This window comes from Phyllobates terribilis, unplaced genomic scaffold (genome assembly GCF_046119375.1).
Source record: "Phyllobates terribilis strain yellow unplaced genomic scaffold, ASM4611937v1 Scaffold_3__8_contigs__length_932513732, whole genome shotgun sequence".
NCBI lineage: Eukaryota > Metazoa > Chordata > Amphibia > Anura > Dendrobatidae > Phyllobates > Phyllobates terribilis.
The window spans coordinates 637,149,475-637,221,563 of record NW_027362763.1 but is presented as its reverse complement, the minus strand read 5'-3'; positions in this window follow the sequence as shown (position 1 = coordinate 637,221,563).

Here is a 72,089-nt window from a genome sequence, read left to right as displayed (position 1 = left end):
CTACTTGTCCTGACGCTAACCCTAGCTGTCCTGACGCTAACCCTAGTTGTCCTGACGCTAACCCTACTTGTCCTGACGCTAACCCTAGTTGTCCTGACGCTAACCCTAGTTGTCCTGAAGCGAACCATATTTGTCCTGACGCTAACCCTAGTTGTCCTGACGCTAACCCTAGTTGTCCTGACGCTAACCCTACTTGTCCTGACGCTAACCCTAGTTGTCCTGACGCTAACCCTAGTTGTCCTGACGCTAACCCTAGTTGTCCTGACGCTAACCCTACATGTCCTGACGCTAACCCTAGTTGTCCTGACGCTAACCCTAGTTGTCCTGATGCTAACCCTACTTGTCCTGACGCTAACCCTAGTTGTCCTGACGCTAACCCTAGTTGTCCTGACGCTAACCCTAGTTGTCCTGACGCTAACCCTACTTGTCCTGACGCTAACCCTAGTTGCCCTGACGCTAACCCTAGTTGTCCTGACGCTAACCCTACTTGTCCTGACGCTAACCCTAGTTGTCCTGACGTTAACCCTAGTTGTCCTGACGCTAACCCTACTTGTCCTGACGCTAACCCTAGTTGTCCTGATGCTAACCCTACTTGTCCTGACGCTAACCCTAGTTGTCCTGACGCTAACCCTACTTGTCCTGACGCTAACCCTAGTTGTCCTGACGCTAACCCTAGTTGTCCTGACGCTAACCCTAGTTGTCCTGACGCGAACCCTAGTTGTCATGACGCTAACCCTAGTTGTCCTGACGCTAACCCTAGTTGTCCTGACGCTAACCCTAGTTGTCCTGACGCTAACCCTAGTTGTCCTGACGCTAACCCTACTTGTCCTGACGCTAACCCTACTTGTCCTGACGCTAACCCTAGTTGTCCTGACGCTAACCCTAGTTGTCCTGATGCTAACCCTACTTGTCCTGACGCTAACCCTACTTGTCCTGACGCTAACCCTAGTTGTCCTGACGCTAACCCTAGTTGTCCTGACGCTAACCCTACTTGTTCTGACGCTAACCCTAGCTGTCCTGACGCTAACCCTAGTTGTCCTGACGCTAACCCTACTTGTCCTGACGCTAACCCTAGTTGTCCTGACGCTAACCCTAGTTGTCCTGAAGCGAACCATATTTGTCCTGACGCTAACCCTAGTTGTCCTGACGCTAACCCTAGTTGTCCTGAGGCTAACCCTAGTTGTCCTGACGCTAACCCTAGTTGTCCTGATGCTAACCCTAGTTGTCCTGACGCTAACCCTAGTTGTCCTGACGCTAACCCGAGTTGTCCTGACGCTAACCCTACTTGTCCTGACGCTAACCCTACTTGTCCTGACGCTAACCCTAGTTGTCCTGACGCTAACCCTAGTTGTCCTGACGCTAACCCTACTTGTCCTGACGCTAACCCTAGTTGTCCTGACGCTAACCCTAGTTGTCCTGACGCTAACCCTAGTTGTCCTGACGCTAACCCTACATGTCCTGACGCTAACCCTAGTTGTCCTGACGCTAACCCTAGTTGTCCTGATGCTAACCCTACTTGTCCTGACGCTAACCCTAGTTGTCCTGACGCTAACCCTAGTTGTCCTGACGCTAACCCTAGTTGTCCTGACGCTAACCCTACTTGTCCTGACGCTAACCCTAGTTGCCCTGACGCTAACCCTAGTTGTCCTGACGCTAACCCTACTTGTCCTGACGCTAACCCTAGTTGTCCTGACGTTAACCCTAGTTGTCCTGACGCTAACCCTACTTGTCCTGACGCTAACCCTAGTTGTCCTGATGCTAACCCTACTTGTCCTGACGCTAACCCTAGTTGTCCTGACGCTAACCCTACTTGTCCTGACGCTAACCCTACTTGTCCTGACGCTAACCCTAGTTGTCCTGACGCTAACCCTAGTTGTCCTGACGCTAACCCTAGTTGTCCTGACGCGAACCCTAGTTGTCATGACGCTAACCCTAGTTGTCCTGACGCTAACCCTAGTTGTCCTGACGCTAACCCTAGTTGTCCTGACGCTAACCCTAGTTGTCCTGACGCTAACCCTACTTGTCCTGACGCTAACCCTACTTGTCCTGACGCTAACCCTAGTTGTCCTGACGCTAACCCTAGTTGTCCTGATGCTAACCCTACTTGTCCTGACGCTAACCCTAGTTGTCCTGACGCTAACCCTAGTTGTCCTGACGTTAACCCTAGTTGTCCTGACGCTAACCCTACTTGTCCTGACGCTAACCCTAGTTGTCCTGACGCTAACCCTACTTGTCCTGACGCTAACCCTACTTGTCCTGACGCTAACCCGAGTTGTCCTGACGCTAACCTGAGTTGTCCTGACGCTAACCCTAGTTGTCCTGACGCTAACCCTAGTTGTCCTGACGCTAAACCGAGTTGTCCTGACGCTAACCCGAGTTGTCCTGACGCTAACCCTAGTTGTCCTGATGCTAACCCTACTTGTCCTGACGCTAACCCTAGTTGTCCTGACGCTAACCCTAGTTGTCCTGACGCTAACCCTACTTGTCCTGACGCTAACCCTAGTTGTCCTGACGCTAACCCTAGTTGTCCTGACGCTAACCCTACTTGTCCTGACGCTAACCATAGTTGTCCTGACGCTAACCCTACTTGTCCTGACGCTAACCCTAGTTGTCCTGACGCTAACCCTAGTTGTCCTGACGCTAACCCTAGTTGTCCTGAAGCTAACCCTACTTGTCCTGACGCTAACCCTACTTGTCCTGACGCTAACCCTAGTTGTCCTGACGCTAACCCTAGTTTTCCTGACGCTAACCCTAGTTGTCCTGACGCGAACCCTAGTTGTCATGACGCTAACCCTAGTTGTCCTGACGCTAACTCTAGTTGTCCTGACGCTAACCCTAGTTGTCCTGACGCTAACCCTAGTTGTCCTGACGCTAACCCTAGTTGTCCTGACGCCTACCCTAGTTGTCCTGACGCCAACCCTAGTTGTCCTGACGTCAACCCTAGTTGTCCTGACGCCAATCCTAGTTGTCCTGACGCTAACCCTAGTTGTCCTGACGCTAACCCTAGTTGTCTTGACGCTAACCCTACTTGTCCTGACGCTAACGCTACTTGTCCTGACACTAACCCTAGTTGTCCTGACGCTAACACTACTTGTCCTGACGCTAACCCTAGTTGTCCTGACGCTAACCCTAGTTGTCCTGACGCTAACCCTAGTTGTCCTGACGCCTACCCTAGTTGTCCTGACGCCAACACTAGTTGTCCTGACGTCAACCCTAGTTGTCCTGATGCCAATCCTAGTTGTCCTGACGCTAACCCTAGTTGTCCTGACGCCAACCCTAGTTGTCCTGACGCCAACCCTAGTTGTCCTGACGCTAACCCTAGTTGTCCTGACGCTAACCCTAGTTGTCCTGACGCTAACCCTAGTTGTCCTGACGCTAACCCTAGTTGTCCTGACGCTAACCCTAGTTGTCCTGACGCTAACCCTACTTGTCCTGACGCTAACCCTAGTTGTCCTGATGCTAACCCTACTTGTCCTGACGCTAACCCTAGTTGTCCTGACGCTAACCCTACTTGTCCTGACGCTAACCCTAGCTGTCCTGACGCTAACCCTAGTTGTCCTGACGCTAACCCTACTTGTCCTGACGCTAACCCTAGTTGTCCTGACGCTAACCCTAGTTGTCCTGACGCTAACCCTACTTGTCCTGACGCTAACGCTACTTGTCCTGACGCTAACCCTAGTTGTCCTGACGCTAACCCTAGTTGTCCTGACGCTAACCCTAGTTGTCCTGACGCTAACCTTACTTGTACTGACGCTAACCCTACTTGTCCTGATGCTAACCCTACTTGTCCTGACGCTAACCCTAGTTGTCCTGACGCTAACCCTAGTTGTCCTGATGTTAACCCTAGTTGTCCTGACGCTAACCCTAGTTGTCCTGACGTTAACCCTAGTTGTCCTGACGCTAACACTACTTGTCCTGACGCTAACCCTAGTTGTCCTGACGCTAACCCTAGTTGTCCTGACGCTAACCCTAGTTGTCCTGACGCCTACCCTAGTTGTCCTGACGCCAACCCTAGTTGTCCTGACGCCAACCCTAGTTGTCCTGACGCTAACCCTAGTTGTCCTGACGCCAACCCTAGTTGTCCTGACGCCAACCCTAGTTGTCCTGTCGCTAACCCTAGTTGTCCTGATGCTAACCCTAGTTGTTCTGACGCTAACCCTACTTGTCCTGACGCTAACCCTACTTGTCCTGACGCTAACCCTAGTTGTCCTGACGCTAACCCTAGTTGTCCTGACGCTAACCCTACTTGTCCTGACGCTAACCCTAGTTGTCCTGACGCTAACCCTACTTGTCCTGACGCTAACCCTAGTTGTCCTGACGCTAACCCTAGTTGTCCTGACGCTAACCCTACTTGTCCTGACGCTAACGCTACTTGTCCTGACGCTAACCCTAGTTGCCCTGACGCTAACCCTAGTTGTCCTGATGCTAACCCTAGTTGTCCTGACGCTAACCCTACTTGTCCTGACGCTAACCCTACTTGTCCTGACGCCAACCCTAGTTGTCCTGACGCTAACCCTAGTTGTCCTGATGCTAACCCTACTTGTCCTGACGCTAACCCTAGTTGTCCTGACGCTAACCCTAGTTGTCCTGACGTTAACCCTAGTTGTCCTGACGCTAACCCTACTTGTCCTGACGCTAACCCTAGTTGTCCTGACGCTAACCCTACTTGTCCTGACGCTAACCCTACTTGTCCTGACGCTAACCCGAGTTGTCCTGACGCTAACCTGAGTTGTCCTGACGCTAACCCTAGTTGTCCTGACGCTAACCCTAGTTGTCCTGACGCTAAACCGAGTTGTCCTGACGCTAACCCGAGTTGTCCTGACGCTAACCCTAGTTGTCCTGATGCTAACCCTACTTGTCCTGACGCTAACCCTAGTTGTCCTGACGCTAACCCTAGTTGTCCTGACGCTAACCCTACTTGTCCTGACGCTAACCCTAGTTGTCCTGACGCTAACCCTAGTTGTCCTGACGCTAACCCTACTTGTCCTGACGCTAACCATAGTTGTCCTGACGCTAACCCTACTTGTCCTGACGCTAACCCTAGTTGTCCTGACGCTAACCCTAGTTGTCCTGACGCTAACCCTAGTTGTCCTGAAGCTAACCCTACTTGTCCTGACGCTAACCCTACTTGTCCTGACGCTAACCCTAGTTGTCCTGACGCTAACCCTAGTTTTCCTGACGCTAACCCTAGTTGTCCTGACGCGAACCCTAGTTGTCATGACGCTAACCCTAGTTGTCCTGACGCTAACTCTAGTTGTCCTGACGCTAACCCTAGTTGTCCTGACGCTAACCCTAGTTGTCCTGACGCTAACCCTAGTTGTCCTGACGCCTACCCTAGTTGTCCTGACGCCAACCCTAGTTGTCCTGACGTCAACCCTAGTTGTCCTGACGCCAATCCTAGTTGTCCTGACGCTAACCCTAGTTGTCCTGACGCCAACCCTAGTTGTCCTGACGCCAACCCTAGTTGTCCTGACCCTAACCCTAGTTGTCCTGACGCTAACCCTAGTTGTCCTGACGCTAACCCTACTTGTCCTGACGCTAACCCTAGTTGTCCTGACGCTAACCCTAGTTGTCCTGATGCTAACCCTACTTGTCCTGACGCTAACCCTAGTTGTCCTGACGCTAACCCTACTTGTCCTGACGCTAACCTTAGCTGTCCTGACGCTAACCCTAGTTGTCCTGACGCTAACCCTACTTGTCCTGACGCTAACCCTAGTTGTCTTGACGCTAACCCTAGTTGTCCTGACGCTAACCCTACTTGTCCTGACGCTAACGCTACTTGTCCTGACACTAACCCTAGTTGTCCTGACGCTAACACTACTTGTCCTGACGCTAACCCTAGTTGTCCTGACGCTAACCCTAGTTGTCCTGACGCTAACCCTAGTTGTCCTGACGCCTACCCTAGTTGTCCTGACGCCAACACTAGTTGTCCTGACGTCAACCCTAGTTGTCCTGATGCCAATCCTAGTTGTCCTGACGCTAACCCTAGTTGTCCTGACGCCAACCCTAGTTGTCCTGACGCCAACCCTAGTTGTCCTGACGCTAACCCTAGTTGTCCTGACGCTAACCCTAGTTGTCCTGACGCTAACCCTAGTTGTCCTGACGCTAACCCTAGTTGTCCTGACGCTAACCCTAGTTGTCCTGACGCTAACCCTACTTGTCCTGACGCTAACCCTAGTTGTCCTGATGCTAACCCTACTTGTCCTGACGCTAACCCTAGTTGTCCTGACGCTAACCCTACTTGTCCTGACGCTAACCCTAGCTGTCCTGACGCTAACCCTAGTTGTCCTGACGCTAACCCTACTTGTCCTGACGCTAACCCTAGTTGTCCTGACGCTAACCCTAGTTGTCCTGACGCTAACCCTACTTGTCCTGACGCTAACGCTACTTGTCCTGACGCTAACCCTAGTTGTCCTGACGCTAACCCTAGTTGTCCTGACGCTAACCCTAGTTGTCCTGACGCTAACCTTACTTGTACTGACGCTAACCCTACTTGTCCTGATGCTAACCCTACTTGTCCTGACGCTAACCCTAGTTGTCCTGACGCTAACCCTAGTTGTCCTGATGTTAACCCTAGTTGTCCTGACGCTAACCCTAGTTGTCCTGACGTTAACCCTAGTTGTCCTGACGCTAACACTACTTGTCCTGACGCTAACCCTAGTTGTCCTGACGCTAACCCTAGTTGTCCTGACGCTAACCCTAGTTGTCCTGACGCCTACCCTAGTTGTCCTGACGCCAACCCTAGTTGTCCTGACGCCAACCCTAGTTGTCCTGACGCTAACCCTAGTTGTCCTGACGCCAACCCTAGTTGTCCTGACGCCAACCCTAGTTGTCCTGTCGCTAACCCTAGTTGTCCTGATGCTAACCCTAGTTGTTCTGACGCTAACCCTACTTGTCCTGACGCTAACCCTACTTGTCCTGACGCTAACCCTAGTTGTCCTGACGCTAACCCGAGTTGTCCTGACGCTAACCCGAGTTGTCCTGATGCTAACCCGATTTGTCCCGACGCTAACCCGAGTTGTCCTGACGCTAACCCGAGTTGTCCTGATGCTAACCCGATTTGTCCTGACGCTAACCCGAGTTGTCCTGACGCTAACCCGAGTTGTCCTGATGCTAACCCGAGTTGTCCTGACGCTAACCCTAGTTGTCCTGACGCTAACCCTAGTTGTCCTGACGCTAACCCTAGTTGTCCTGATGCTAACCCTAGTTGTCCTGACGCTAACCCTAGTTGTCCTGACGCTAACCCTACTTGTCCTGACGCTAACCCTACTTGTCCTGACGCTAACCCTACTTGTCCTGATGCTAACCCTAGTTGTCCTGATGCTAACCCTAGTTGTCCTGAAGCGAACCATAGTTGTCCTGACTCTAACTCTAGTTGTCCTGACGCTAACCCTAGTTGTCCTGACGCTAACCCTAGTTGTCCTGATGCTAACCCTACTTGTCCTGACGCTAACCCTACTTGTCCTGACGCTAACCCTACTTGTCCTGACGCTAAACCTAGTTGTCCTGATGCTAACCCTAGTTGTCCTGACGCTAACCCTAGTTGTCCTGACGCTAACCCTACTTGTCCTGACGCTAACCCTACTTGTCCTGACGCTAACCCTACTTGTCCTGATGCTAACCCTAGTTGTCCTGATGCTAACCCTAGTTGTCCTGAAGCGAACCATAGTTGTCCTGACGCTAACCCTAGTTGTCCTGACGCTAACTCTAGTTGTCCTGACGCTAACCCTAGTTGTCCTGATGCTAACCCTACTTGTCCTGACGCTAACCCTACTTGTCCTGACGCTAACCCTACTTGTCCTGACGCTAACCCTAGTTGTCCTGACGCTAACCCTAGTTGTCCTGAAGCGAACCATATTTGTCCTGACGCTAACCCTAGTTGTCCTGACGCTAACCCTAGTTGTCCTGAGGCTAACCCTAGTTGTCCTGACGCTAACCCTAGTTGTCCTGAAGCTAACCCTAGTTGTCCTGACGCTAACCCTAGTTGTCCTGACGCTAACCCTAGTTGTCCTGACGCTAACCCTAGTTGTCCTGACGCCTACCCTAGTTGTCCTGACTCCAACCCTAGTTGTCCTGACGCCAACCCTAGTTGTCCTGACGCTAACCCTAGTTGTCCTGACGCCAACCCTAGTTGTCCTGACGCCAACCCTAGTTGTCCTGACGCTAACCCTAGTTGTCCTGACGCTAACCCTAGTTGTCCTGACGCTAACCCTAGTTGTCCTGACGCTAACCCTAGTTGTCCTGACGCTAACCCTAGTTGTCCTGACGCTAACCCTAGTTGTCCTGACGCTAACCCTACTTGTCCTGACGCTAACCCTAGTTGTCCTGACGCTAACCCTACTTGTCCTGACGCTAACCCTAGTTGTCCTGACGCTAACCCTAGTTGTCCTGACGCTAACCCTACTTGTCCTGACGCTAACGCTACTTGTCCTGATGCTAACCCTAGTTGCCCTGACGCTAACCCTAGTTGTCCTGACGCTAACCCTAGTTGTCCTAACGCTAACCCTAGTTGTCCTGACGCTAACCCTAGTTGTCCTGATGCCTACCCTAGTTGTCCTGACGCCAACCCTAGTTGTCCTGACGTCAACCCTAGTTGTCCTGATGCCAATCCTAGTTGTCCTGACGCTAACCCTAGTTGTCCTGACGCCAACCCTAGTTGTCCTGACGCTAACCCTAGTTGTCCTGACGCTAACCCTAGTTGTCCTGATGCTAACCCTAGTTGTCCTGACGCTAACCCTAGTTGTCCTAACGCTAACCCTAGTTGTCCTGATGCTAACCCTACTTGTCCTGACGCTAACCCTAGTTGTCCTGACGCTAACCCTACTTGTCCTGATGCTAACCCTAGCTGTCCTGACGCTAACCCTAGTTGTCCTGACGCTAACCCTAGTTGTCCTGACGCTAACCCTACTTGTCCTGACGCTAACCCTAGTTGTCCTGACGCTAACCCTACTTGTCCTGACGCTAACCCTAGTTGTCCTGACGCTAACCCTAGTTGTCCTGACGCTAACCCTACTTGTCCTGACGCTAACGCTACTTGTCCTGACGCTAACCCTAGTTGCCCTGACGCTAACCCTAGTTGTCCTGACGCTAACCCTAGTTGTCCTAACGCTAACCCTAGTTGTCCTGACGCTAACCCTAGTTGTCCTGACGCCTACCCTAGTTGTCCTGACGCCAACCCTAGTTGTCCTGACGTCAACCCTAGTTGTCCTGATGCCAATCCTAGTTGTCCTGACGCTAACCCTAGTTGTCCTGACGCCAACCCTAGTTGTCCTGACGCTAACCCTAGTTGTCCTGACGCTAACCCTAGTTGTCCTGATGCTAACCCTAGTTGTCCTGACGCTAACCCTAGTTGTCCTAACGCTAACCCTAGTTGTCCTGATGCTAACCCTACTTGTCCTGACGCTAACCCTAGTTGTCCTGACGCTAACCCTACTTGTCCTGACGCTAACCCTAGCTGTCCTGACGCTAACCCTAGTTGTCCTGACGCTAACCCTAGTTGTCCTGACGCTAACCCTAGTTGTCCTGACGCTAACCCTACTTGTCCTGACGCTAACCCTACTTGTCCTGACGCTAACCCTAGTTGTCCTGACGCTAACCCTAGTTGTCCTGACGCTAACCCTAGTTGTCCTGACGCTAACCTTACTTGTACTGACGCTAACCCTACTTGTCCTGACGCTAACCCTAGTTGTCCTGACGCTAACCCTAGTTGTCCTGACGCTAACCCTAGTTGTCCTGACGCTAACCTTACTTGTACTGACGCTAACCCTACTTGTCCTGATGCTAACCCTACTTGTCCTGACGCTAACCCTAGTTGTCCTGACGCTAACCCTAGTTGTCCTGATGTTAACCCTAGTTGTCCTGACGCTAACCCTAGTTGTCCTGACGTTAACCCTAGTTGTCCTGACGCTAACACTACTTGTCCTGACGCTAACCCTAGTTGTCCTGACGCTAACCCTAGTTGTCCTGACGCCAACCCTAGTTGTCCTGACGCCAACCCTAGTTGTCCTGACGCTAACCCTAGTTGTCCTGACGCCAACCCTAGTTGTCCTGACGCCAACCCTAGTTGTCCTGTCGCTAACCCTAGTTGTCCTGATGCTAACCCTAGTTGTTCTGACGCTAACCCTAGTTGTCCTGACGCTAACCCTACTTGTCCTGACGCTAACCCTACTTGTCCTGACGCTAACCCTAGTTATCCTGACGCTAACCCGAGTTGTCCTGACGCTAACCCGAGTTGTCCTGACGCTAACCCGATTTGTCCCGACGCTAACCCGAGTTGTCCTGACGGTAACCCGAGTTGTCCTGACGCTAACCCGATTTGTCCTGACGCTAACCCTAGTTGTCCTGACGCTAACCCGAGTTGTCCTGACGCTAACCCGAGTTGTCCTGACGCTAACCCGAGTTGTCCTGACGCAAACCCGAGTTGTCCTGACGCTAACCCTAGTTGTCCTGACGCTAACCCTAGTTGTCCTGATGCTAACCCTAGTTGTCCTGACGCTAACCCCAGTTGTCCTGACGCTAACCCTACTTGTCCTGACGCTAACCCTACTTGTCCTGACGCTAACCCTACTTGTCCTGACTCTAACCCTAGTTGTCCTGATGCTAACTCCTAGTTGTCCTGAAGCGAACCATAGTTGTCCTGACGCCAACCCTAGTTGTCCTGACGCCAATCCTAGTTGTTCTGACGCTAACCCTAGTTGTCCTGACGCCAACCCTAGTTGTCCTGACGCCAACCCTAGTTGTCCTGACGCTAACCCTAGTTGTCCTGACGCTAACCCTAGTTGTCCTGACGCTAACCCTAGTTGTCCTGACGCTAACCCTAGTTGTCCTGACGCTAACCCTAGTTGTCCTGATGCTAACCCTAGTTGTCCTGATGCTAACCCTACTTGTCCTGACGCTAACCCTAGTTGTCCTGACGCTAACCCTACTTGTCCTGACGCTAACCCTAGTTGTCCTGACGCCAACCCTAGTTGTCCTGACGCTAACCCTAGTTGTCCTGACGCCAACCCTAGTTGTCCTGACGCCAACCCTAGTTGTCCTGTCACGAACCCTAGTTGTCCTGATGCTAACCCTAGTTGTTCTGACGCTAACCCTAGTTGTCCTGACGCTAACCCTACTTGTCCTGACGCTAACCCTACTTGTCCTGACGCTAACCCTAGTTGTCCTGACGCTAACCCGAGTTGTCCTGACGCTAACCCGAGTTGTCCTGACGCTAATCCGATTTGTCCCGACGCTAACCCGAGTTGTCCTGACGGTAACCCGAGTTGTCCTGACGCTAACCCGATTTGTCCTGACGCTAACCCGAGTTGTCCTGACGCTAACCCGAGTTGTCCTGACGCTAACCCGAGTTGTCCTGACGCTAACCCGAGTTGTCCTGACGCTAACCCTAGTTGTCCTGATGCTAACCCTAGTTGTCCTGACGCTAACCCTACTTGTCCTGACGCTAACCCTAGTTGTCCTGACGCTAACCCTAGTTGTCCTGATGCTAACCCTAGTTGTCCTGAAGCGAACCATAGTTGTCCTGACGCTAACCCTAGTTGTCCTGACGCTAACCCTAGTTGTCCTGACGCTAACCCTAGTTGTCCTGATGCTAACCCTAGTTGTCCTGACGCTAACCCTACTTGTCCTGACGCTAACCCTACTTGTCCTGACGCTAACATTACTTGTCCTGACGCTAACCCTAGTTGTCCTGATGCTAACCCTAGTTGTCCTGAAGCGAACCATAGTTGTCCTGACGCTAACCCTAGTTGTCCTGACGCTAACCCTAGTTGTCCTGAGGCTAGCCCTAGTTGTCCTGACGCTAACCCTAGTTGTCCTGAAGCTAACCCTAGTTGTCCTGACGCTAACCCTAGTTGTCCTGACGCTAACCCTAGTTGTCCTGACGCTAACCCTAGTTGTCCTGACGCCAACCCTAGTTGTCCTGACGCCAATCCTAGTTGTTCTGACGCTAACCCTAGTTGTCCTGACGCCAACCCTAGTTGTCCTGACGCCAACCCTAGTTGTCCTGACGCTAACCCTAGTTGTCCTGACGCTAACCCTAGTTGTCCTGACGCTAACCCTAGTTGTCCTGACGCTAACCCTAGTTGTCCTGACGCTAACCCTAGTTGTCCTGATGCTAACCCTAGTTGTCCTGATGCTAACCCTACTTGTCCTGACGCTAACCCTAGTTGTCCTGACGCTAACCCTACTTGTCCTGACGCTAACCCTAGTTGTCCTGACGCTAACCCTAGTTGTCCTGATGCTAACCCTACTTGTCCTGACGCTAACCCTAGTTGTCCTGACGCTAACCCTAGTTGTCCTGACGCTAACCCTACTTGTCCTGACGCTAACGCTACGTGTCCTGACGCTAACCCTAGTTGTCCTGATGCTAACCCTAGTTGTCCTGACGCTAACCCTAGTTGTCCTGACGCTAACCCTAGTTGTCCTGACGCTAACCTTACTTGTACTGACGCTAACCCTACATGTCCTGATGCTAACCCTACTTGTCCTGACGCTAACCCTAGTTGTCCTGACGCTAACCCTAGTTGTCCTGATGTTAACCCTAGTTGTCCTGACGCTAACCCTAGTTGTCCTGACGTTAACCCTAGTTGTCCTGACGCTAACACTACTTGTCCTGACGCTAACCCTAGTTGTCCTGACGCTAACCCTAGTTGTCCTGACGCTAACCCTAGTTGTCCTGATGCTAACCCTAGTTGTCCTGGCGCTAACCCTACTTGTCCTGACGCTAACCCTACTTGTCCTGACGCTAACCCTACTTGTCCTGACGCTAACCCTAGTTGTCCTGATGCTAACCCTAGTTGTCCTGAAGCGAACCATAGTTGTCCTGACGCTAACCCTAGTTGTCCTGACGCTAACCCTAGTTGTCCTGAGGCTAACCCTAGTTGTCCTGATGTTAACCCTAGTTGTCCTGACGCTAACCCTAGTTGTCCTGACGTTAACCCTAGTTGTCCTGACGCTAACACTACTTGTCCTGACGCTAACCCTAGTTGTCCTGACGCTAACCCTAGTTGTCCTGACGCTAACCCTAGTTGTCCTGACGCCAACCCTAGTTGTCCTGACGCCAACCCTAGTTGTCCTGACGCTAACCCTAGTTGTCCTGACACCAACCCTAGTTGTCCTGACGCCAACCCTAGTTGTCCTGTCGCTAACCCTAGTTGTCCTGATGCTAACCCTAGTTGTTCTGACGCTAACCCTAGTTGTCCTGACGCTAACCCTACTTGTCCTGACGCTAACCCTACTTGTCCTGACGCTAACCCTAGTTATCCTGACGCTAACCCGAGTTGTCCTGACGCTAACCCGAGTTGTCCTGACGCTAACCCGATTTGTCCCGACGCTAACCCGAGTTGTCCTGACGGTAACCCGAGTTGTCCTGACGCTAACCCGATTTGTCCTGACGCTAACCCTAGTTGTCCTGACGCTAACCCGAGTTGTCCTGACGCTAACCCGAGTTGTCCTGACGCTAACCCGAGTTGTCCTGACGCAAACCCGAGTTGTCCTGACGCTAACCCTAGTTGTCCTGACGCTAACCCTAGTTGTCCTGATGCTAACCCTAGTTGTCCTGACGCTAACCCCAGTTGTCCTGACTCTAACCCTAGTTGTCCTGATGCTAACCCTACTTGTCCTGACGCTAACCCTACTTGTCCTGACTCTAACCCTAGTTGTCCTGATGCTAACCCTAGTTGTCCTGAAGCGAACCATAGTTGTCCTGACGCTAACCCTAGTTGTCCTGACGCTAACCCTAGTTGTCCTGACGCTAACCCTACTTGTCCTGACGCTAACCCTTCTTGTCCTGACGCTAACCCTACTTGTCCTGACGCTAACCCTAGTTGTCCTGACGCTAACCCTAGTTGTCCTGACGCTAACCCTAGTTGTCCTGATGCTAACCCTAGTTGTCCTGACGCTAACCCCAGTTGTCCTGACTCTAACCCTAGTTGTCCTGATGCTAACCCTACTTGTCCTGACGCTAACCCTACTTGTCCTGACTCTAACCCTAGTTGTCCTGATGCTAACCCTAGTTGTCCTGAAGCGAACCATAGTTGTCCTGACGCTAACCCTAGTTGTCCTGACGCTAACCCTAGTTGTCCTGACGCTAACCCTACTTGTCCTGACGCTAACCTTACTTGTCCTGACTCTAACCCTAGTTGTCCTGATGCTAACCCTAGTTGTCCTGAAGCGAACCATAGTTGTCCTGACGCTAACCCTAGTTGTCCTGACGCTAACCCTAGTTGTCCTGACGCTAACCCTACTTGTCCTGACGCTAACCCTACTTGTCCTGACTCTAACCCTAGTTGTCCTGATGCTAACCCTAGTTGTCCTGACGCCAACCCTAGTTGTCCTGACGCCAACCCTAGTTGTCCTGACGCTAACCCTAGTTGTCCTGACGCTAACCCTACTTGTCCTGACGCTAACCCTTCTTGTCCTGACGCTAACCCTACTTGTCCTGACGCTAACCCTAGTTGTCCTGACGTTAACCCTAGTTGTCCTGACGCTAACACTACTTGTCCTGACGCTAACCCTAGTTGTCCTGACGCTAACCCTAGTTGTCCTGACGCTAACCCTAGTTGTCCTGACGCCAACCCTAGTTGTCCTGACGCCAACCCTAGTTGTCCTGACGCTAACCCTAGTTGTCCTGACACCAACCCTAGTTGTCCTGACGCTAACCCGAGTTGTCCTGACGCAAACCCGAGTTGTCCTGACGCTAACCCTAGTTGTCCTGACGCTAACCCTAGTTGTCCTGATGCTAACCCTAGTTGTCCTGACGCTAACCCCAGTTGTCCTGACGCTAACCCTACTTGTCCTGACGCTAACCCTACTTGTCCTGACGCTAACCCTACTTGTCCTGACTCTAACCCTAGTTGTCCTGATGCTAACCCTAGTTGTCCTGACGCCAACCCTAGTTGTCCTGACGCTAACCCTAGTTGTCCTGACACCAACCCTAGTTGTCCTGACGCCAACCCTAGTTGTCCTGTCGCTAACCCTAGTTGTCCTGATGCTAACCCTAGTTGTTCTGACGCTAACCCTAGTTGTCCTGACGCTAACCCTACTTGTCCTGACGCTAACCCTACTTGTCCTGACGCTAACCCTAGTTATCCTGACGCTAACCCGAGTTGTCCTGACGCTAACCCGAGTTGTCCTGACGCTAACCCGATTTGTCCCGACGCTAACCCGAGTTGTCCTGACGGTAACCCGAGTTGTCCTGACGCTAACCCGATTTGTCCTGACGCTAACCCTAGTTGTCCTGACGCTAACCCGAGTTGTCCTGACGCTAACCCGAGTTGTCCTGACGCTAACCCGAGTTGTCCTGACGCAAACCCGAGTTGTCCTGACGCTAACCCTAGTTGTCCTGACGCTAACCCTAGTTGTCCTGATGCTAACCCTAGTTGTCCTGACGCTAACCCCAGTTGTCCTGACGCTAACCCTACTTGTCCTGACGCTAACCCTACTTGTCCTGACGCTAACCCTACTTGTCCTGACTCTAACCCTAGTTGTCCTGATGCTAACCCTAGTTGTCCTGAAGCGAACCATAGTTGTCCTGACGCTAACCCTAGTTGTCCTGACGCTAACCCTAGTTGTCCTGACGCTAACCCTACTTGTCCTGACGCTAACCCTACTTGTCCTGACTCTAACCCTAGTTGTCCTGATGCTAACCCTAGTTGTCCTGAAGCGAACCATAGTTGTCCTGACGCTAACCCTAGTTGTCCTGACGCTAACCCTAGTTGTCCTGACGCTAACCCTACTTGTCCTGACGCTAACCCTACTTGTCCTGACTCTAACCCTAGTTGTCCTGATGCTAACCCTAGTTGTCCTGACGCCAACCCTAGTTGTCCTGACGCCAACCCTAGTTGTCCTGACGCTAACCCTAGTTGTCCTGACGCTAACCCTACTTGTCCTGACGCTAACCCTTCTTGTCCTGACGCTAACCCTACTTGTCCTGACGCTAACCCTAGTTGTCCTGACGTTAACCCTAGTTGTCCTGACGCTAACACTACTTGTCCTGACGCTAACCCTAGTTGTCCTGACGCTAACCCTAGTTGTCCTGACGCTAACCCTAGTTGTCCTGACGCCAACCCTAGTTGTCCTGACGCCAACCCTAGTTGTCCTGACGCTAACCCTAGTTGTCCTGACACCAACCCTAGTTGTCCTGACGCCAACCCTAGTTGTCCTGTCGCTAACCCTAGTTGTCCTGATGCGAACCCTAGTTGTTCTGACGCTAACCCTAGTTGTCCTGACGCTAACCCTACTTGTCCTGACGCTAACCCTACTTGTCCTGACGCTAACCCTAGTTATCCTGACGCTAACCCGAGTTGTCCTGACGCTAACCCGAGTTGTCCTGACGCTAACCCGATTTGTCCCGACGCTAACCCGAGTTGTCCTGACGGTAACCCGAGTTGTCCTGACGCTAACCCGAGTTGTCCTGACGCTAACCCGATTTGTCCTGACGCTAACCCGAGTTGTCCTGACGCTAACCCGAGTTGTCCTGACGCTAACCCGAGTTGTCCTGACGCAAACCCGAGTTGTCCTGACGCAAACCCTAGTTGTCCTGACGCTAACCCTAGTTGTCCTGATGCTAACCCTAGTTGTCCTGATGCTAACCCCAGTTGTCCTGACGCTAACCCTACTTGTCCTGACGCTAACACTACTTGTCCTGACGCTAACCCTAGTTGTCCTGACGCTAACCCTAGTTGTCCTGACGCTAACCCTAGTTGTCCTGACGCCAACCCTAGTTGTCCTGACGCCAACCCTAGTTGTCCTGACGCTAACCCTAGTTGTCCTGACACCAACCCTAGTTGTCCTGACGCCAACCCTAGTTGTCCTGTCGCTAACCCTAGTTGTCCTGATGCTAACCCTAGTTGTTCTGACGCTAACCCTAGTTGTCCTGACGCTAACCCTACTTGTCCTGACGCTAACCCTACTTGTCCTGACGCTAACCCTAGTTATCCTGACGCTAACCCGAGTTGTCCTGACGCTAACCCGAGTTGTCCTGACGCTAACCCGATTTGTCCCGACGCTAACCCGAGTTGTCCTGACGGTAACCCGAGTTGTCCTGACGCTAACCCGATTTATCCTGACGCTAACCCTAGTTGTCCTGACGCTAACCCGAGTTGTCCTGACGCTAACCCGAGTTGTCCTGACGCTAACCCGAGTTGTCCTGACGCAAACCCGAGTTGTCCTGACGCTAACCCTAGTTGTCCTGACGCTAACCCTAGTTGTCCTGATGCTAACCCTAGTTGTCCTGACGCTAACCCCAGTTGTCCTGACGCTAACCCTACTTGTCCTGACGCTAACCCTACTTGTCCTGACGCTAACCCTACTTGTCCTGACTCTAACCCTAGTTGTCCTGATGCTAACCCTAGTTGTCCTGAAGCGAACCATAGTTGTCCTGACGCTAACCCTAGTTGTCCTGACGCTAACCCTAGTTGTCCTGACGCTAACCCTACTTGTCCTGACGCTAACCCTTCTTGTCCTGACGCTAACCCTACTTGTCCTGACGCTAACCCTAGTTGTCCTGACGTTAACCCTAGTTGTCCTGACGCTAACACTACTTGTCCTGACGCTAACCCTAGTTGTCCTGACGCTAACCCTAGTTGTCCTGACGCTAACCCTAGTTGTCCTGACGCCAACCCTAGTTGTCCTGACGCCAACCCTAGTTGTCCTGACGCTAACCCTAGTTGTCCTGACACCAACCCTAGTTGTCCTGACGCCAACCCTAGTTGTCCTGTCGCTAACCCTAGTTGTCCTGATGCTAACCCTAGTTGTTCTGACGCTAACCCTAGTTGTCCTGACGCTAACCCTACTTGTCCTGACGCTAACCCTACTTGTCCTGACGCTAACCCTAGTTATCCTGACGCTAACCCGAGTTGTCCTGACGCTAACCCGAGTTGTCCTGACGCTAACCCGATTTGTCCCGACGCTAACCCGAGTTGTCCTGACGGTAACCCGAGTTGTCCTGACGCTAACCCGAGTTGTCCTGACGCTAACCCGATTTGTCCTGACGCTAACCCGAGTTGTCCTGACGCTAACCCGAGTTGTCCTGACGCTAACCCGAGTTGTCCTGACGCAAACCCGAGTTGTCCTGACGCAAACCCTAGTTGTCCTGACGCTAACCCTAGTTGTCCTGATGCTAACCCTAGTTGTCCTGATGCTAACCCCAGTTGTCCTGACGCTAACCCTACTTGTCCTGACGCTAACCCTACTTGTCCTGACGCTAACCCTACTTGTCCTGACTCTAACCCTAGTTGTCCTGAAGCGAACCATAGTTGTCCTGACGCTAACCCTAGTTGTCCTGACGCTAACCCTAGTTGTCCTGACGCTAACCCTAGTTGTCCTGACGCTAACCCTACTTGTCCTGACGCTAACCCTTCTTGTCCTGACGCTAACCCTACTTGTCCTGACACTAACCCTAGTTGTCCTGACGTTAACCCTAGTTGTCCTGACGCTAACACTACTTGTCCTGACGCTAACCCTAGTTGTCCTGACGCTAACCCTAGTTGTCCTGACGCTAACCCTAGTTGTCCTGACGCCAACCCTAGTTGTCCTGACGCCAACCCTTGTTGTCCTGACGCTAACCCTAGTTGTCCTGACGCCAACCCTAGTTGTCCTGACGCCAACCCTAGTTGTCCTGTCACGAACCCTAGTTGTCCTGATGCTAACCCTAGTTGTTCTGACGCTAACCCTAGTTGTCCTGACGCTAACCCTACTTGTCCTGACGCTAACCCTACTTGTCCTGACGCTAACCCTAGTTGTCCTGACGCTAACCCGAGTTGTCCTGACGCTAACCCGAGTTGTCCTGACGCTAACCCGATTTGTCCCGACGCTAGCCCGAGTTGTCCTGACGGTAACCCGAGTTGTCCTGACGCTAACCCGATTTGTCCTGACGCTAACCCGAGTTGTCCTGACGCTAACCCGAGTTGTCCTGACGCTAACCCGAGTTGTCCTGACGGTAACCCGAGTTGTCCTGACGCTAACCCTAGTTGTCCTGATGCTAACCCTAGTTGTCCTGATGCTAACCCTAGTTGTCCTGACGCTAACCCTACTTGTCCTGACGCTAACCCTACTTGTCCTGACGCTAACCCTACTTGTCCTGACGCTAACCCTAGTTGTCCTGACGCCAACCCTAGTTGTCCTGACGCCAATCCTAGTTGTTCTGACGCTAACCCTAGTTGTCCTGACGCCAACCCTAGTTGTCCTGACGCCAACCCTAGTTGTCCTGACGCTAACCCTAGTTGTCCTGACGCTAACCCTAGTTGTCCTGACGCTAACCCTAGTTGTCCTGACGCTAACCCTAGTTGTCCTGACGCTAACCCTAGTTGTCCTGATGCTAACCCTAGTTGTCCTGATGCTAACCCTACTTGTCCTGACGCTAACCCTAGTTGTCCTGACGCTAACCCTACTTGTCCTGACGCTAACCCTAGTTGTCCTGACGCTAACCCTAGTTGTCCTGACGCTAACCCTACTTGTCCTGACGCTAACCCTAGTTGTCCTGACGCTAACCCTAGTTGTCCTGACGCTAACCCTACTTGTCCTGACGCTAACGCTACGTGTCCTGACGCTAACCCTAGTTGTCCTGATGCTAACCCTAGTTGTCCTGACGCTAACCCTAGTTGTCCTGACGCTAACCCTACTTGTCCTGACGCTAACCCTACTTGTCCTGATGCTAACCCTACTTGTCCTGACGCTAACCCTAGTTGTCCTGACGCTAACCCTAGTTGTCCTGACGTTAACCCTAGTTGTCCTGACACTAACCCTAGTTGTCCTGACGCTAACCCTAGTTGTCCTGACGCTAACACTACTTGTCCTGACGCTAACCCTAGTTGTCCTGACGCTAACCCTAGTTGTCCTGATGCTAACCCTAGTTGTCCTGATGCCTACCCTAGTTGTCCTGACGCCAACCCTAGTTGTCCTGACGCCAACCCTAGTTGTCCTGACGCTAACCCTAGTGGTCCTGACGCTAACCCTAGTTGTGCTGACGCTTACACTACTTGTCCTGACGCTAACCCTAGTTGTCCTGACGCCAACCCTAGTTGTCCTGACGCCAATCCTAGTTGTTCTGACGCTAACCCTAGTTGTCCTGACGCCAACCCTAGTTGTCCTGACGCCAACCCTAGTTGTCCTGACGCTAACCCTAGTTGTCCTGACGCTAACCCTAGTTGTCCTGACGCTAACCCTAGTTGTCCTGACGCTAACCCTAGTTGTCCTGATGCTAACCCTAGTTGTCCTGATGCTAACCCTACTTGTCCTGACGCTAACCCTAGTTGTCCTGACGCTAACCCTACTTGTCCTGACGCTAACCCTAGTTGTCCTGACGCTAACCCTAGTTGTCCTGACGCTAACCCTACTTGTCCTGACGCTAACCCTAGTTGTCCTGACGCTAACCCTAGTTGTCCTGACGCTAACCCTACTTGTCCTGACGCTAACGCTACGTGTCCTGACGCTAACCCTAGTTGTCCTGATGCTAACCCTAGTTGTCCTGACGCTAACCCTAGTTGTCCTGACGCTAACCCTACTTGTCCTGACGCTAACCCTACTTGTCCTGATGCTAACCCTACTTGTCCTGACGCTAACCCTAGTTGTCCTGACGCTAACCCTAGTTGTCCTGACGTTAACCCTAGTTGTCCTGACACTAACCCTAGTTGTCCTGACGCTAACCCTAGTTGTCCTGACGCTAACACTACTTGTCCTGACGCTAACCCTAGTTGTCCTGACGCTAACCCTAGTTGTCCTGATGCTAACCCTAGTTGTCCTGATGCCTACCCTAGTTGTCCTGACGCCAACCCTAGTTGTCCTGACGCCAACCCTAGTTGTCCTGACGCTAACCCTAGTGGTCCTGACGCTAACCCTAGTTGTGCTGACGCTTACACTACTTGTCCTGACGCTAACCCTAGTTGTCCTGACGCTAACCCTAGTTGTCCTGACGCCAACCCTAGTTGTCCTGACGCCAACCCTAGTTGTCCTGACGCTAACCCTAGTTGTCCTGACGCTAACCCTAGTTGTCCTGACGCTAACCCTACTTGTCCTGACGCTAACCCTACTTGTCCTGATGCTAACCCTACTTGTCCTGACGCTAACCCTAGTTGTCCTGACGCTAACCGTAGTTGTCCTGACGCCAACCCTAGTTGTCCTGACGCCAACCCTAGTTGTCCTGACGCTAACCCTACTTGTCCTGACGCTAACCCTACTTGTCCTGACGCTAACCCTACTTGTCCTGACGCTAACCCTTCTTGTCCTGACGCTAACCCTACTTGTCCTGACGCTAACCCTAGTTGTCCTGACGTTAACCCTAGTTGTCCTGACGCTAACACTACTTGTCCTGACGCTAACCCTAGTTGTCCTGACGCTAACCCTAGTTGTCCTGACGCTAACCCTAGTTGTCCTGACGCCAACCCTAGTTGTCCTGACGCCAACCCTAGTTGTCCTGACGCTAACCCTAGTTGTCCTGACACCAACCCTAGTTGTCCTGACGCCAACCCTAGTTGTCCTGTCGCTAACCCTAGTTGTCCTGATGCTAACCCTAGTTGTTCTGACGCTAACCCTAGTTGTCCTGACGCTAACCCTACTTGTCCTGACGCTAACCCTACTTGTCCTGACGCTAACCCTAGTTATCCTGACGCTAACCCGAGTTGTCCTGACGCTAACCCGAGTTGTCCTGACGCTAACCCGATTTGTCCCGACGCTAACCCGAGTTGTCCTGACAGTAACCCGAGTTGTCCTGACGCTAACCCGAGTTGTCCTGACGCTAACCCGATTTGTCCTGACGCTAACCCGAGTTGTCCTGACGCTAACCCGAGTTGTCCTGACGCTAACCCGAGTTGTCCTGACGCAAACCCGAGTTGTCCTGACGCAAACCCTAGTTGTCCTGACGCTAACCCTAGTTGTCCTGATGCTAACCCTAGTTGTCCTGATGCTAACCCCAGTTGTCCTGACGCTAACCCTACTTGTCCTGACGCTAACCCTACTTGTCCTGACGCTAACCCTACTTGTCCTGACTCTAACCCTAGTTGTCCGGATGCTAACCCTAGTTGTCCTGAAGCGAACCATAGTTGTCCTGACGCTAACCCTAGTTGTCCTGACGCTAACCCTAGTTGTCCTGACGCTAACCCTAGTTGTCCTGACGCTAACCCTACTTGTCCTGACGCTAACCCTTCTTGTCCTGACGCTAACCCTACTTGTCCTGACACTAACCCTAGTTGTCCTGACGTTAACCCTAGTTGTCCTGACGCTAACACTACTTGTCCTGACGCTAACCCTAGTTGTCCTGACGCTAACCCTAGTTGTCCTGACGCTAACCCTAGTTGTCCTGACGCCAACCCTAGTTGTCCTGACGCCAACCCTTGTTGTCCTGACGCTAACCCTAGTTGTCCTGACGCCAACCCTAGTTGTCCTGACGCCAACCCTAGTTGTCCTGTCACGAACCCTAGTTGTCCTGATGCTAACCCTAGTTGTTCTGACGCTAACCCTAGTTGTCCTGACGCTAACCCTACTTGTCCTGACGCTAACCCTACTTGTCCTGACGCTAACCCTAGTTGTCCTGACGCTAACCCGAGTTGTCCTGACGCTAACCCGAGTTGTCCTGACGCTAACCCGATTTGTCCCGACGCTAGCCCGAGTTGTCCTGACGGTAACCCGAGTTGTCCTGACGCTAACCCGATTTGTCCTGACGCTAACCCGAGTTGTCCTGACGCTAACCCGAGTTGTCCTGACGCTAACCCGAGTTGTCCTGACGCTAACCCGAGTTGTCCTGACGCTAACCCTAGTTGTCCTGATGCTAACCCTAGTTGTCCTGATGCTAACCCTAGTTGTCCTGACGCTAACCCTACTTGTCCTGACGCTAACCCTACTTGTCCTGACGCTAACCCTACTTGTCCTGACGCTAACCCTAGTTGTCCTGACGCCAACCCTAGTTGTCCTGACGCCAATCCTAGTTGTTCTGACGCTAACCCTAGTTGTCCTGACGCCAACCCTAGTTGTCCTGACGCCAACCCTAGTTGTCCTGACGCTAACCCTAGTTGTCCTGACGCTAACCCTAGTTGTCCTGACGCTAACCCTAGTTGTCCTGACGCTAACCCTAGTTGTCCTGACGCTAACCCTAGTTGTCCTGATGCTAACCCTAGTTGTCCTGATGCTAACCCTACTTGTCCTGACGCTAACCCTAGTTGTCCTGACGCTAACCCTACTTGTCCTGACGCTAACCCTAGTTGTCCTGACGCTAACCCTAGTTGTCCTGACGCTAACCCTACTTGTCCTGACGCTAACCCTAGTTGTCCTGACGCTAACCCTAGTTGTCCTGACGCCAACCCTAGTTGTCCTGACGCCAACCCTAGTTGTCCTGACGCTAACCCTAGTTGTCCTGACACCAACCCTAGTTGTCCTGACGCCAACCCTAGTTGTCCTGTCGCTAACCCTAGTTGTCCTGATGCTAACCCTAGTTGTTCTGACGCTAACCCTAGTTGTCCTGACGCTAACCCTACTTGTCCTGACGCTAACCCTACTTGTCCTGACGCTAACCCTAGTTATCCTGACGCTAACCCGAGTTGTCCTGACGCTAACCCGAGTTGTCCTGACGCTAACCCGATTTGTCCCGACGCTAACCCGAGTTGTCCTGACGGTAACCCGAGTTGTCCTGACGCTAACCCGAGTTGTCCTGACGCTAACCCGATTTGTCCTGACGCTAACCCGAGTTGTCCTGACGCTAACCCGAGTTGTCCTGACGCTAACCCGAGTTGTCCTGACGCAAACCCGAGTTGTCCTGACGCAAACCCTAGTTGTCCTGACGCTAACCCTAGTTGTCCTGATGCTAACCCTAGTTGTCCTGATGCTAACCCCAGTTGTCCTGACGCTAACCCTACTTGTCCTGACGCTAACCCTACTTGTCCTGACGCTAACCCTACTTGTCCTGACTCTAACCCTAGTTGTCCGGATGCTAACCCTAGTTGTCCTGAAGCGAACCATAGTTGTCCTGACGCTAACCCTAGTTGTCCTGACGCTAACCCTAGTTGTCCTGACGCTAACCCTAGTTGTCCTGACGCTAACCCTACTTGTCCTGACGCTAACCCTTCTTGTCCTGACGCTAACCCTACTTGTCCTGACACTAACCCTAGTTGTCCTGACGTTAACCCTAGTTGTCCTGACGCTAACACTACTTGTCCTGACGCTAACCCTAGTTGTCCTGACGCTAACCCTAGTTGTCCTGACGCTAACCCTAGTTGTCCTGACGCCAACCCTAGTTGTCCTGACGCCAACCCTTGTTGTCCTGACGCTAACCCTAGTTGTCCTGACGCCAACCCTAGTTGTCCTGACGCCAACCCTAGTTGTCCTGTCACGAACCCTAGTTGTCCTGATGCTAACCCTAGTTGTTCTGACGCTAACCCTAGTTGTCCTGACGCTAACCCTACTTGTCCTGACGCTAACCCTACTTGTCCTGACGCTAACCCTAGTTGTCCTGACGCTAACCCGAGTTGTCCTGACGCTAACCCGAGTTGTCCTGACGCTAACCCGATTTGTCCCGACGCTAGCCCGAGTTGTCCTGACGGTAACCCGAGTTGTCCTGACGCTAACCCGATTTGTCCTGACGCTAACCCGAGTTGTCCTGACGCTAACCCGAGTTGTCCTGACGCTAACCCGAGTTGTCCTGACGCTAACCCGAGTTGTCCTGACGCTAACCCTAGTTGTCCTGATGCTAACCCTAGTTGTCCTGATGCTAACCCTAGTTGTCCTGACGCTAACCCTACTTGTCCTGACGCTAACCCTACTTGTCCTGACGCTAACCCTACTTGTCCTGACGCTAACCCTAGTTGTCCTGACGCCAACCCTAGTTGTCCTGACGCCAATCCTAGTTGTTCTGACGCTAACCCTAGTTGTCCTGACGCCAACCCTAGTTGTCCTGACGCCAACCCTAGTTGTCCTGACGCTAACCCTAGTTGTCCTGACGCTAACCCTAGTTGTCCTGACGCTAACCCTAGTTGTCCTGACGCTAACCCTAGTTGTCCTGACGCTAACCCTAGTTGTCCTGATGCTAACCCTAGTTGTCCTGATGCTAACCCTACTTGTCCTGACGCTAACCCTAGTTGTCCTGACGCTAACCCTACTTGTCCTGACGCTAACCCTAGTTGTCCTGACGCTAACCCTAGTTGTCCTGACGCTAACCCTACTTGTCCTGACGCTAACCCTAGTTGTCTTGACGCTAACCCTAGTTGTCCTGACGCTAACCCTACTTGTCCTGACGCTAACGCTACGTGTCCTGACGCTAACCCTAGTTGTCCTGATGCTAACCCTAGTTGTCCTGACGCTAACCCTAGTTGTCCTGACGCTAACCCTACTTGTCCTGACGCTAACCCTACTTGTCCTGATGCTAACCCTACTTGTCCTGACGCTAACCCTAGTTGTCCTGACGCTAACCCTAGTTGTCCTGACGTTAACCCTAGTTGTCCTGACACTAACCCTAGTTGTCCTGACGCTAACCCTAGTTGTCCTGACGCTAACACTACTTGTCCTGACGCTAACCCTAGTTGTCCTGACGCTAACCCTAGTTGTCCTGATGCTAACCCTAGTTGTCCTGATGCCTACCCTAGTTGTCCTGACGCCAACCCTAGTTGTCCTGACGCCAACCCTAGTTGTCCTGACGCTAACCCTAGTGGTCCTGACGCTAACCCTAGTTGTGCTGACGCTTACACTACTTGTCCTGACGCTAACCCTAGTTGTCCTGACGCCAACCCTAGTTGTCCTGACGCCAATCCTAGTTGTTCTGACGCTAACCCTAGTTGTCCTGACGCCAACCCTAGTTGTCCTGACGCCAACCCTAGTTGTCCTGACGCTAACCCTAGTTGTCCTGACGCTAACCCTAGTTGTCCTGACGCTAACCCTAGTTGTCCTGATGCTAACCCTAGTTGTCCTGATGCTAACCCTACTTGTCCTGACGCTAACCCTAGTTGTCCTGACGCTAACCCTACTTGTCCTGACGCTAACCCTAGTTGTCCTGACGCTAACCCTAGTTGTCCTGACGCTAACCCTACTTGTCCTGACGCTAACCCTAGTTGTCCTGACGCTAACCCTAGTTGTCCTGACGCTAACCCTACTTGTCCTGACGCTAACGCTACGTGTCCTGACGCTAACCCTAGTTGTCCTGATGCTAACCCTAGTTGTCCTGACGCTAACCCTAGTTGTCCTGACGCTAACCCTACTTGTCCTGACGCTAACCCTACTTGTCCTGATGCTAACCCTACTTGTCCTGACGCTAACCCTAGTTGTCCTGACGCTAACCCTAGTTGTCCTGACGTTAACCCTAGTTGTCCTGACACTAACCCTAGTTGTCCTGACGCTAACCCTAGTTGTCCTGACGCTAACACTACTTGTCCTGACGCTAACCCTAGTTGTCCTGACGCTAACCCTAGTTGTCCTGATGCTAACCCTAGTTGTCCTGATGCCTACCCTAGTTGTCCTGACGCCAACCCTAGTTGTCCTGACGCCAACCCTAGTTGTCCTGACGCTAACCCTAGTGGTCCTGACGCTAACCCTAGTTGTGCTGACGCTTACACTACTTGTCCTGACGCTAACCCTAGTTGTCCTGACGCTAACCCTAGTTGTCCTGACGCCAACCCTAGTTGTCCTGACGCCAACCCTAGTTGTCCTGACGCTAACCCTAGTTGTCCTGACGCTAACCCTAGTTGTCCTGACGCTAACCCTACTTGTCCTGACGCTAACCCTACTTGTCCTGATGCTAACCCTACTTGTCCTGACGCTAACCCTAGTTGTCCTGACGCTAACCCTAGTTGTCCTGACGCCAACCCTAGTTGTCCTGACGCCAACCCTAGTTGTCCTGACGCTAACCCTACTTGTCCTGACGCTAACCCTACTTGTCCTGACGCTAACCCTACTTGTCCTGACGCTAACCCTAGTTGTCCTGACGCTAACTCTAGTTGTCCTGACGCTAACCCTAGCGGTCCTGACGCTAACCCTAGTTGTGCTGACGCTTACACTACTTGTCCTGACGCTAACCCTAGTTGTCCTGACGCTAACCCTAGTTGTCCTGACGCCAACCCTAGTTGTCCTGACACCAACCCTAGTTGTCCTGACGCTAACCCTAGTTGTCCTGACGCTAACCCTAGTTGTCCTGACGCTAACCCTAGTTGTCCTGACGCTAACCCTAGTTGTCCTGACGCTAACCCTAGTTGTCCTGACGCTAACCCTACTTGTCCTGACGCTAACCCTAGTTGTCCTGACGCTAACCCTACTTGTCCTGACGCTAACCCTACTTGTCCTGACGCTAACCCTACTTGTCCTGACGCTAACCCTAGTTGTCCTGACGCTAACGCTAGTTGTCCTGACGCTAACCCTAGTTGTCCTGACGCTTACACTACTTGTCCTGACGCTAACCCTAGTTGTCCTGACGCTAACCCTAGTTGTCCTGACGCTAACCCTACTTGTCCTGACGCTAACCCTACTTGTCCTGACGCTAACCCTAGTTGTCCTGATGCTAACCCTAGTTGTCCTGACGCTAACCCTAGTTGTCCTGACGCTAACCCTAGTTGTCCTGACGCTAACCCTAGTTGTCCTGATGCTAACCCTACTTGTCCTGACGCTAACCCTACTTGTCCTGACACTAACCCTACTTGTCCTGAAGCTAACCCTAGTTGTCCTGACGCTAACCCTAGTTGTCCTGACGCTAACCGTAGTTGTCCTGACGACTACCCTAGTTGTCCTGACTCCAACCCTAGTTGTCCTGACTCCAACCCTAGTTGTCCTGACGCCAATCCTAGTTGTTCTGACGCTAACCCTAGTTGTCCTGATGCCAACCCTAGTTGTCCTGACGCCAACCCTAGTTGTCCTGACGCTAACCCTAGTTGTCCTGACGCTAACCCTACTTGTCCTGACGCTAACCCTAGTTGTCCTGACGCTAACCCTACTTGTCCTGACGCTAACCCTAGTTGTCCTGATGCTAACCCTAGTTGTCCTGATGCTAACCCTACTTGTCCTGACGCTAACCCTAGTTGTCCTGACGCTAACCCTAGTTGTCCTGACGCTAACCCTACTTGTCCTGACGCTAACGCTACGTGTCCTGATGCTAACCCTAGTTGTCCTGACGCTAACCCTAGTTGTCCTGACGCTAACCCTACTTGTCCTGACGCAAACCCTACTTGTCCTGATGCTAACCCTACTTGTACTGACGCTAACCCTAGTTGTCCTGACGCTAACCCTAGTTGTCCTGACGTTAACCCTAGTTGTCCTGACACTAACCCTAGTTGTCCTGACGCTAACCCTAGTTGTCCTGACGCTAACACTACTTGTCCTGACGCTAACCCTAGTTGTCCTGACGCTAACCCTAGTTGTCCTGACGCTAACCCTAGTTGTCCTGATGCCTACCCTAGTTGTCCTGACGCCAACCCTAGTTGTCCTGACGCCAACCCTAGTTGTCCTGACGCTAACCCTAGTGGTCCTGACGCTAATCCTAGTTGTGCTGACGCTTACACTACTTGTCCTGACGCTAACCCTAGTTGTCCTGACGCTAACCCTAGTTGTCCTGACGCCAACCCTAGTTGTCCTGACGCCAACCCTAGTTGTCCTGACGCTAACCCTAGTTGTCCTGACGCTAACCCTACTTGTCCTGACGCTAACCCTACTTGTCCTGACGCTAACCTTACTTGTCCTGACGCTAACCCTACTTGTCCTGACGCTAACCCTAGTTGTCCTGACGCTAACCCTAGTTGTCCTGACGCCAACCCTAGTTGTCCTGACGCCAACCCTAGTTGTCCTGACGCTAACCCTACTTGTCCTGACGCTAACCCTACTTGTCCTGACGCTAACCCTAGTTGTCCTGACGCTAACTCTAGTTGTCCTGACGCTAACCCTAGTGGTCCTGACGCTAACCCTAGTGGTCCTGACGCTAACCCTAGTTGTGCTGACGCTTACACTACTTGTCCTGACGCTAACCCTAGTTGTCCTGACGCTAACCCTAGTTGTCCTGACGCCAACCCTAGTTGTCCTGACGCCAACCCTAGTTGTCCTGATGCTAACCATAGTTGTCCTGACGCTAACCCTAGTTGTCCTGACGCTAACCCTACTTGTCCTGACGCTAACCCTACTTGTCCTGACGCTAACCCTAGTTGTCCTGACGCTAACCCTACTTGTCCTGACGCTAACCCTACTTGTCCTGACGCTAACCCTACTTGTCCTGACGCTAACCCTACTTGTCCTGACGCTAACCCTACTTGTCCTGACGCTAACCCTAGTTGTCCTGACGCTAACGCTAGTTGTCCTGACGCTAACCCTAGTTGTCCTGACGCTTACACTACTTGTCCTCACGCTAACATTAGTTGTCCTGACGCTAACCCTAGTTGTCCTGACGCTAACCCTACTTGTCCTGACGCTAACCCTACTTGTCCTGACGCTAACCCTAGTTGTCCTGATGCTAACCCTAGTAGTCCTGACGCTAACCCTAGTTGTCCTGACGCTAACCCTAGTTGTCCTGACGCTAACCCTAGTTGTCCTGACGCTAACCCTACTTGTCCTGACGCTAACCCTACTTGTCCTGACGCTAACCCTAGTTGTCCTGACGCTAACCCTACTTGTCCTGACGCTAACCCTAGTTGTCCTGACGCTAACCCTACTTGTCCTGACGCTAACCCTACTTGTCCTGATGCTAACCCTACTTGTCCTGACGCTAACCCTACTTGTCCTGACGCTAACCCTAGTTGTCCTGACGCTAACGCTAGTTGTCCTGACGCTAAGCCTAGTTGTCCTGACGCTTACACTACTTGTCCTGACGCTTACCCTAGTTGTCCTGACGCTAACCCTAGTTGTCCTGACGCTAACCCTACTTGTCCTGACGCTAACCCTACTTGTCCTGACGCTAACCCTAGTTGTCCTGACGCTAACCCTAGTTGTCCTGACGCTAACCCTAGTTGTCCTGACGCCAACCCTAGTTGTCCTGACGCTAACCCTAGTTGTCCTGACGCTAACCCTAGTTGTCCTGACGCTAACCCTACTTGTCCTGACGCTAACCCTAGTTGTCCTGACGCTAACCCTAGTTGTCCTTACGCTAACCCTACTTGTCCTGACGCTAACGCTACTTGTCCTGACGCTAACCCTAGTTGTCCTGACGCTAACCCTACTTGTCCTGACGCTAACCCTAGTTGTCCTGATGCCTTCCCTAGTTGTCCTGACGCCAACCCTAGTTGTCCTGACGCCAACCCTAGTTGTCCTGACGCTAACCCTAGTTGTCCTGACGCCAACCCTAGTTGTCTAGACGCCAACCCTAGTTGTCCTGACGCTAACCCTAGTTGTCCTGACGCTAACCCTACTTGTCCTGACGCTAACCCTAGTTGTCCTGACGCTAACCCTAGTTGTCCTGACGCTAAACCTACTTGTCCTGACGCTAACCCTAGTTGTCCTGACGCTAACCCTAGTTGTCCTGACGCTAACCCTACTTGTCCTGACGCTAACCCTAGTTGTCCTGACGCTAACCCTACTTGTCCTGACGCTAACCCTACTTGTCCTGACGCTAACCCTAGTTGTCCTGACGCTAACGCTAGTTGTCCTGACGCTAACCCTAGTTGTCCTGACGCTAACCCTACTTGTCCTGACGCTAACCCTAGTTGTCCTGACGCTAACGCTAGTTGTCCTGACGCTAACCCTAGTTGTCCTGACGCTAACCCTACTTGTCCTGACGCTAACCCTAGTTGTCCTGACGCTAACCCTAGTTGTGCTGACGCTAACCCTACTTGTCCTGACGCTAACGCTACGTGTCCTGACGCTAACCCTAGTTGTCCTGACGCTAACCCTAGTTGTCCTGACGCTAACCCTACTTGTCCTGACGCTAACCCTACTTGTCCTGATGCTAACCCTACTTGTCCTGACGCTAACCCTAGTTGTCCTGACGCTAACCCTAGTTGTACTGACGTTAACCCTAGTTGTCCTGACGCTAACCCTAGTTGTCCTGACGCTAACACTACTTGTCCTGACGCTAACCCTAGTTGTCCTGACGCTAACCCTAGTTGTCCTGACGCTAACCCTAGTTGTCCAGATGCCTACCCTAGTTGTCCTGACGCCAACCCTAGTTGTCCTGACGCCAACCCTAGTTGTCCTGACGCTAACCCTAGTTGTCCTGACGCCAACCCTAGTTGTCCTGACGCCAACCCTAGTTGTCCTGACGCTAACCCTAGATGTCCTGACGCTAACCCTACTTGTCCTGACGCAAACCCTACTTGTCCTGATGCTAACCCTACTTGTACTGACGCTAACCCTAGTTGTCCTGACGCTAACCCTAGTTGTCCTGACGTTAACCCTAGTTGTCCTGACACTAACCCTAGTTGTCCTGACGCTAACCCTAGTTGTCCTGACGCTAACACTACTTGTCCTGACGCTAACCCTAGTTGTCCTGACGCTAACCCTAGTTGTCCTGACGCTAACCCTAGTTGTCCTGATGCCTACCCTAGTTGTCCTGACGCCAACCCTAGTTGTCCTGACGCCAACCCTAGTTGTCCTGACGCTAACCCTAGTGGTCCTGACGCTAATCCTAGTTGTGCTGACGCTTACACTACTTGTCCTGACGCTAACCCTAGTTGTCCTGACGCTAACCCTAGTTGTCCTGACGCCAACCCTAGTTGTCCTGACGCCAACCCTAGTTGTCCTGACGCTAACCCTAGTTGTCCTGACGCTAACCCTACTTGTCCTGACGCTAACCCTACTTGTCCTGACGCTAACCTTACTTGTCCTGACGCTAACCCTACTTGTCCTGACGCTAACCCTAGTTGTCCTGACGCTAACCCTAGTTGTCCTGACGCCAACCCTAGTTGTCCTGACGCCAACCCTAGTTGTCCTGACGCTAACCCTACTTGTCCTGACGCTAACCCTACTTGTCCTGACGCTAACCCTAGTTGTCCTGACGCTAACTCTAGTTGTCCTGACGCTAACCCTAGTGGTCCTGACGCTAACCCTAGTGGTCCTGACGCTAACCCTAGTTGTGCTGACGCTTACACTACTTGTCCTGACGCTAACCCTAGTTGTCCTGATGCTAACCCTAGTTGTCCTGACGCCAACCCTAGTTGTCCTGACGCCAACCCTAGTTGTCCTGATGCTAACCCTAGTTGTCCTGACGCTAACCCTAGTTGTCCTGACGCTAACCCTACTTGTCCTGACGCTAACCCTACTTGTCCTGACGCTAACCCTAGTTGTCCTGACGCTAACCCTACTTGTCCTGACGCTAACCCTACTTGTCCTGACGCTAACCCTACTTGTCCTGACGCTAACCCTACTTGTCCTGACGCTAACCCTACTTGTCCTGACGCTAACCCTAGTTGTCCTGACGCTAACGCTAGTTGTCCTGACGCTAACCCTAGTTGTCCTGACGCTTACACTACTTGTCCTCACGCTAACATTAGTTGTCCTGACGCTAACCCTAGTTGTCCTGACGCTAACCCTACTTGTCCTGACGCTAACCCTACTTGTCCTGACGCTAACCCTAGTTGTCCTGATGCTAACCCTAGTAGTCCTGACGCTAACCCTAGTTGTCCTGACGCTAACCCTAGTTGTCCTGACGCTAACCCTAGTTGTCCTGACGCTAACCCTACTTGTCCTGACGCTAACCCTACTTGTCCTGACGCTAACCCTAGTTGTCCTGACGCTAACCCTACTTGTCCTGACGCTAACCCTAGTTGTCCTGACGCTAACCCTACTTGTCCTGACGCTAACCCTACTTGTCCTGATGCTAACCCTACTTGTCCTGACGCTAACCCTACTTGTCCTGACGCTAACCCTAGTTGTCCTGACGCTAACGCTAGTTGTCCTGACGCTAAGCCTAGTTGTCCTGACGCTTACACTACTTGTCCTGACGCTTACCCTAGTTGTCCTGACGCTAACCCTAGTTGTCCTGACGCTAACCCTACTTGTCCTGACGCTAACCCTACTTGTCCTGACGCTAACCCTAGTTGTCCTGACGCTAACCCTAGTTGTCCTGACGCTAACCCTAGTTGTCCTGACGCCAACCCTAGTTGTCCTGACGCTAACCCTAGTTGTCCTGACGCTAACCCTAGTTGTCCTGACGCTAACCCTACTTGTCCTGACGCTAACCCTAGTTGTCCTGACGCTAACCCTAGTTGTCCTTACGCTAACCCTACTTGTCCTGACGCTAACGCTACTTGTCCTGACGCTAACCCTAGTTGTCCTGACGCTAACCCTACTTGTCCTGACGCTAACCCTAGTTGTCCTGATGCCTTCCCTAGTTGTCCTGACGCCAACCCTAGTTGTCCTGACGCCAACCCTAGTTGTCCTGACGCTAACCCTAGTTGTCCTGACGCCAACCCTAGTTGTCTAGACGCCAACCCTAGTTGTCCTGACGCTAACCCTAGTTGTCCTGACGCTAACCCTACTTGTCCTGACGCTAACCCTAGTTGTCCTGACGCTAACCCTAGTTGTCCTGACGCTAAACCTACTTGTCCTGACGCTAACCCTAGTTGTCCTGACGCTAACCCTAGTTGTCCTGACGCTAACCCTACTTGTCCTGACGCTAACCCTAGTTGTCCTGACGCTAACCCTACTTGTCCTGACGCTAACCCTACTTGTCCTGACGCTAACCCTAGTTGTCCTGACGCTAACGCTAGTTGTCCTGACGCTAACCCTAGTTGTCCTGACGCTAACCCTACTTGTCCTGACGCTAACCCTAGTTGTCCTGACGCTAACCCTAGTTGTGCTGACGCTAACCCTACTTGTCCTGACGCTAACGCTACGTGTCCTGACGCTAACCCTAGTTGTCCTGACGCTAACCCTAGTTGTCCTGACGCTAACCCTACTTGTCCTGACGCTAACCCTACTTGTCCTGACGCTAACCCTACTTGTCCTGATGCTAACCCTACTTGTCCTGACGCTAACCCTAGTTGTCCTGACGCTAACCCTAGTTGTACTGACGTTAACCCTAGTTGTCCTGACGCTAACCCTAGTTGTCCTGACGCTAACACTACTTGTCCTGACGCTAACCCTAGTTGTCCTGACGCTAACCCTAGTTGTCCAGATGCCTACCCTAGTTGTCCTGACGCCAACCCTAGTTGTCCTGACGCCAACCCTAGTTGTCCTGACGCTAACCCTAGTTGTCCTGACGCCAACCCTAGTTGTCCTGACGCCAACTCTAGTTGTCCTGACGCTAACCCTAGTTGTCCTGACGCTAACCCTACTTGTCCTGACGCTAACCCTAGTTGTCCTGACGCTAACCCTACTTGTCCTGTCGCTAACCCTAGTTGTCCTGACGCTAACCCTAGTTGTCCTGACGCTAACCCTAGTTGTCCTGACGCTAACCCTAGTTGTCCTGACGCTAACCCTACTTGTCCTGACGCTAACCCTACTTGTCCTGACGCTAACCCTAGTTGTCCTGACGCTAACGCTAGTTGTCCTGACGCTAACCCTAGTTGTCCTGACGCTAACCCTACTTGTCCTGACGCTAACCCTACTTGTCCTGACGCTAACCCTAGTTGTCCTGACGCTAACCCGAGTTGTCCTGACGCTAACCCGAGTTGTCCTGACGCTAACCCTACTTGTCCTGACGCTATCCCTAGTTGTCCTGACGCTAACCCTAGTTGTCCTGACGCTAACCCTACTTGTCCTGACGCTAACGCTACTTGTCCTGACACTAACCCTAGTTGTCCTGACGCTAACACTACTTGTCCTGACGCTAACCCTAGTTGTCCTGACGCTAACCCTAGTTGTCCTGACGCTAACCCTAGTTGTCCTGACGCTAACCCTAGTTGTCCTGACGCCTACCCTAGTTGTCCTGACGCCAACCCTAGTTGTCCTGACGTCAACCCTAGTTGTCCTGATGCCAATCCTAGTTGTCCTGACGCTAACCCTAGTTGTCCTGACGCCAACCCTAGTTGTCCTGACGCCAACCCTAGTTGTCCTGACGCTAACCCTAGTTGTCCTGACGCTAACCCTAGTTGTCCTGACGCTAACCCTAGTTGTCCTGAGGCTAACCCTAGTTGTCCTGACGCTAACCCTAGTTGTCCTGATGCTAACCCAACTTGTCCTGACGCTAACCCTAGTTGTCCTGACGCTAACCCTACTTGTCCTGACGCTAACCCTAGTTGTCCTGACGCTAACGCTAGTTGTCCTGACGCTAAGCCTAGTTGTCCTGACGCTTACACTACTTGTCCTGACGCTAACCCTACTTGTCCTGACGCTAACCCTAGTTGTCCTGACGCTAACCCTACTTGTCCTGACGCTAACCCTACTTGTCCTGACACTAACCCTACTTGTCCTGACGCTAACCCTAGTTGTCCTGACGCTAACCCTAGTTGTCCTGACGCCAACCCTAGTTGTCCTGACGCTAACCCTAGTTGTCCTGACGCTAACCCTAGTTGTCCTGACGCTAACCCTACTTGTCCTGACGCTAACCCTAGTTGTCCTGACGCTAACCCTAGTTGTCCTTACGCTAACCCTACTTGTCCTGACGCTAACGCTACTTGTTCTGACGCTAACCCTAGTTGTCCTGACGCTAACCCTAGTTGTCCTGACGCTAAACCTACTTGTCCTGACGCTAACCCTAGTTGTCCTGACGCTAACCCTAGTTGTCCTGACGCTAACCCTACTTGTCCTGACGCTAACCCTAGTTGTCCTGACGCTAACCCTACTTGTCCTGACGCTAACCCTACTTGTCCTGACGCTAACCCTAGTTGTCCTGACGCTAACGCTAGTTGTCCTGACGCTAACCCTAGTTGTCCTGACGCTAACCCTACTTGTCCTGACGCTAACCCTAGTTGTCCTGACGCTAACCCTAGTTGTGCTGACGCTAACCCTACTTGTCTTGACGCTAACGCTACGTGTCCTGACGCTAACCCTAGTTGTCCTGACGCTAACCCTAGTTGTCCTGACGCTAACCCTACTTGTCCTGACGCTAACCCTACTTGTCCTGATGCTAACCCTACTTGTCCTGACGCTAACCCTAGTTGTCCTGACGCTAACCCTAGTTGTACTGACGTTAACCCTAGTTGTCCTGACGCTAACCCTAGTTGTCCTGACGCTAACACTACTTGTCCTGACGCTAACCCTAGTTGTCCTGACGCTAACCCTAGTTGTCCTGACGCTAACCCTAGTTGTCCAGATGCCTACCCTAGTTGTCCTGACGCCAACCCTAGTTGTCCTGACGCCAACCCTAGTTGTCCTGACGCTAACCCTAGTTGTCCTGACGCCAACCCTAGTTGTCCTGACGCCAACCCTAGTTGTCCTGACGCTAACCCTAGTTGTCCTGACGCTAACCCTACTTGTCCTGACGCTAACCCTAGTTGTCCTGACGCTAACCCTACTTGTCCTGTCGCTAACCCTAGTTGTCCTGACGCTAACCCTAGTTGTCCTGACGCTAACCCTAGTTGTCCTGACGCTAACCCTACTTGTCCTGACGCTAACCCTACTTGTCCTGACGCTAACCCTACTTGTCCTGACGCTAACCCTAGTTGTCCTGACGCTAACCCTAGTTGTCCTGACGCTAACCCTACTTGTCCTGACGCTAACCCTACTTGTCCTGACGCTAACCCTAGTTGTCCTGACGCCTACCCTAGTTGTCCTGACGCCAACCCTAGTTGTCCTGACGTCAACCCTAGTTGTCCTGATGCCAATCCTAGTTGTCCTGACGCTAACCCTAGTTGTCCTGACGCCAACCCTAGTTGTCCTGACGCCAACCCTAGTTGTCCTGACGCTAACCCTAGTTGTCCTGACGCTAACCCTAGTTGTCCTGACGCTAACCCTAGTTGTCCTGAGGCTAACCCTAGTTGTCCTGACGCTAACCCTAGTTGTCCTGATGCTAACCCAACTTGTCCTGACGCTAACCCTAGTTGTCCTGACGCTAACCCTACTTGTCCTGACGCTAACCCTAGTTGTCCTGACGCTAACGCTAGTTGTCCTGACGCTAAGCCTAGTTGTCCTGACGCTTACACTACTTGTCCTGACGCTAACCCTACTTGTCCTGACGCTAACCCTAGTTGTCCTGACGCTAACCCTACTTGTCCTGACGCTAACCCTACTTGTCCTGACACTAACCCTACTTGTCCTGACGCTAACCCTAGTTGTCCTGACGCTAACCCTAGTTGTCCTGACGCCAACCCTAGTTGTCCTGACGCTAACCCTAGTTGTCCTGACGCTAACCCTAGTTGTCCTGACGCTAACCCTACTTGTCCTGACGCTAACCCTAGTTGTCCTGACACTAACCCTAGTTGTCCTTACGCTAACCCTACTTGTCCTGACGCTAACGCTACTTGTCCTGACGCTAACCCTAGTTGTCCTGACGCTAACCCTAGTTGTCCTGACGCTAAACCTACTTGTCCTGACGCTAACCCTAGTTGTCCTGACGCTAACCCTAGTTGTCCTGACGCTAACCCTACTTGTCCTGACGCTAACCCTAGTTGTCCTGACGCTAACCCTACTTGTCCTGACGCTAACCCTACTTGTCCTGACGCTAACCCTAGTTGTCCTGACGCTAACGCTAGTTGTCCTGACGCTAACCCTAGTTGTCCTGACGCTAACCCTACTTGTCCTGACGCTAACCCTAGTTGTCCTGACGCTAACCCTAGTTGTGCTGACGCTAACCCTACTTGTCCTGACGCTAACGCTACGTGTCCTGACGCTAACCCTAGTTGTCCTGACGCTAACCCTAGTTGTCCTGACGCTAACCCTACTTGTCCTGACGCTAACCCTACTTGTCCTGATGCTAACCCTACTTGTCCTGACGCTAACCCTAGTTGTCCTGACGCTAACCCTAGTTGTACTGACGTTAACCCTAGTTGTCCTGACGCTAACCCTAGTTGTCCTGACGCTAACACTACTTGTCCTGACGCTAACCCTAGTTGTCCTGACGCTAACCCTAGTTGTCCTGACGCTAACCCTAGTTGTCCAGATGCCTACCCTAGTTGTCCTGACGCCAACCCTAGTTGTCCTGACGCCAACCCTAGTTGTCCTGACGCTAACCCTAGTTGTCCTGACGCCAACCCTAGTTGTCCTGACGCCAACCCTAGTTGTCCTGACGCTAACCCTAGTTGTCCTGACGCTAACCCTACTTGTCCTGACGCTAACCCTAGTTGTCCTGACGCTAACCCTACTTGTCCTGTCGCTAACCCTAGTTGTCCTGACGCTAACCCTAGTTGTCCTGACGCTAACCCTAGTTGTCCTGACGCTAACCCTACTTGTCCTGACGCTAACCCTACTTATCCTGACGCTAACCCTACTTGTCCTGACGCTAACCCTAGTTGTCCTGACGCTAACCCTAGTTGTCCTGACGCTAACCCTACTTGTCCTGACGCTAACCCTACTTGTCCTGACGCTAACCCTAGTTGTCCTGACGCTAACGCTAGTTGTCCTGACGCTAACCCTAGTTGTCCTGACGCTAACCCTACTTGTCCTGACGCTAACCCTAGTTGTCCTGACGCTAACCCTAGTTGTGCTGACGCTAACCCTACTTGTCCTGACGCTAACGCTACGTGTCCTGACGCTAACCCTAGTTGTCCTGACGCTAACCCTAGTTGTCCTGACGCTAACCCTACTTGTCCTGACGCTAACCCTACTTGTCCTGATGCTAACCCTACTTGTCCTGACGCTAACCCTAGTTGTACTGACGTTAACCCTAGTTGTCCTGACGCTAACCCTAGTTGTCCTGACGCTAACACTACTTGTCCTGACGCTAACCCTAGTTGTCCTGACGCTAACCCTAGTTGTCCTGACGCTAACCCTAGTTGTCCAGATGCCTACCCTAGTTGTCCTGACGCCAACCCTAGTTGTCCTGACGCCAACCCTAGTTGTCCTGACGCTAACCCTAGTTGTCCTGACGCCAACCCTAGTTGTCCTGACGCCAACCCTAGTTGTCCTGACGCTAACCCTAGTTGTCCTGACGCTAACCCTACTTGTCCTGACGCTAACCCTAGTTGTCCTGACGCTAACCCTACTTGTCCTGTCGCTAACCCTAGTTGTCCTGACGCTAACCCTAGTTGTCCTGACGCTAACCCTAGTTGTCCTGACGCTAACCCTACTTGTCCTGACGCTAACCCTACTTGTCCTGACGCTAACCCTACTTGTCCTGACGCTAACCCTAGTTGTCCTGACGCTAACGCTAGTTGTCCTGACGCTAACCCTAGTTGTCCTGACGCTAACCCTACTTGTCCTGACGCTAACCCTACTTGTCCTGACGCTAACCCTACTTGTCCTGACGCTAACCCGAGTTGTCCTGACGCTAACCCGAGTTGTCCTGACGCTAACCCTACTTGTCCTGACGCTAACCCTAGTTGTCCTGACGCTAACCCTAGTTGTCCTGACGCTAACCCTACTTGTCCTGACGCTAACGCTACTTGTCCTGACACTAACCCTAGTTGTCCTGACGCTAACACTACTTGTCCTGACGCTAACCCTAGTTGTCCTGACGCTAACCCTAGTTGTCCTGACGCTAACCCTAGTTGTCCTGACGCTAACCCTAGTTGTCCTGACGCCTACCCTAGTTGTCCTGACGCCAACCCTAGTTGTCCTGACGTCAACCCTAGTTGTCCTGATGCCAATCCTAGTTGTCCTGACGCTAACCCTAGTTGTCCTGACGCCAACCCTAGTTGTCCTGACGCCAACCCTAGTTGTCCTGACGCTAACCCTAGTTGTCCTGACGCTAACCCTAGTTGTCCTGACGCTAACCCTAGTTGTCCTGACGCTAACCCTAGTTGTCCTGACGCTAACCCTAGTTGTCCTGATGCTAACCCAACTTGTCCTGACGCTAACCCTAGTTGTCCTGACGCTAACCCTACTTGTCCTGACGCTAACCCTAGTTGTCCTGACGCTAACCCTAGTTGTCCTGATGCTAACCCTACTTGTCCTGACGCTAACCCTAGTTGTCCTGACGCTAACCCTAGTTGTCCTGACGCTAACCCTACTTGTCCTGACGCTAACGCTACGTGTCCTGACGCTAACCCTAGTTGTCCTGATGCTAACCCTAGTTGTCCTGACGCTAACCCTAGTTGTCCTGACGCTAACCCTACTTGTCCTGACGCTAACCCTACTTGTCCTGATGCTAACCCTACTTGTCCTGACGCTAACCCTAGTTGTCCTGACGCTAACCCTAGTTGTCCTGACGTTAACCCTAGTTGTCCTGACACTAACCCTAGTTGTCCTGACGCTAACCCTAGTTGTCCTGACGCTAACACTACTTGTCCTGACGCTAACCCTAGTTGTCCTGACGCTAACCCTAGTTGTCCTGACGCTAACCCTAGTTGTCCTGATGCTAACCCTACTTGTCCTGACGCTAACCCTACTTGTCCTGACGCTAACCCTAGTTGTCCTGACGCTAACCCTAGTTGTGCTGACGCTAACCCTACTTGTCCTGACGCTAACGCTACGTGTCCTGACGCTAACCCTAGTTGTCCTGACGCTAACCCTAGTTGTCCTGACGCTAACCCTACTTGTCCTGACGCTAACCCTACTTGTCCTGATGCTAACCCTACTTGTCCTGACGCTAACCCTAGTTGTCCTGACGCTAACCCTAGTTGTACTGACGTTAACCCTAGTTGTCCTGACGCTAACCCTAGTTGTCCTGACGCTAACCCTAGTTGTCCTGACGCTAACACTACTTGTCCTGACGCTAACACTAGTTGTCCTGACGCTAACCCTAGTTGTCCTGACGCTAACCCTAGTTGTCCAGATGCCTACCCTAGTTGTCCTGACGCCAACCCTAGTTGTCCTGACGCCAACCCTAGTTGTCCTGACGCTAACCCTAGTTGTCCTGACGCCAACCCTAGTTGTCCTGACGCTAACCCTAGTTGTCCTGACGCTAACCCTAGTTGTCCTGACGCTAACCCTAGTTGTCCTGACGCTAACCCTACTTCTCCTGACGCTAACCCTAGTTGTCCTGACGCTAACCCTACTTGTCCTGTCGCTAACTCTAGTTGTCCTGACGCTAACCCTAGTTGTCCTGACGCTAACCCTACTTGTCCTGAGGCTAACCCTAGTTGTCCTGACGCTAACCCTACTTGTCCTGACGCTAACCTTACTTGTCCTGACGCTAACCCTACTTGTCCTGACGTTAACCCTAGTTGTCCTGACACTAACCCTAGTTGTCCTGACGCTAACCCTAGTTGTCCTGACGCTAACACTACTTGTCCTGACGCTAACCCTAGTTGTCCTGACGCTAACCCTAGTTGTCCTGATGCTAACCCTACTTGTCCTGACGCTAACCCTAGTTGTCCTGACGCTAACCCTAGTTGTCCTGACGCTAACCCTACTTGTCCTGACGCTAACGCTACGTGTCCTGACGCTAACCCTAGTTGTCCTGATGCTAACCCTAGTTGTCCTGACGCTAACCCTAGTTGTCCTGATGCTAACCCTACTTGTCCTGACGCTAACCCTAGTTGTCCTGACGCTAACCCTACTTGTCCTGACGCTAACCCTACTTGTCCTGATGCTAACCCTACTTGTCCTGACGCTAACCCTACTTGTCCTGACGCTAACGCTAGTTGTCCTGACGCTAACGCTAGTTGTCCTGACGCTAAGCCTAGTTGTCCTGACGCTTACACTACTTGTCCTGACGCTAACCCTAGTTGTCCTGACGCTAACCCTAGTTGTCCTGACGCTAACCCTACTTGTCCTGACGCTAACCCTACTTGTCCTGACGCTAACCCTAGTTGTCCTGACGCTAACCCTAGTTGTCCTGACGCTAACCCTAGTTGTCCTGACGCTAACCCTAGTTGTCCTGATGCTAACCTAACTTGTCCTGACGCTAACCCTAGTTGTCCTGACGCTAACCCTACTTGTCCTGACGCTAACCCTAGTTGTCCTGAGGCTAACCCTAGTTGTCCTGATGCTAACCCTACTTGTCCTGACGCTAACCCTAGTTGTCCTGACGCTAACCCTAGTTGTCCTGACGCTAACCCTACTTGTCCTGACGCTAACGCTACGTGTCCTGACGCTAACCCTAGTTGTCCTGATGCTAACCCTAGTTGTCCTGACGCTAACCCTAGTTGTCCTGACGCTAACCCTACTTGTCCTGACGCTAACCCTACTTGTCCTGACGCTAACCCTACTTGTCCTGATGCTAACCCTACTTGTCCTGACGCTAACCCTAGTTGTCCTGACGCTAACCCTAGTTGTCCTGACGTTAACCCTAGTTGTCCTGACACTAACCCTAGTTGTCCTGACGCTAACCCTAGTTGTCCTGACGCTAACACTACTTGTCCTGACGCTAACCCTAGTTGTCCTGATGCTAATCCTAGTTGTCCTGACGCTAACCCTAGTTGTCCTGATGCCTACCCTAGTTGTCCTGACGCCAACCCTAGTTGTCCAGACGCCAACCCTAGTTGTCCTGACGCTAACCCTAGTTGTCCTGACGCCAACCCTAGTTGTCTAGACGCCAACCCTAGTTGTCCTGACGCTAACCCTAGTTGTCCTGACGCTAACCCTACTTGTCCTGACGCTAACCCTAGTTGTCCTGACGCTAACCCTAGTTGTCCTGACGCTAAACCTACTTGTCCTGAAGCTAACCCTAGTTGTCCTGACGCTAACCCTAGTTGTCCTGACGCTAACCCTACGTGTCCTGACGCTAACCCTAGTTGTCCTGACGCTAACCCTACTTGTCCTGACGCTAAACCTACTTGTCCTGACGCTAACCCTAGTTGTCCTGACGCTAACGCTAGTTGTCCTGACGCTAACCCTAGTTGTCCTGACGCTAACCCTACTTGTCCTGACGCTAACCCTAGTTGTCCTGACGCTAACCCTAGTTGTGCTGACGCTAACCCTACTTGTCCTGACGCTAACGCTACGTGTCCTGACGCTAACCCTAGTTGTCCTGACGCTAACCCTAGTTGTCCTGACGCTAACCCTACTTGTCCTGACGCTAACCCTACTTGTCCTGATGCTAACCCTACTTGTCCTGACGCTAACCCTAGTTGTCCTGACGCTAACCCTAGTTGTACTGACGTTAACCCTAGTTGTCCTGACGCTAACCCTAGTTGTCCTGACGCTAACCCTAGTTGTCCTGACGCTAACACTACTTGTCCTGACGCTAACCCTAGTTGTCCTGACGCTAACCCTAGTTGTCCAGATGCCTACCCTAGTTGTCCTGACGCCAACCCTAGTTGTCCTGACGCCAACCCTAGTTGTCCTGACGCTAACCCTAGTTGTCCTGACGCTATCACTACTTGTCCTGACGCTAACCCTAGTTGTCCTGACGCTAACCCTAGTTGTCCTGACGCTAACCCTAGTTGTCCTGACGCTAACCCTAGTTGTCCTGACGCCTACCCTAGTTGTCCTGACGCCTACCCTAGTTGTCCTGACGCCAACCCTAGTTGTCCTGACGTCAACCCTAGTTGTCCTGATGCCAATCCTAGTTGTCCTGACGCTAACCCTAGTTGTCCTGACGCCAACCCTAGTTGTCCTGACGCCAACCCTAGTTGTCCTGACGCTAACCCTAGTTGTCCTGACGCTAACCCTAGTTGTCCTGACGCTAACCCTAGTTGTCCTGATGCTAACCCAACTTGTCCTGACGCTAACCCTAGTTGTCCTGACGCTAACCCTACTTGTCCTGACGCTAACCCTAGTTGTCCTGAGGCTAACCCTAGTTGTCCTGATGCTAACCCTACTTGTCCTGACGCTAACCCTAGTTGTCCTGACGCTAACCCTAGTTGTCCTGACGCTAACCCTACTTGTCCTGACGCTAACGCTACGTGTCCTGACGCTAACCCTAGTTGTCCTGATGCTAACCCTAGTTGTCCTGACGCTAACCCTAGTTGTCCTGATGCCTACCCTAGTTGTCCTGACGCCAACCCTAGTTGTCCAGACGCCAACCCTAGTTGTCCTGACGCTAACCCTAGTTGTCCTGACGCCAACCCTAGTTGTCTAGACGCCAACCCTAGTTGTCCTGACGCTAACCCTAGTTGTCCTGACGCTAACCCTACTTGTCCTGACGCTAACCCTAGTTGTCCTGACGCTAACCCTAGTTGTCCTGACGCTAAACCTACTTGTCCTGACGCTAACCCTAGTTGTCCTGACGCTAACCCTAGTTGTCCTGACGCTAACCCTACTTGTCCTGACGCTAACCCTAGTTGTCCTGACGCTAACCCTACTTGTCCTGACGCTAACCCTACTTGTCCTGACGCTAACGCTAGTTGTCCTGACGCTAACCCTAGTTGTCCTGACGCTAACCCTACTTGTCCTGACGCTAACCCTAGTTGTCCTGACGCTAACCCTAGTTGTGCTGACGCTAACCCTACTTGTCCTGACGCTAACGCTACGTGTCCTGACGCTGACCCTAGTTATCCTGACGCTAACCCTAGTTGTCCTGACGCTAACCCTACTTGTCCTGACGCTAACCCTACTTGTCCTGATGCTAACCCTACTTGTCCTGACGCTAATCCTAGTTGTCCTGACGCTAACCCTAGTTGTACTGACGTTAACCCAAGTTGTCCTGACGCTAACCCTAGTTGTCCTGACGCTAACCCTAGTTGTCCTGACGCTAACACTACTTGTCCTGACGCTAACCCTAGTTGTCCTGACGCTAACCCTAGTTGTCCAGATGCCTACCCTAGTTGTCCTGACGCCAACCCTAGTTGTCCTGACGCCAACCCTAGTTGTCCTGACGCTAACCCTAGTTGTCCTGACGCCAACCCTAGTTGTCCTGACGCTAACCCTAGTTGTCCTGACGCTAACCCTAGTTGTCCTGACGCTAACCCTAGTTGTCCTGACGCTAACCCTACTTCTCCTGACGCTAACCCTAGTTGTCCTGACGCTAACCCTACTTGTCCTGTCGCTAACCCTAGTTGTCCTGACGCTAACCCTAGTTGTCCTGACGCTAACCCTACTTGTCCTGAGGCTAACCCTAGTTGTCCTGACGCTAACCCTACTTGTCCTGACGCTAACCTTACTTGTCCTGACGCTAACCCTACTTGTCCTGACGCTAACCCTAGTTGTCCTGACGCTAACGCTAGTTGTCCTGACGCTAACCCTAGTTGTCCTGACGCTAACCCTACTTGTCCTGACGCTAACCCTACTTGTCCTGACGCTAACCCTAGTTGTCCTGACGCTAACCCGAGTTGTCCTGACGCTAACCCGAGTTGTCCTGACGCTAACCCTACTTGTCCTGACGCTAACCCTAGTTGTCCTGACGCTAACCCTAGCTGTCCTGACGCTAACCCTACTTGTCCTGACGCTAACGCTACTTGTCCTGACACTAACCCTAGTTGTCCTGACGCTATCACTACTTGTCCTGACGCTAACCCTAGTTGTCATGACGCTAACCCTAGTTGTCCTGACGCTAACCCTAGTTGTCCTGACGCTAACCCTAGTTGTCCTGACGCTAACCCTAGTTGTCCTGACGCTAACCCTAGTTGTCCTGACGCTAACCCTACTTGTCCTGACGCTAACCCTAGTTGTCCTGACGCTAACCCTACTTGTCCTGACGCTAACCCTACTTGTCCTGACGCTAACCCTAGTTGTCCTGACGCTAACGCTAGTTGTCCTGACGCTAACCCTAGTTGTCCTGACGCTAACCCTACTTGTCCTGACGCTAACCCTAGTTGTCCTGACGCTAACCCTAGTTGTGCTGAGGCTAACCCTACTTGTCCTGACGCTAACGCTACGTGTCCTGACGCTAACCCTAGTTGTCCTGACGCTAACCCTAGTTGTCCTGACGCTAACCCTACTTGTCCTGACGCTAACCCTACTTGTCCTGATGCTAACCCTACTTGTCCTGACGCTAACCCTAGTTGTCCTGACGCTAACCCTAGTTGTACTGACGTTAACCCTAGTTGTCCTGACGCTAACCCTAGTTGTCTTGACGCTAACACTACTTGTCCTGACGCTAACCCTAGTTGTCCTGACGCTAACCCTAGTTGTCCAGATGCCTACCCTAGTTGTCCTGACGCCAACCCTAGTTGTCCTGACGCCAACCCTAGTTGTCCTGACGCTAACCCTAGTTGTCCTGACGCCAACCCTAGTTGTCCTGACGCTAACCCTAGTTGTCCTGACGCTAACCCTAGTTGTCCTGACGCTAACCCTAGTTGTCCTGACGCTAACCCTACTTCTCCTGACGCTAACCCTAGTTGTCCTGACGCTAACCCTACTTGTCCTGTCGCTAACCCTAGTTGTCCTGACGCTAACCCTAGTTGTCCTGACGCTAACCCTACTTGTCCTGAGGCTAACCCTAGTTGTCCTGACGCTAACCCTACTTGTCCTGACGCTAACCTTACTTGTCCTGACGCTAACCCTACTTGTCCTGACGCTAACCCTAGTTGTCCTGACGCTAACGCTAGTTGTCCTGACGCTAACCCTAGTTGTCCTGACGCTAACCCTACTTGTCCTGACGCTAACCCTACTTGTCCTGACGCTAACGCTAGTTGTCCTGACGCTAACCCGAGTTGTCCTGACGCTAACCCGAGTTGTCCTGACGCTAACCCTACTTGTCCTGACGCTAACCCTAGTTGTCCTGACGCTAACCCTAGTTGTCCTGACGCTAACCCTACTTGTCCTGACGCTAACGCTATTTGTCCTGACACTAACCCTAGTTGTCCTGACGCTATCACTACTTGTCCTGACGCTAACCCTAGTTGTCCTGACGCTAACCCTAGTTGTCCTGACGCTAACCCTAGTTGTCCTGACGCTAACCCTAGTTGTCCTGACGCCTACCCTAGTTGTCCTGACGCCAACCCTAGTTGTCCTGACGTCAACCCTAGTTGTCCTGATGCCAATCCTAGTTGTCCTGACGCTAACCCTAGTTGTCCTGACGCCAACCCTAGTTGTCCTGACGCTAACCCTAGTTGTCCTGACGCTAACCCTAGTTGTCCTGACGCTAACCCTAGTTGTCCTGACGCTAACCCTAGTTGTCCTGACGCTAACCCTAGTTGTCCTGATGCTAACCCAACTTGTCCTGACGCTAACCCTAGTTGTCCTGACGCTAACCCTACTTGTCCTGACGCTAACCCTAGTTGTCCTGAGGCTAACCCTAGTTGTCCTGATGCTAACCCTACTTGTCCTGACGCTAACCCTAGTTGTCCTGACGCTAACCCTAGTTGTCCTGACGCTAACCCTACTTGTCCTGACGCTAACGCTACATGTCCTGACGCTAACCCTAGTTGTCCTGATGCTAACCCTAGTTGTCCTGACGCTAACCCTAGTTGTCCTGACGCTAACCCTACTTGTCCTGACGCTAACCCTACTTGTCCTGACGCTAACCCTACTTGTCCTGATGCTAACCCTACTTGTCCTGACGCTAACCCTAGTTGTCCTGACGCTAACCCTAGTTGTCCTGACGTTAACCCTAGTTGTCCTGACACTAACCCTTGTTGTCCTGACGCTAACCCTAGTTGTCCTGACGCTAACACTACTTGTCCTGACGCTAACCCTAGTTGTCCTGACGCTAACCCTAGTTGTCCTGACGCTAACCCTAGTTGTCCTGATGCCTACCCTAGTTGTCCTGACGCCAACCCTAGTTGTCCAGACGCCAACCCTAGTTGTCCTGACGCTAACCCCAGTTGTCCTGACGCCAACCCTAGTTGTCTAGACGCCAACCCTAGTTGTCCTGACGCTAACCCTAGTTGTCCTGACGCTAACCCTACTTGTCCTGACGCTAACCCTAGTTGTCCTGACGCTAACCCTAGTTGTCCTGACGCTAAACCTACTTGTCCTGACGCTAACCCTAGTTGTCCTGACGCTAACCCTAGTTGTCCTGACGCTAACCCTACTTGTCCTGACGCTAACCCTAGTTGTCCTGACGCTAACCCCACTTGTCCTGACGCTAACCCTACTTGTCCTGACGCTAACCCTAGTTGTCCTGACGCTAACGCTAGTTGTCCTGACGCTAACCCTAGTTGTCCTGACGCTAACCCTAGTTGTCCTGACGCTAACCCTACTTGTCCTGACGCTAACCCTAGTTGTCCTGACGCTAACCCTAGTTGTGCTGACGCTAACCCTACTTGTCCTGACGCTAACGCTACGTGTCCTGACGCTGACCCTAGTTGTCCTGACGCTAACCCTAGTTGTCCTGACGCTAACCCTACTTGTCCTGACGCTAACCCTACTTGTCCTGATGCTAACCCTACTTGTCCTGACGCTAATCCTAGTTGTCCTGACGCTAACCCTAGTTGTACTGACGTTAACCCAAGTTGTCCTGACGCTAACCCTAGTTGTCCTGACGCTAACCCTAGTTGTCCTGACGCTAACACTACTTGTCCTGACGCTAACCCTAGTTGTCCTGACGCTAACCCTAGTTGTCCAGATGCCTACCCTAGTTGTCCTGACGCCAACCCTAGTTGTCCTGACGCCAACCCTAGTTGTCCTGACGCTAACCCTAGTTGTCCTGACGCCAACCCTAGTTGTCCTGACGCTAACCCTAGTTGTCCTGACGCTAACCCTAGTTGTCCTGACGCTAACCCTAGTTGTCCTGACGCTAACTCTACTTCTCCTGACGCTAACCCTAGTTGTCCTGACGCTAACCCTACTTGTCCTGTCGCTAACCCTAGTTGTCCTGACGCTAACCCTAGTTGTCCTGACGCTAACCCTACTTGTCCTGAGGCTAACCCTAGTTGTCCTGACGCTAACCCTACTTGTCCTGACGCTAACCTTACTTGTCCTGACGCTAACCCTACTTGTCCTGACGCTAACCCTAGTTGTCCTGACGCTAACGCTAGTTGTCCTGACGCTAACCCTAGTTGTCCTGACGCTAACCCTACTTGTCCTGACGCTAACCCTACTTGTCCTGACGCTAACCCTAGTTGTCCTGACGCTAACCCGAGTTGTCCTGACGCTAACCCGAGTTGTCCTGACGCTAACCCTACTTGTCCTGACGCTAACCCTAGTTGTCCTGACGCTAACCCTAGTTGTCCTGACGCTAACCCTACTTGTCCTGACGCTAACGCTACTTGTCCTGACACTAACCCTAGTTGTCCTGACGCTATCACTACTTGTCCTGACGCTAACCCTAGTTGTCCTGACGCTAACCCTAGTTGTCCTGACGCTAACCCTAGTTGTCCTGACGCTAACCCTAGTTGTCCTGACGCCTACCCTAGTTGTCCTGACGCCAACCCTAGTTGTCCTGACGTCAACCCTAGTTGTCCTGACGCCAATCCTAGTTGTCCTGACGCTAACCCTAGTTGTCCTGACGCTAACCCTACTTGTCCTGACGCTAACCCTAGTTGTCCTGACGCTAACCCTAGTTGTCCTGACGCTAACCCTACTTGTCCTGACGCTAACGCTACTTGTCCTGACGCTAACCCTAGTTGTCCTGACGCTAACCCTAGTTGTCCTGACGCTAACCCTAGTTGTCCTGACGCTAACCCTAGTTGTCCTGACGCTAACCTTACTTGTACTGACGCTAACCCTACTTGTCCTGATGCTAACCCTACTTGTCCTGACGCTAACCCTAGTTGTCCTGACGCTAACCCTAGTTGTCCTGACGTTAACCCTAGTTGTCCTGACGCTAACTCTACTTGTCCTGACGCTAACCCTAGTTGTCCTGACGCTAACCCTAGTTGTCCTGACGCTAACCCTAGTTGTCCTGACGCCTACCCTAGTTGTCCTGACGCCAACCCTAGTTGTCCTGACGCCAACCCTAGTTGTCCTGACGCTAACCCTAGTTGTCCTGACGCCAACCCTAGTTGTCCTGACGCCAACCCTAGTTGTCCTGTCGCTAACCCTAGTTGTCCTGATGCTAACCCTAGTTGTTCTGACGCTAACCCTAGTTGTCCTGACGCTAACCCTACTTGTCCTGACGCCAACCCTACTTGTCCTGACGCCAACCCTAGTTGTCCTGACGCTAACCCGAGTTGTCCTGACGCTAACCCGAGTTGTCCTGACGCTAACCCGATTTGTCCCGACGCTAACCCGAGTTGTCCTGACGCTAACCCGAGTTGTACTGACGCTAACCCGATTTCTCCTGACGCAAACCCGAGTTGTCCTGACGCTAACCCGAGTTGTCCTGACGCTAACCCGAGTTGTCCTGACGCTAACCCTAGTTGTCCTGACGCTAACCCTAGTTGTCCTGATGCTAACCCTAGTTGTCCTGACGCTAACCCTACTTGTCCTGACGCTAACCCTACTTGTCCTGACGCTAACCCTACTTGTCCTGACGCTAACCCTAGTTGTCCTGACGCTAACCCTAGTTGTCCTGAAGCGAACCATAGTTGTCCTGACGCTAACCCTAGTTGTCCTGACGCTAACCCTAGTTGTCCTGACGCTAACCCTACTTGTCCTGACGCTAACCCTACTTGTCCTGACGATAACCCTACTTGTCCTGACGCTAACCCTAGTTGTCCTGATGCTAACCCTAGTTGTCCTGAAGCGAACCATAGTTGTCCTGACGCTAACCCTAGTTGTCCTGATGCTAACCCTAGTTGTCCTGAGGCTAACCCTAGTTGTCCTGACGCTAACCCTAGTTGTCCTGATGCTAACCCTAGTTGTTCTGACGCTAACCCTAGTTGTCCTGACGCTAACCCTAGTTGTCCTGACGCCTACCCTAGTTGTCCTGACTCCAACCCTAGTTGTCCTGACGCCAACCCTAGTTGTCCTGACGCCAATCCTAGTTGTCCTGACGCTAACCCTAGTTGTCCTGACGCCAACCCTAGTTGTCCTGACGCCAACCCTAGTTGTCCTGACGCTAACCCTAGTTGTCCTGACGCTAACCCTAGTTGTCCTGACGCTAACCCTACTTGTCCTGACGCTAACCCTAGCTGTCCTGACGCTAACCCTAGTTGTCCTGACGCTAACCCTAGTTGTCCTGACGCTAACCCTACTTGTCCTGACGCTAACCCTAGCTGTCCTGACGCTAACCCTAGTTGTCCTGACGCTAACCCTACTTGTCCTGACGCTAACCCTAGTTGTCCTGACGCTAACCCTAGTTGCCGTGACGCTAACCCTACTTGTCCTGACGCTAACGCTACTTGTCCTGACGCTAACCCTAGTTGTCCTGACGCTAACCCTAGTTGTCCTGACGCTAACCCTAGTTGTCCTAACGCTAACCCTAGTTGTCCTGACGCTAACCCTAGTTGTCCTGACGCCTACCCTAGTTGTCCTGACGCCAACCCTAGTTGTCCTGACGTCAACCCTAGTTGTCCTGATGCCAATCCTAGTTGTCCTGACGCTAACCCTAGTTGTCCTGACGCCAACCCTAGTTGTCATGACGCCAACCCTAGTTGTCCTGACGCTAACCCTACTTTTCCTGACGCTAACCCTAGTTGTCCTGATGCTAACCCTACTTGTCCTGACGCTAACCCTAGTTGTCCTGACGCTAACCCTACTTGTCCTGACGCTAACCCTAGCTGTCCTGACGCTAACCCTAGTTGTCCTGACGCTAACCCTAGTTGTCCTGACGCTAACCCTACTTGTCCTGACGCTAACCCTAGTTGTCCTGATGCTAACCCTAGTTGTCCTGACGCTAACCCTACTTGTCCTGACGCTAACGCTACTTGTCCTGACGCTAACCCTAGTTGTCCTGACGCTAACCCTAGTTGTCCTGACGCTAACCCTAGTTGTCCTGACGCTAACCTTACTTGTACTGACGCTAACCCTACTTGTCCTGATGCTAACCCTACTTGTCCTGACGCTAACCCTAGTTGTCCTGACGCTAACGCTAGTTGTCCTGACGCTAACCCTAGTTGTCCTGATGCTAACCCTAGTTTTCCTGACGCTAACCCTAGTTGTCCTGACGCTAACCCTAGTTGTCCTGACGCTAACCCTAGTTGTCCTAACGCTAACCCTAGTTGTCCTGACGCTAACCCTACTTGTCCTGACGCTAACCCTAGTTATCCTGATGCTAACCCTAGTTGTCCTGACGCTAACCCTACTTGTCCTGACGCTAACCCTACTTGTCCTGACGCTAACCCTACTTGTCCTGACGCTAACCCTAGTTATCCTGATGCTAACCCTAGTTGTCCTGACGCTAACCCTAGTTGTCCTGACGCTAACCCTACTTGTCCTGACGCTAACCCTACTTGTCCTGACGCTAACCCTAGTTGTCCTGATGCTAACCCTAGTTGTCCTGAAGCGAACCATAGTTGTCCTGACGCTAACCCTAGTTGTCCTGACGCTAACCCTAGTTGTCCTGACGCTAACCCTACTTGTCCTGACGCTAAACCTACTTGTCCTTACGCTAACCCTAGTTGTCCTGATGCTAACCCTAGTTGTCCTGAAGCGAACCATAGTTGTCCTGACGCTAACCCTAGTTGTCCTGACGCTAACCCTAGTTGTCCTGAGGCTAACCCTAGTTGTCCTGACGCTAACCCTAGTTGTCCTGATGCTAACCCTAGTTGTCCTGACGCTAACCCTAGTTGTCCTGACGCTAACCCTAGTTGTCCTGACGCTAACCCTAGTTGTCCTGACGCTAACCCTAGTTGTCCTGACGCCTACCCTAGTTGTCCTGACTCCAACCCTAGTTGTCCTGACGCCAACCCTAGTTGTCCTGACGCCAATCCTAGTTGTCCTGATGCTAACCCTAGTTGTCCTGACGCCAACCCTAGTTGTCCTGATGCCAACCCTAGTTGTCCTGACGCTAACCCTAGTTGTCCTGACGCTAACCCTAGTTGTCCTGACGCTAACCCTAGTTGTCCTGACGCTAACCCTAGTTGTCCTGACGCTAACCCTACTTGTCCTGACGCTAACCCTAGTTGTCCTGACGCTAACCCTAGTTGTCCTGACGCTAACCCTACTTGTCCTGACGCTAACCCTAGCTGTCCTGACGCTAACCCTAGTTGTCCTGACGCTAACCCTAGTTGTCCTGACGCTAACCCTAGTTGTCCTAACGCTAACGCTACTTGTCCTGACGCTAACCCTAGTTGTCCTGATGCTAACCGTAGTTGTCCTGACGCTAACCCTAGTTGTCCTAACGCTAACCCTAGTTGTCCTGACGCTAACCCTAGTTGTCCTGACGCCTACCCTAGTTGTCCTGACGCCAACCCTAGTTGTCCTGACGTCAACCCTAGTTGTCCTGATGCCAATCCTAGTTGTCCTGACGCTAACCCTAGTTGTCCTGACGCCAACCCTAGTTGTCATGACGCCAACCCTAGTTGTCCTGACGCTAACCCTAGTTGTCCTGACGCTAACCCTAGTTGTCCTGACGCTAACACTAGTTGTCCTGACGCTAACCCTAGTTGTCCTGATGCTAACCCTACTTGTCCTGACGCTAACCCTAGTTGTCCTGACACTAACCCTACTTGTCCTGACGCTAACCCTACTTGTCCTGACGCTCACCCAACTTGTCCTGACGCTAACCCTAGTTGTCCTGATGCTAACCCTAGTTGTCCTGACGCTAACCCTAGTTGTCCTGACGCTAACCCTAGTCGTCCTGACGCTAACCCTAATTGTCCTGAAGCTAACCTTAGTCGTCCTGACGCTAACCCTAGTTGTCCTGACGCTAACCCTAGTTGTCCTGACGCTAACCCTAGTTGTCCTGACGCTAACCCTACTTGTCCTGACGCTAACCCTACTTGTCCTGACGCTAACCCTACTTGTCCTGACGCTAACCCTACTTGTACTGAGGCTAACCCTAGTTGTCCTGACGCTAAGCCTAGTTGTCCTGACGCTAACTCTAGTTGTCCTGACGCTAACTCTAGTTGTCCTGACGCTATCCCTAGTTGTCCTGACGCTAACCCTACTTGTCCTGACGCTAACGCTACTTGTCCTGACGCTAACCCTAGTTGTCCTGACGCTAACCCTAGTTGTCCTGACGCTAACCCTACTTGTCCTGACGCTAACCCTAGTTGTCCTGACGCTAACCCTACTTGTCCTGACGCTAACCCTACTTGTCCTGATGCTAACCCTACTTGTCCTGACGCTAAGCCTAGTTGTCCTGACGCTAACCCTAGTTGTCCTGACGCCAACCCTAGTTGTCCTGACGCCAACCCTAGTTGTCCTGACGCTAACCCTACTTGTCCTGACGCTAACCCTACTTGTCCTGACGCTAACCCTACTTGTCCTGACGCTAACCCTACTTGTCCTGACGCTAACCCTAGTTGTCCTGACGCTAACTCTAGTTGTCCTGACGCTAACCCTAGTGGTCCTGACGCTAACCCTAGTTGTGCTGACGCTTACACTACTTGTCCTGACGCTAACCCTAGTTGTCCTGACGCTAACCCTAGTTGTCCTGACGCCAACCCTAGTTGTCCTGACGCCAACCCTAGTTGTCCTGACGCTAACCCTAGTTGTCCTGACGCTAACCCTAGTTGTCCTGACGCTAACCCTACTTGTCCTGACACTAACCCTAGTTGTCCTGACGCTAACCCTAGTTGTCCTGACGCTAACCCTACTTGTCCTGACGCTAACCCTAGTTGTCCTGACGCTAACCCTACTTGTCCTGACGCTAACCCTACTTGTCCTGACGCTAACCCTACTTGTCCTGACGCTAACCCTACTTGTCCTGACGCTAACCCTAGTTGTCCTGACGCTAACCCTAGTTGTCCTGACGCTTACACTACTTGTCCTGACGCTAACCCTAGTTGTCCTGACGCTAACCCTAGTTGTCCTGACGCTAACCCTACTTGTCCTGACGCTAACCCTACTTGTCCTGACGCTAACCCTAGTTGTCCTGATGCTAACCCTAGTTGTCCTGACGCTAACCCTAGTTGTCCTGACGCTAACCCTAGTTGTCCTGACGCTAACCCTACTTGTCCTGACGCTAACCCTAGTTGTCCTGACGCTAACCCTACTTGTCCTGACGCTAACCCTAGTTGTCCTGACGCTAACCCTACTTGTCCTGACGCTAACCCTACTTGTCCTGATGCTAACCCTACTTGTCCTGACGCTAACCCTACTTGTCCTGACGCTAACCCTAGTTGTCCTGACGCTAACGCTAGTTGTCCTGACGCTAAGCCTAGTTGTCCTGACGCTTACACTACTTGTCCTGACGCTAACCCTAGTTGTCCTGATGCTAACCCTAGTTGTCCTGATGCTAACCCTAGTTGTCCTGAAGCGAACCATAGTTGTCCTGACGCTAACCCTAGTTGTCCTGACGCTAACCCTAGTTGTCCTGACGCTAACCCTAGTTGTCCTGAGGCTAACCCTAGTTGTCCTGACGCTAACCCTAGTTGTCCTGATGCTAACCCTAGTTGTCCTGACGCTAACCCTAGTTGTCCTGACGCTAACCCTAGTTGTCCTGACGCCTACCCTAGTTGTCCTGACGCCAACCCTAGTTGTCCTGACGCCAATCCTAGTTGTCCTGACGCTAACCCTAGTTGTCCTGACGCCAACCCTAGTTGTCCTGACGCTAACCCTAGTTGTCCTGACGCTAACCCTACTTGTCCTGACGCTAACCCTACTTGTCCTGACGCTAACCCTAGTTGTCCTGACGCTAACCCTAGTTGTCCTGACGCTAACCCTACTTGTCCTGACGCTAACCCTAGTTGTCCTGACGCTAACACTACTTGTCCTGACGCTAACCCTAGTTGTCCTGACGCTAACCCTAGTTGTCCTGATGCCTACCCTAGTTGTCCTGACGCCAACCCTAGTTGTCCTGACGCCAACCCTAGTTGTCCTGACGCTAACCCTAGTTGTCCTGACGCCAACCCTAGTTGTCCTGACGCTAACCCTAGTTGTCCTGACGCTAACCCTACTTGTCCTGTCGCTATACCTAGTTGTCCTGACGCTAACCCTAGTTGTCCTGATGCTAACCCTACTTGTCCTGACGCTAACCCTAGTTGTCCTGACGCTAACCCTACTTGTCCTGACGCTAACCCTACTTGTCCTGACGCTAACCCTACTTGTCCTGACGCTAACCCTAGTTGTCCTGACGCTAACCCTACTTGTCCTGACGCTAACCCTACTTGTCCTGACGCTAACCCTACTTGTCCTGACGCTAACCCTAGTTGTCCTGACGCTAACGCTAGTTGTCCTGACGCTAACCCTAGTTGTCCTGACGCTAACCCTACTTGTCCTGACGCTAACCCTAGTTGTCCTGACTCTAACCCTAGTTGTGCTGACGCTAACCCTACTTGTCCTGACGCTAACGCTACGTGTCCTGATGCTAACCCTAGTTGTCCTGACGCTAACCCTAGTTGTCCTGACGCTAACCCTAGTTGTCCTGACGCTAACCCTAGTTGTCCTGACGCTAACCCTAGTCGTCCTGACGCTAACCCTAATTGTCCTGAAGCTAACCTTAGTCGTCCTGACGCTAACCCTAGTTGTCCTGACGCTAACCCTAGTTGTCCTGACGCTAACCCTAGTTGTCCTGACTCTAACCCTACTTGTCCTGACGCTAACCCTACTTGTCCTGACGCTAACCCTACTTGTACTGAGGCTAACCCTAGTTGTACTGACGCTAAGCCTAGTTGTCCTGACGCTAACTCTAGTTGTCCTGACGCTAACTCTAGTTGTCCTGACGCTAACCCTAGTTGTCCTGACGCTAACCCTAGTTGTCCTGACGCTAACCCTAGTTGTCCTGACGCTAACCCTAGTTGTCCTGACGCCAACCCTATTTGTCCTGACGCCAACCCTAGTTGTCCTGACGCTAACCCTAGTTGTCCTGATGCTAACCCTAGTTGTCCTGACGCTAACCCTAGTTGTCCTGACGCTAACCCTAGTTGTCCTGACGCTAACCCTACTTGTCCTGACGCTAACCCTACTTGTCCTGACGCTAACCCTAGTTGTCCTGACGCTAACCCTACTTGTCCTGACGCTAACCCTACTTGTCCTGATGCTAACCCTACTTGTCCTGACGCTAACCCTAGTTGTCCTGACGCTAACGCTAGTTGTCCTGACGCTAACCATAGTTGTCCTGACGCTTACACCACTTGTCCTGACGCTAACCCTAGTTGTCCTGACGCTAACCCTAGTTGTCCTGACACTAACCCTACTTGTCCTGACGCTAACCCTACTTGTCCTGACGCTAACCCTAGTTGTCCTGACGCTAACCCTAGTTGTCCTGATGCTAACCCTAGTTGTCCTGACGCTAACCCTAGTTGTCCTGACGCTAACCCTAGTCGTCCTGACGCTAACCCTAATTGTCCTGAAGCTAACCTTAGTCGTCCTGACGCTAACCCTAGTTGTCCTGACGCTAACCCTAGTTGTCCTGACGCTAACCCTAGTTGTCCTGACGCTAACCCTACTTGTCCTGACGCTAACCCTACTTGTCCTGACGCTAACCCTACTTGTACTGAGGCTAACCCTAGTTGTACTGACGCTAAGCCTAGTTGTCCTGACGCTAACTCTAGTTGTCCTGACGCTAACTCTAGTTGTCCTGACGCTAACCCTAGTTGTCCTGACGCTAACCCTAGTTGTCCTGACGCTAACCCTAGTTGTCCTGACGCTAACCCTAGTTGTCCTGACGCTAACCCTACTTGTCCTGACGCTAACCCTAGTTGTCCTGACGCTATCCCTAGTTGTCCTGACGCTAACCCTACTTGTCCTGACGCTAACGCTACTTGTCCTGACGCTAACCCTAGTTGTCCTGACGCTAACCCTAGTTGTCCTGACGCTAACCCTACTTGTCCTGACGCTAACCCTAGTTGTCCTGACGCTAACCCTACTTGTCCTGACGCTAACCCTACTTGTCCTGATGCTAACCCTACTTGTCCTGACGCTAAGCCTAGTTGTCCTGACGCTAAGCCTAGTTGTCCTGACGCCAACCCTAGTTGTCCTGACGCCAACCCTAGTTGTCCTGACGCTAACCCTACTTGTCCTGACGCTAACTCTACTTGTCCTGACGCTAACCCTACTTGTCCTGACGCTAACCCTACTTGTCCTGACGCTAACCCTAGTTGTCCTGACGCTAACTCTAGTTGTCCTGACGCTAACCCTAGTGGTCCTGACGCTAACCCTAGCTGTGCTGACGCTTACACTACTTGTCCTGACGCTAACCCTAGTTGTCCTGACGCTAACCCTAGTTGTCCTGACGCCAACCCTAGTTGTCCTGACGCCAACCCTAGTTGTCCTGACGCTAACCCTAGTTGTCCTGACGCTAACCCTAGTTGTCCTGACGCTAACCCTACTTGTCCTGACGCTAACCCTAGTTGTCCTGACGCTAACCCTACTTGTCCTGACGCTAACCCTACTTGTCCTGACGCTAACCCTACTTGTCCTGACGCTAACCCTACTTGTCCTGACGCTAACCCTAGTTGTCCTGACGCTAACGCTAGTTGTCCTGACGCTAACCCTAGTTGTCCTGACGCTTACACTACTTGTCCTGACGCTAACCCTAGTTGTCCTGACGCTAACCCTAGTTGTCCTGACGCTAACCCTACTTGTCCTGACGCTAACCCTACTTGTCCTGACGCTAACCCTAGTTGTCCTGATGCTAACCCTAGTTGTCCTGACGCTAACCCTAGTTGTCCTTACGCTAACCCTAGTTGTCCTGACGCTAACCCTAGTTGTCCTGACGCTAACCCTACTTGTCCTGACGCTAACCCTACTTGTCCTGACGCTAACCCTAGTTCTCCTGACGCTAACCCTACTTGTCCTGACGCTAACCCTACTTGTCCTGATGCTAACCCTACTTGTCCTGACGCTAACCCTACTTGTCCTGACGCTAACACTAGTTGTCCTGACGCTAACGCTAGTTGTCCTGACGCTAAGCCTAGTTGTCCTGACGCTTACACTACTTGTCCTGACGCTAACCCTAGTTGTCCTGACGCTAACCCTAGTTGTCCTGACGCTAACCCTACTTGTCCTGACGCTAACCCTACTTGTCCTGACGCTAACCCTAGTTGTCCTGACGCTAACCCTAGTTGTCCTGACGCTAACCCTAGATGTCCTGACGCCAACCCTAGTTGTCCTGACGCTAACCGTAGTTGTCCTGACGCTAACCCTAGTTGTCCTGACGCTAACCCTACTTGTCCTGACGCTAACCCTAGTTGTCCTGATGCTAACCCTAGTTGTCCTGACGCTAACCCTACTTGTCCTGACGCTAACGCTACTTGTCCTGACGCTAACCCTAGTTGTCCTGACGCTAACCCTAGTTGTCCTGACGCTCACCCTACTTGTCCTGACGCTAACCCTACTTGTCCTGATGCTAACCCTACTTGTCCTGACGCTAACCCTAGTTGTCCTGACGCTAACCCTAGTTGTCCTGACGCCAACCCTAGTTGTCCTGACGCCAACCCTAGTTGTCCTGACGCTAACCCTACTTGTCCTGACGCTAACCCTACCTGTCCTGACGCTAACCCTACTTGTCCTGACGCTAACCCTAGTTGTCCTGACGCCAACCCTAGTTGTCCTGACGCTAACCCTACTTGTCCTGACGCTAACCCTACCTGTCCTGACGCTAACCCTACTTGTCCTGACGCTAACCCTACTTGTCCTGACGCTAACCCTAGTTGTCCTGACGATAACCCTACTTGTCCTGACGCTAACCCTAGTTGTCCTGACGCTAACCCTACTTGTCCTGACGCTAACCCTACTTGTTCTGACGCTAACGCTAGTTGTCCTGACGCTTACACTACTTGTCCTGACGCTAACCCTAGTTGTCCTGACGCTAACCCTAGTTGTTCTGACGCTAACCCTACTTGTCCTGACGCTAACCCTACTTGTCCTGACGCTAACCCTAGTTGTCCTGACGCTAACACTAGTTGTCCTGATGCTAACCCTAGTTGTCCTGACGCTAACCCTAGTTGTCCTGACGCTAACCCTACTTGTCCTGACGCTAACCCTACTTGTCCTGACGCTAACCCTACTTGTCCTGACGCTAACCCTACTTGTCCTGACGCTAACCCTAGTTGTCCTGACGCTAACGCTAGTTGTCCTGACGCTAAGCCTAGTTGTCCTGACGCTTACACTACTTGTCCTGACGCTAACCCTAGTTGTCCTGACGCTAACCCTAGTTGTCCTGACGCTAACCCTACTTGTCCTGACGCTAACCCTAGATGTCCTGACGCTAACCCTAGTTGTCCTGACGCTAACCCTAGTTGTCCTGACGCCAACCCTAGTTGTCCTGACGACAACCCTAGTTGTCCTGACGCTAACCCTAGTTGTCCTGACGCTAACCCTAGTTGTCCTGACGCTAACCCTAGTTGTCCTGATGCTAACCCTACTTGTCCTGACGCTAACCCTACTTGTCCTGACGCTAACGCTACTTGTCCTGACGCTAACCCTAGTTGTCCTGACGCTAACCCTACTTGTCCTGACGCTAACCCTACTTGTCCTGATGCTAACCCTACTTGTCCTGACGCTAACCCTAGTTGTCCTGACGCTTACCCTAGTTGTCCTGACGCCAACCCTAGTTGTCCTGACGCCAACCCTACTTGTCCTGACGCTAACCCTACTTGTCCTGACGCTAACCCTACTTGTCCTGACGCTAACCCTAGTTGTCCTGACGCTAACTCTAGTTGTCCTGACGCTAACCCTAGTGGTCCTGACGCTAACCCTAGTTGTGCTGACGCTTACACTACTTGTCCTGACGCTTACACTACTTGTCCTGACGCTAACCCTAGTTGTCCTGACGCTAACCCTAGTTGTCCTGACGCCAACCCTAGTTGTCCTGATGCCAACCCTAGTTGTCCTGACGCTAACCCTAGTTGTCCTGACGCTAACCCTAGTTGTCCTGACGCTAACCCTACTTGTCCTGACGCTAACCCTACTTGTCCTGACGCTAACCGTAGTTGTCCTGACGATAACCCTACTTGTCCTGACGCTAACCCTAGTTGTCCTGACGCTAACCCTACTTGTCCTGACGCTAACCCTACTTGTCCTGACGCTAACCCTACTTGTCCTGACGCTAACCCTACTTGTCCTGACGCTAACCCTAGTTGTCCTGACGCTAACGCTAGTTGTCCTGACGCTAACCCTAGTTGTCCTGACGCTTACACTACTTGTCCTGACGCTAACCCTAGTTGTCCTGACGCTAACCCTACTTGTCCTGACGCTAACCCTACTTGTCCTGACGCTAACCCTACTTGTCCTGACGCTAACCCTACTTGTCCTGACGCTAACCCTAGTTGTCCTGACGCTAACGCTAGTTGTCCTGACGCTAACCCTAGTTGTCCTGACGCTTACACTACTTGTCCTGACGCTAACCCTAGTTGTCCTGACGCTAACCCTAGTTGTCCTGACGCTAACCCTAGTTGTCCTGACGCTAACCCTACTTGTCCTGATGCTAACCCTACTTGTCCTGACGCTAACCCTAGTTGTCCTGATGCTAACCCTAGTTGTCCTGACGCTAACCCTACTTGTCCTGAAGCTAACCCTAGTTGTCCTGACGCTAACCCTACTTGTCCTGACGCTAACCCTACTTGTCCTGACGCTAACCCTACTTGTCCTGACGCTAACCCTACTTGTCCTGATGCTAACCCTACTTGTCCTGACGCTAACCCTACTTGTCCTGACGCTAACCCTAGTTGTCCTGACGCTAACGCTAGTTGTCCTGACGCTAACCCTAGTTGTCCTGACGCTTACACTACTTGTCCTGATGCTAACCCTAGTTGTCCTGACGCTAACCCTAGTTGTCCTGACGCTAACCCTACTTGTCCTGACGCTAACCCTACTTGTCCTGACGCTAACCCTTCTTGTCCTGACGCTAACCCTACTTGTCCTGACGCTAACCCTACTTGTCCTGATGCTAACCCTACTTGTCCTGACGCTAATCCTACTTGTCCTGACGCTAACCCTAGTTGTCCTGACGCTAACGCTAGTTGTCCTGACGCTAACCCTAGTTGTCCTGACGCTTACACTACTTGTCCTGATGCTAACCCTAGTTGTCCTGACGCTAACCCTAGTTGTCCTGATGCTAACCCTACTTGTCCTGACGCTAACCCTACTTGTCCTGACGCTAACCCTAGTTGTCCTGATGCTAACCCTAGTTGTCCTGACGCTAACCCTAGTTGTCCTGACGCTAACCCTAGTTGTCCTGACGCTAACCCTAGTTGTCCTGACGCTAACCCTAGTTGTCCTGACGCTAACCCTACTTGTCCTGACGCTAACCCTAGTTGTCCTGACGCTAACCCTACTTGTCCTGACGCTAACCCTAGTTGTCCTGACGCTAACCCTACTTGTCCTGACGCTAACCCTACTTGTCCTGATGCTAACCCTACTTGTCCTGACGCTAACCCTACTTGTCCTGACGCTAACCCTACTTGTCCTGACGCTAACCCTAGTTGTCCTGACGCTAACCCTAGTTGTCCTGACGCTAACCCTAGTTGCCCTGACGCCAACCCTAGTTGTCCTGACGCTAACCGTAGTTGTCCTGACGCTAACCCTAGTTGTCCTGACGCTAACCCTAGTTGTCCTGACGCTAACCCCACTTGTCCTGACGCTAACCCTAGTTGTCCTGACGCTAACCCTACTTGTCCTGACGCTAACGCTACTTGTCCTGACGCTAACCCTAGTTGTCCTGACGCTAACCCTAGTTGTCCTGACGCTAACCCTACTTGTCCTGACGCTAACCCTACTTGTCCTGATGCTAACCCTACTTGTCCTGACGCTAACCCTAGTTGTCCTGACGCTAACCCTAGTTGTCCTGACGCCAACCCTAGTTGTCCTGACGCCAACCCTAGTTGTCCTGACGCTAACCCTACTTGTCCTGACGCTAACCCTACCTGTCCTGACGCTAACCCTACTTGTCCTGACGCTAACCCTAGTTGTCCTGACGCTAACTCTAGTTGTCCTGACGCTAACCCTAGTGGTCCTGACGCTAACCCTAGTTGTGCTGACGCTTACACTACTTGTCCTGACGCTAACCCTAGTTGTCCTGACGCTAACCCTAGTTGTCCTGACGCCAACCCTAGTTGTCCTGACGCCAACCCTAGTTGTCCTGACGCTAACCCTAGTTGTCCTGACGCTAACCCTAGTTGTCCTGACGCTAACCCTACTTGTCCTGACGCTAACCCTACTTGTCCTGACGCTAACCCTAGTTGTCCTGACGATAACCCTACTTGTCCTGACGCTAACCCTAGTTGTCCTGACGCTAACCCTACTTGTCCTGACGCTAACCCTACTTGTCCTGACGCTAACCCTACTTGTCCTGACGCTAACCCTACTTGTTCTGACGCTAACGCTAGTTGTCCTGACGCTAACCCTAGTTGTCCTGACGCTTACACTACTTGTCCTGACGCTATCCCTAGTTGTCCTGACGCTAACCCTAGTTGTCCTGACGCTAACCCTACTTGTCCTGACGCTAACCCTACTTGTCCTGACGCTAACCCTAGTTGTCCTGACGCTAACACTAGTTGTCCTGATGCTAACCCTAGTTGTCCTGACGCTAACCCTAGTTGTCCTGACGCTAACCCTACTTGTCCTGACGCTAACCCTACTTGTCCTGACGCTAACACTACTTGTCCTGACGCTAACCCTAGTTGTCCTGACGCTAACGCTAGTTGTCCTGACGCTAAGCCTAGTTGTCCTGACGCTTACACTACTTGTCCTGACGCTAACCCTAGTTGTCCTGACGCTAACCCTAGTTGTCCTGACGCTAACCCTAGTTGTCCTGACGCTAACCCCACTTGTCCTGACGCTAACCCTAGTTGTCCTGACGCTAACCCTACTTGTCCTGACGCTAACGCTACTTGTCCTGACGCTAACCCTAGTTGTCCTGACGCTAACCCTAGTTGTCCTGACGCTTACCCTACTTGTCCTGACGCTAACCCTACTTGTCCTGATGCTAACCCTACTTGTCCTGACGCTAACCCTAGTTGTCCTGACGCTAACCCTAGTTGTCCTGACGCCAACCCTAGTTGTCCTGACGCCAACCCTAGTTGTCCTGACGCTAACCCTACTTGTCCTGACGCTAACCCTACCTGTCCTGACGCTAACCCTACTTGTCCTGACGCTAACCCTAGTTGTCCTGACGCTAACTCTAGTTGTCCTGACGCTAACCCTAGTGGTCCTGACGCTAACCCTAGTTGTGCTGACGCTTACACTACTTGTCCTGACGCTAACCCTAGTTGTCCTGACGCTAACCCTAGTTGTCCTGACGCCAACCCTAGTTGTCCTGACGCCAACCCTAGTTGTCCTGACGCTAACCCTAGTTGTCCTGACGCTAACCCTAGTTGTCCTGACGCTAACCCTACTTGTCCTGACGCTAACCCTACTTGTCCTGACGCTAACCCTAGTTGTCCTGACGATAACCCTACTTGTCCTGACGCTAACCCTAGTTGTCCTGACGCTAACCCTACTTGTCCTGACGCTAACCCTACTTGTCCTGACGCTAACCCTACTTGTCCTGACGCTAACCCTACTTGTTCTGACACTAACGCTAGTTGTCCTGACGCTAACCCTAGTTGTCCTGACGCTTACACTACTTGTCCTGACGCTATCCCTAGTTGTCCTGACGCTAACCCTAGTTGTCCTGACGCTAACCCTACTTGTCCTGACGCTAACCCTACTTGTCCTGACGCTAACCCTAGTTGTCCTGACGCTAACACTAGTTGTCCTGATGCTAACCCTAGTTGTCCTGACGCTAACCCTAGTTGTCCTGACGCTAACCCTACTTGTCCTGACGCTAACCCTACTTGTCCTGACGCTAACACTACTTGTCCTGACGCTAACCCTAGTTGTCCTGACGCTAACGCTAGTTGTCCTGACGCTAAGCCTAGTTGTCCTGACGCTTACACTACTTGTCCTGACGCTAACCCTAGTTGTCCTGACGCTAACCCTAGTTGTCCTGACGCTAACCCTACTTGTCATGACGCTAACCCTAGTTGTCCTGACGCTAACCCTAGTTGTCCTGATGCTAACCCTAGTTGTCCTGACGCCAGCCCTAGTTGTCCTGACGCCAACCCTAGTTGTCCTGACGCTAACCCTAGTTGTCCTGACGCTAAACCTAGTTGTCCTGATGCTAACCCTACTTGTACTGACGCTAACCCTACTTGTCCTGACGCTGACGCTACTTGTCCTGACGCTAACCCTAGTTGTCCTGACGCTAACCCTAGTTGTCCTGACGCTAACCCTACTTGTCCTGACGCTAACCCTACTTGTCCTGATCCTAACCCTACTTGCCCTGACGCTAACCCTAGTTGTCCTGACGCTAACCCTAGTTGTCCTGACGCCAACCCTATTTGTCCTGACGCCAACCCTAGTTGTCCTGACGCTAACCCTACTTGTCCTGACGCTAACCCTACTTGTCCTGACGCTAACCCTACTTGTCCTGACGCTAACCCTAGTTGTCCTGACGCTAACTCTAGTTGTCCTGACGCTAACCCTAGTGGTCCTGACGCTAACCCTAGTTGTGCTGACGCTTACACTACTTGTCCTGACGCTAACCCTAGTTGTCCTGACGCTAACCCTAGTTGTCCTGACGCCAACCCTAGTTGTCCTGACGCCAACCCTAGTTGTCCTGACGCTAACCCTAGTTGTCCTGACGCTAACCCTAGTTGTCCTGACGCTAACCCTACTTGTCCTGACGCTAACCCTACTTGTCCTGACGCTAACCCTAGTTGTCCTGACGATAACCCTACTTGTCCTGACGCTAACCCTAGTTGTCCTGACGCTAACGCTACTTGTCCTGACGCTAACCCTACTTGGCCTGACGCTAACCCTACTTGTCCTGACGCCAACCCTAGTTGTCCTGACGCTAACGCTAGTTGTCCTGACGCTAACCCTAGTTGTCCTGACGCTTACACTACTTGTCCTGACGCTAACCCTAGTTGTCCTGACGCTAACCCTACTTGTCCTGACGCTAACCCTACTTGTCCTGACGCTAACCCTACTTGTCCTGACGCTAACCCTAGTTGTCCTGACGCTAACACTAGTTGTCCTGATGCTAACCCTAGTTGTCCTGACGCTAACCCTAGTTGTCCTGACGCTAACCCTAGTTGTCCTGAGGCTAACCCTAGTTGTCCTGACGCTAACCCTACTTGTCCTGACGCTAACCCTACTTGTCCTGACGCTAACCCTACTTGTCCTGACGCTAACCCTAGTTGTCCTGACGCTAACCCTACTTGTCCTGATGCTAACCCTACTTGTCCTGATGCTAACCCTACTTGTCCTGACGCTAACCCTACTTGTCCTGACGCTAACCCTAGGTGTCCTGACGCTAACGCTAGTTGTCCTGACGCTAAGCCTAGTTGTCCTGACGCTTACACTACTTGTCCTGACGCTAACCCTAGTTGTCCTGACGCTAACCCTAGTTGTCCTGACGCTAACCCTACTTGTCCTGACGCTAACCCTACTTGTCCTGACGCTAACCCTACTTGTCCTGACGCTAACCCTAGTTGTCCTGACGCTAACCCTAGTTGTCCTGATGCCAACCCTAGTTGTCCTGACGCCAACCCTAGTTGTCCTGACGCTAACCCTAGTTGTCCTGATGCTAACCCTAGTTGTCCTGACGCTAACCCTAGTTGTCCTGACGCTAACCCTACTTGTCCTGATGCTAACCCTACTTGTCCTGACGCTAACCCTAGTTGTCCTGACGCTAACCCTACTTGTCCTGACGCTAACCCTACTTGTCCTGACGCTAACCCTACTTGTCCTGACGCTAACGCTAGTTGTCCTGACGCTAACCCTAGTTGTCCTGACGCTAACCCTAGTTGTCCTGACGCTAACCCTAGTTGTCCTGACGCTAACCCTAGTCGTCCTGACGCTAACCCTAATTATCCTGACGCTAACCTTAGTCGTCCTGACGCTAACCCTAGTTGTCCTGACGCTAACCCTACTTGGCCTGACGCTAACCCTACTTGTCCTGACGCTAACCCTAGTTGTCCTGACGCTAACGCTAGTTGTCCTGACGCTAACCCTAGTTGTCCTGACGATTACACTACTTGTCCTGACGCTAACCCTAGTTGTCCTGACGCTAACCCTACTTGTCCTGACGCTAACCCTACTTGTCCTGACGCTAACCCTACTTGTCCTGACGCTAACCCTAGTTGTCCTGACGCTAACACTAGTTGTCCTGATGCTAACCCTAGTTGTCCTGACGCTAACCCTAGTTGTCCTGACGCTAACCCTAGTTGTCCTGAGGCTAACCCTAGTTGTCCTGACGCTAACCCTACTTGTCCTGACGCTAACCCTACTTGTCCTGACGCTAACCCTACTTGTCCTGACGCTAACCCTAGTTGTCCTGACGCTAACCCTACTTGTCCTGATGCTAACCCTACTTGTCCTGACGCTAACCCTACTTGTCCTGACGCTAACCCTACTTGTCCTGACGCTAACCCTAGGTGTCCTGACGCTAACGCTAGTTGTCCTGACGCTAAGCCTAGTTGTCCTGACGCTTACACTACTTGTCCTGACGCTAACCCTAGTTGTCCTGACGCTAACCCTAGTTGTCCTGACGCTAACCCTACTTGTCCTGACGCTAACCCTACTTGTCCTGACGCTAACCCTACTTGTCCTGACGCTAACCCTAGTTGTCCTGACGCTAACCCTAGTTGTCCTGATGCCAACCCTAGTTGTCCTGACGCCAACCCTAGTTGTCCTGACGCTAACCCTAGTTGTCCTGATGCTAACCCTAGTTGTCCTGACGCTAACCCTAGTTGTCCTGACGCTAACCCTACTTGTCCTGATGCTAACCCTACTTGTCCTGACGCTAACCCTAGTTGTCCTGACGCTAACCCTACTTGTCCTGACGCTAACCCTACTTGTCCTGACGCTAACCCTACTTGTCCTGACGCTAACGCTAGTTGTCCTGATGCTAACCCTAGTTGTCCTGACGCTAACCCTAGTTGTCCTGACGCTAACCCTAGTTGTCCTGACGCTAACCCTAGTCGTCCTGACGCTAACCCTAATTATCCTGACGCTAACCTTAGTCGTCCTGACGCTAACCCTAGTTGTCCTGACGCTAACCCTAGTTGTCCTGACGCTAACCCTAGTTGTCCTGAGGCTAACCCTACTTGTCCTGACGCTAACCCTACTTGTCCTGACGCTAACCCTACTTGTCCTGACGCTAACCCTACTTGTCCTGAGGCTAACCCTAGTTGTCCTGACGCTAACCCTAGTTGTCCTGACGCTAACTCTAGTTGTCCTGACGCTAACCCTAGTTGTCCTGACGCTAACCCTAGTTGTCCTGACGCTAACCCTAGTTTTCCTGACGCTAACCCTAGTTGTCCTGACGCTAACCCTAGTTGTCCTGACGCTAACCCTAGTTTTCCTGACGCTAACCCTAGTTGTCCTGACGCTAACCCTAGTTGTCCTGACGCTAACCCTAGTTGTCCTGACGCTAACCCTAGTTGTCCTAACGCTAACCCTAGTTGTCCTGACGCTAACCCTAGTTGTCCTGACGCTAACCCTACTTGTCCTGACGCTAACCCTAGTTGTCCTGACGCTAACCCTAGTTGTCCTGACGCTAACCCTACTTGTCCTGACGCTAACGCTACTTGTCCTGACGCTAACCCTAGTTGTCCTGACGCTAACCCTAGTTGTCCTGACGCTAACCCTACTTGTCCTGACGCTAACCCTACTTGTCCTGACGCTAACCCTACTTGTCCTGACGCTAACCCTAGTTGTCCTGACGCCAACCCTAGTTGTCCTGACGCCAACCCTAGTTGTCCTGACGCTAACCCTACTTGTCCTGACGCTAACCCTAGTTGTCCTGACTCTAACACTAGTTGTCCTGTTGCTAACCCTAGTTGTCCTGACGCTAACCCTAGTTGTCCTGACGCTAACCCTAGTTGTCCTGACGCTAACCCTACTTGTCCTGACGCTAACCCTACTTGTCCTGACGCTAACCCTACTTGTCCTGACGCTAACACTACTTGTCCTGACGCTAACCCTAGTTGTCCTGACGCTAACGCTAGTTGTCCTGACGCTAAGCCTAGTTGTCCTGACGCTTACACTACTTGTCCTGACGCTAACCCTAGTTGTCCTGACGCTAACCCTAGTTGTCCTGACGCTAACCCTACTTGTCCTGACGCTAACCCTAGTTGTCCTGACGATAACCCTAGTTGTCCTGACGCTAACCCTAGTTGTCCTGACGCCAACCCTAGTTGTCCTGACGCCAACCCTAGTTGTCCTGACGCTAACCCTAGTTGTCCTGACGCTAACCCTAGTTGTCCTGACGCTAACCCTAGTTGTCCTGACGCTAACCCTACTTGTTCTGATGCTAACCCTACTTGCCCTGACGCTAACCCTAGTTGTCCTGACGCTAACCCTAGTTGTCCTGACGCTAACCCTACTTGTTCTGATGCTAACCCTACTTGCCCTGACGCTAACCCTAGTTGTCCTGACGATAACCCTACTTGTCCTGACGCTAACCCTAGTTGTCCTGACGCTAACCCTACTTGTCCTGACGCTAACCCTACTTGTCCTGACGCTAATCCTAGTTGTCCTGACGCTAACGCTAGTTGTCCTGACGCTAACCCTACTTGTCCTGACGCTAACCCTAGTTGTCCTGATGCTAACGCTAGTTGTCCTGACGCTAACCCTAGTTGTCCTGACGCTTACACTACTTGTCCTGACGCTAACCCTAGTTGTCCTGACGCTAACCCTACTTGTCCTGACGCTAACCCTACTTGTCCTGACGCTAACCCTACTTGTCCTGACGCTAACCCTAGTTGTCCTGACGCTAACACTAGTTGTCCTGATGCTAACCCTAGTTGTCCTGACGCTAACCCTAGTTGTCCTGACGCTAACCCTAGTTGTCCTGACGCTAACCCTACTTGTCCTGACGCTAACCCTAGTTGTCCTGACGCTAACCCTAGTTGTCCTGACGCTAACCCTACTTGTCCTGACGCCAACGCTACTTGTCCTGACGCTAACCCTAGTTGTCCTGATGCTAACCCTAGTTGTCCTGACGCCAACCCTAGTTGTCCTGACGCTAACCCTAGTTGTCCTGACGCTAACCCTAGTTGTCCTGACGCTAACCCTTGTTGTCCTGACGCTAACCCTACTTGTCCTGACGCTAACCCTACTTGTCCTGACGCTAACCCTAGTTGTCCTGACGCTAACCCTACTTGTCCTGAAGCTAACCCTAGTTGTCCTGACGCTAACCCTACTTGTCCTGATGCTAACCCTACTTGTCCTGACGCTAACTCTAGTTGTCCTGACGCTAACCCTAGTTGTCCTGATGCTAACCCTAGTTGTCCTGACGCTTACACTACTTGTCCTGACGCTAACCCTAGTTGTCCTGACGCTAACCCTAGTTGTCCTGACGCTAACCCTACTTGTCCTGACGCTAACCCTACTTGTCCTGACGCTAACCCTAGTTGTCCTGACGCTAACCCTACTTGTCCTGACGCTAACCCTACTTGTCCTGACGCTAACCCTACTTGTCCTGACGCTAACCCTACTTGTCCTGACGCTAACTCTAGTTGTCCTGACGCTAACCCTAGTTGTCCTGATGCTAACCCTAGTTGTCCTGACGCTTACACTACTTGTCCTGACGCTAACCCTAGTTGTCCTGACGCTAACCCTACTTGTCCGGACGCTAACCCTACTTGTCCTGACGCTAACCCTAGTTGTCCTGACGCTAACCCTAGTTGTCCTGACGCTTACCCTAGTTGTCCTGACGCTAAGCCTAGTTGTCCTGACGCTAACCCTACTTGTCCTGACGCTAACCCTACTTGTCCTGACGCTAACCCTAGTTGTCCTGACGCTAACCCTAGTTGTCCTGACGCTAACCCTAGTTTTCCTGACGCTAACCCTAGTTGTCCTGACGCTAACCCTAGTTGTCCTGACGCTAACCCTAGTTGTCCTAACGCTAACCCTAGTTGTCCTGACGCTAACCCTAGTTGTCCTGACGCTAACCCTACTTGTCCTGACGCTAACCGTACTTGTCCTGATGCTAACCCTACTTGTCCTGACGCTAACCCTAGTTGTCCTGACGCTAACCCTAGTTGTCCTGACGTTAACCCTAGTTGTCCTGATGCTAACCCTAGTTGTCCTGACGCTAACCCTAGTTGTCCTGACGCTAACACTACTTGTCCTGACGCTAACCCTAGTTGTCCTGACGCTAACCCTAGTTGTCCTGACGCTAACCCTAGTTGTCCTGACGCTAACCCTAGTTGTCCTGATGCCTACCCTAGTTGTCCTGATGCCAACCCTAGTTGTCCTGACGCTAACCCTAGTTGTCCTGACGCTAATTCTAGTTGTCCTGACGCTAACCCTAGTTGTCCTGACGCTAAACCTAGTTGTCCTGATGCTAACCCTAGTTGTCCTGATGCTAACCCTAGTTGTCCTGACGCTAACCCTAGTTGTCCTGACGCTAACCCTACTTGTCCTGACGCTAACCCTAGTTGTCCTGACGCTAACCCTAGTTGTCCTGATGCTAACCCTACTTGTCCTGATGCTAACCATAGTTGTCCTGACGCTAACCCGAGTTTTCCTGACGCTAACCCTACTTGTCCTGACGCTAACCCTACTTGTCCTGACGCTAACCCTAGTTGTCCTGACGCTAACTCTAGTTGTCCTGACGCTAACCCTAGTGGTCCTGACGCTAACCCTAGTTGTGCTGACGCTTACACTACTTGTCCTGACGCTAACCCTAGTTGTCCTGACGCTAGCCCTAGTTGTCCTGACACCAACCCTAGTTGTCCTGACGCTAACCCTAGTTGTCCTGACGCTAACCCTAGTTGTCCTGACGCTAACCCTAGTTGTCCTGACGTTAACCCTACTTGTCCTGACGCTAACCCTACTTGTCCTGACGCTAACCCTAGTTTTCCTGACGCTAACCCTACTTGTCCTGACGCTAACCCTAGTTGTCCTGACGCTAACCCTACTTGTCCTGACGCTAACCCTACTTGTCCTGACGCTAACCCTACTTGTCCTGACGCTAACTCTAGTTGTCCTGACGCTAACCCTAGTTGTCCTGACGCTTACACTACTTGTCCTGACGCTAACCCTAGTTGTCCTGACGCTAACCCTACTTGTCCTGACGCTAACCCTAGTTGTCCTAACGCTAACCCTAGTTGTCCTGACGCTAACCCTAGTTGTCCTGACGCTAACCCTACTTGTCCTGACGCTAACCCTAGTTGTCCTGACGCTAACCCTAGTTGTCCTGACGCTAACCCTACTTGTCCTGACGCTAACGCTACTTGTCCTGACGCTAACCCTAGTTGTCCTGACGCTAACCCTAGTTGTCCTGACGCTAACCCTAGTTGTCCTGACGCTAACCCTACTTGTCCTGACGCTAACCGTACTTGTCCTGATGCTAACCCTACTTGTCCTGACGCTAACCCTAGTTGTCCTGACGCTATCCCTAGTTGTCCTGACGTTAACCCTAGTTGTCCTGATGCTAACCCTAGTTGTCCTGACGCTAACCCTAGTTGTCCTGACGCTAACACTACTTGTCCTGACGCTAACCCTAGTTGTCCTGACGCTAACCCTAGTTGTCCTGACGC